Source organism: Sorex fumeus, unplaced genomic scaffold, assembly GCF_029834395.1.
Source record: "Sorex fumeus unplaced genomic scaffold, SorFum_2.1 ptg000265l, whole genome shotgun sequence".
NCBI classification, from domain to species: domain Eukaryota; kingdom Metazoa; phylum Chordata; class Mammalia; order Eulipotyphla; family Soricidae; genus Sorex; species Sorex fumeus.
In genome coordinates this window covers 21,938,678-22,010,766 of record NW_026606322.1, presented here as the reverse complement: position 1 = coordinate 22,010,766, position 72,089 = coordinate 21,938,678, and the positions used below count along the sequence as shown (strand labels likewise).

The 72,089-nt window shown below is 36.2% G+C and overlaps 1 pseudogene; it reads left to right on the top strand.

Moving 5' to 3' along the window:
* The first annotated feature begins 39,561 nt into the window (after nucleotides 1-39,561).
* LOC130018455 (cyclin-dependent kinase 4-like) lies at nucleotides 39,562-40,221 on the top strand (annotated as a pseudogene).
* The last annotated feature ends 31,868 nt before the right edge of the window (nucleotides 40,222-72,089 follow it).

Below are 72,089 nucleotides of genomic sequence, written 5' to 3'. Positions count from 1 at the left end.
TCAAGGCTTTGTGTCTGTTGGTAGCAGTTTGACAAGCCCAAAAGGCCTGAGTTACAGTCAGGGTGACATAGTTAGGGATAGGTGGTGGCAACCACATACCAAGCAAGAACCAGAGGATTGAAAGCACAGTTGTCTGTCAGTAACTGTGTGTCAAGTTCATGTATGCTTAGGAATTGAACAGAGATGTAGTCTGTTCCCTCAAGCTGTTAGACTGTTGTGGTCAAGCAAATATGGGTGTAGCTAGGGGACCTATGCCAGGACATTCTTGACAGGAGGCTGATGCCTCTGTGCCAGCTGTAACATGCATTCTTGAACTGGTAGGATACTGAGCCTGGCTGCTTCTATGCCATGATGACAGGTCCTATGTTGGTGCTATCCTCGTTCCTCCCATCTCTTCTTTGAGAAGTCCAAAGGTTTTCTTTTGATATAGTTGCTGGTTAGCTGAGAGGTCATACCTGGCAATGCACAGCGGTTACTCCTGCTCTGCACTCAGGAATTCCTACTGGCAGTGCTCAGGGGACCATATGGAATGCTGGAAATCAAACTCCGGTCGGCCAAGTGCAAGGCAAACGCCCTACCCGCTATACTATCACTCCAGCCCCAGAAAGGCATTTTATGTCTCTGCCTTGAAACATTCGTAGACCTTATAGTGAGCATTCTCCATGTTGCAAGAGCCCCTGTGTCCTTATTGCATAATGTTTTCGCCTTATGCAATATTCTTTTTGACAATGAACTAAATCTGGATTTGTTTTAATTTAGGCTTTTGGTATGTGACTGACAGGGCATACTAATCATTCCTATAATTGTGTCCCCTGGGGTGTTAAACCAGATATTAACACTGAATCTTATGATTTCTTGGAGTAGGGGGTTGACCATACCTCACGGTGCTCAGAGGCTTCTCCTAGTAGTGCTCTGAGACTATAAAGTGCCAGAGATTGAACTTGGGCCACTGACACACACATTCTGTGTTCCAGTACTTTGAAATATACCTCACTCTGCCCTATTAAATATTATTGCTTATTTTTTTGGAGGGGGTGTTACGCTGAGTGGTGCTTCTTCCTAACTCTGAACTCAGGAATCACTCCATAAATGCATAGGGGGTGATATGGCATGCTGGGGTTCAAATCTGAGTTGGTTGTGTGCAAGACAAGCATTCTATCTGCTGTTCTATCTTTCCAGCCTTGTTGGCTTTTTTTTTCTTGTTGGGTCACAACCCAACGGTGATGCACAGGGGTTACTCTTGGCTCTACATTCAGGAATTACCCCTGGCAGTGCTCAAGAGACCATATGGGATGGTGGGAATTGAACTTGGGTCAGCCGCGTGCAAGGCAAACGCCTTACCGGCTGTGCTACTGCTCCAGCCCCCTGGCTTTATTTTTTAAAACTCATTTTATGTTTTGGTGGCTGGAGAAATTTAAATTCATGAATATATGTCATAACTCATAACTGATAATTTATTATTATTACTATATACCTGTTATAGCATCATAAAATAATAAATGTTATTTTGATTTCTACAGAGACGTTCTGTGACTTTTTTGAAAACTCTTTTTTAACCCAAGTGACCTTTTTCTTTATTTTACCCTGCAAGTATTTGAAACACAGGTGCAATTTTATTAGGTCCTCAAGATCCAGTATTTGGAAAGTTAGTTTTCATCTTTTGAGGTTGAGAATTATGAATGTCATTGAGTCATACTTTTAATTGACCACATTAAGTCGTAGTGTCTGATTAAAGGTCTTGTTGAGGGTTTTTGGGTGTGTTTGTTTGTTTGCTTGTGGGACACTACCAGCAGTGCTTAGGGATTGTTCCTGGTTTTGATCTCAGAAATCACTGCTTGCAGACTTGGGGGAGGGACATTACGGGGTGCTGGGAATGAAACACAGTTTCCTGTCCTTTTTTTGTATTTTCCTTTTGTAATTTTCTTGCTATTGTTGTTGTGCTTTGTTGTTGCTTTTTTTTTTATTTGCCCACACCCAGATGTACTCAGAGTTTACTACTGGTTTTTACTATCTGGCAATGCTTGGGGGACCTTACAGGTGCTGAGAATCAATATCTGATAGATGTCATGTTCCCTTCCTGCAAAACTATCTCTCCAGCTTTATTTCCTTTTTTTCTTATTTCTTCTGCAGTTATACATCCCTGTTCTGACACTATGATATCTTTAGTCACATTCTCAGGAACTGTCTTAAGGAGATTTTCAACATCATCTTCATACACACTAATAGAATTGCCCATCATTTCAATCATAGCATTGTAAATTTTAATGTTTTTATCCATCGGACATCCTTTCAAATCAAGGAAGTTCAAGGTTTCTCAAGTAAATTTTTAGAGAAGTCAATCATATATTCCTTGTGACATAGTCCTAAAACCAAGAAAGATTCTGGATATAAAATCACTGTTGTTTATTATTTTATTCAGTTATAGCAATACCAGCTCAAAGTTCCTCCTATGTTACATATCTAAGAATCAATATCTATAACTAAATATATTAAAGAGATGATATTTTCAGTGAGAAAATATATTTTATAATTTTTATAGCAGTCATGCTTTACAGATTTAGTAAGAGTGTCTTGGTATGTTGTTACAGAGTTTATCCTTAAAGCCACTTATGGAAAAACAAAGCTTCCAAAATACAAAGCTTCTCATATTACTAGAAAAACAAACAAAACACAACAGAATAATTACCCTGGAAATGATACTGATGGGACTCATAGTCAACTAGCAAATAATTAAGGCGTTCCTATAATTAAGAAAGCTTTATTATCATTTTACTAATGCATTATAAATCCTCAAATAGGAATATTAGACATTATTAAGTTTAGTGATCATAGTAGTAGATTATATTAATTAAAATCCAAAATAACTAAACTGCTTGTTTAAAATTGAATGTGGTATTTATTTTAACTAATAGAAACCCTTTCAGAAGCTTATCTCCTTCTGAATCTTAAAATTGAGTAAGGTTAAATTGGAACAACACAGCTTGGTATTTTCTACATTATGGTGCTATAGAGTTTAGATCATGATTAAGAGACCCAAATTTGACGTCTTTGGTTAGTTTTGTAATTCTGGAATCAATCATTAGATCCCTAGAAGAGATTTTGGCTGCTTTACTAGATGTAACCATTCAAGAGTCTTCTAGTATAATAGTTTGGAATTTTAGAGAAAACATTAAAATAAATAGAAAATTTTGAAGTCTGTTGTATTTCCGTGTGAAATTTGTATGACCTTTAGTACTTCGGTAATTTCTATTATTTTCAAAGGTAAAGATAATGGCCATTTCTTGATGGAGTTCAAACAGTAGGCAACCAATCGTAGAGGGAAATATAAATATATATATATATATATTATAAATATATAAATATATATATAGTTTTCAGATATATGGAAGCTCACATCACTCAACTTTTAATAACATGTTAGTGATATCCTAAAGAACGTCTTAATGACCCCTGCCTATAGATCAATCTTCACATGTTTCCTCTATGTATATATTTTTGTAGAATTTTCAGCAGTTTTTCATAACAGACAATACAAAATATATTATTTTGGTTGTGCTTTGGAAAAGGGATTGGGGCTTGGGATGGAAATATCCCAAATAAGGTGGTGGGAGGGTATAATGGCGATGGAATTGGTGTTTAAATATTAAATGTAATTGAATACTGAGAACTACCTTATAAAATAAAAAAAAAATTTAAAAAGAAAGAAAATGATCCTTGTCATTAAACGCAGTTTAATGAAATTTGAATGGGGGAAAACATGCTTCAAAAACATTCATAACGTAGTAATTATAAATCTACTGCAGTGAAGAGAGTTTATCAGTTACACTCAGTAAGTTTTAAATATTGTTTCCCTGTACTATTTCTACATGATAGGATGTAATATGCTTGCAAATATAGTTGCTTGCTTTATTAGGAAAATAACATATATTTTGAAAAATGAGCTCCGTGAGCACTGATGATAAAGACTGAGTGAGGACAGAAGGGGTGGTTACAGTCTGCCGCACAACTAACACATTAGAAAGCTGTTTCTATTCAAAAGCACAAGTAAAAATTTTCTAATGGTACCCTAAATATTAATTTTTAAACGTTTTCTCAATTAGTAATGTCATCATAATTTTCTCAGTTGACGATAATTAAATTAATTATTTTGAGTTTAAGAAAACTTGTGTTTTTCTAAATAATCTTTGAAGATGGATTTTAGCAAATGGAAATTATATTTCTGTTAATGTATGTCAAAGCTAAGATTTTGCTCTTACATTTTTTATAGAATTCAGATGTTTGGAAATCTGATTTATGGAACATAGGGCATAGAAACTGGATTCATAAAATATCTAATAACTGAGTCTAGTGAACCATTCAAATTTGGGTTAACAAGTTAATAAGACTTAATAAAATACTTTCATGATTGGATATTTGTAAAACTAAGAAGTGTAAAACAAGTTTAATTACATAGTAATTTAGCCAAAGTAAATTTAACTTTTCCTTATGTATTTGGATAGATGATAAAGTATTAATAAATTGAATAATTTGTCTTAATATAACAAATAATTTGAAAATTGCAATGACTATTATCTTCTTTTTCAGTTTTAGTGGAATACATGGTGCTAGAACTTGTTTTCTTCAAATATGTTATGATGCTTAGATCTTACTTAGCATATTTACTTTCTTAGATTTCTCTTCAATATTCAAACACTGGGTTCAATCCAGTTAAATTATAATTTAAGATATTTTCATAAATATATTGAAATTACAATCTATGAATAATTCAATCAATCATTAAAGTAATTAAAATAATTGTATGGGTCCTTATTATTTTATTCTGCCATAGGTTTTTTATCACCTTTCTATCTTTTATTTCATTGCCTGAGTCTCAATGGAAAATTTTCATTTCTTTTTATATTTATGTTCTCTCATAATAAAAATAAATCCAATTTTAATTAAAAATGAATTATTGTCTTTTTACTTGTAATACTTAAACGCCATGCTTCTGAATGTTTTATCTTAGAAAATACTAGTACTACTTTTGAGGATCCTGAATGCAGAAATTCAAAAATCTTATTATAAATATCTTCTGAGATGTAATTCTTGGTCTTATTTTCATGATGTAAAACTGTCCTACCAGAAAATAAATCAAAATGTTTTGATTTATCTTCTTGCAGATATATTAAGCTACATGAAATAGTACGCATTCAAAAAATCATACAACAGAAATGTATTAATATGGATATAACAAACACATGAAATTTTATACTTATGTGACTGCTGAGTATCTGGTATTGTGCTAATTGCCTCCATTATTTATAATTTATCTGCTTTCTCCAAACAGCAGATATTTTTTAATTTGGGGCACTATCTCACAATGCTCAGGATTTATTTCTGGCTATGCATTCAATTTCCAGACCTGGCACTCAGGGGACCATATAGAGATCCAGGTTTTGAACCCTTGTTGATCTTATGCAAAGCAAGCACTGCGCCCTCATTGGTAACTCTCTGTTCACCAACAGTACTTTCACAAGAGCCTCCATTATTAAAACTCCATGAAGTAGCAAATAAATTCAACATTTTAGAATATCTTTTTCAAAATGATGCTCACAAGTGTAGGGAAATGATACTGATAAGTGTAGGAATAGAATTTAAACTGAACAATGCTTTATAAAATTGTGTTTTTGAGCTTTTATAATCTGCCTTTTTTCAGAATCAACTATCAGGTGAATGCCACCACAGTTGACAACATTCTGAAGATTCTGAGGCATGCATTTGATGATGTTCAATATGATAGACAACAGACTATATACTAAAATAAATAGCATTTTCCTGTGGGAGGAAAAATATGATGGAACAAGATAAATAACATACAGTATGATTCTATCTATAATTATGAGAGGAATGAGAACCTTAAAACTAAATTTCACCGCAAATAACATGATCTCATGTTTCCTATGCTTTGCTTATAAGCACCAGGGAACACCTGCTTTATAAGGATTCATGGAACAAATTGTACTTTATATCTTCCCCTTTGTATGTAGAAAAATCTATTTAGACAACCATTTGTTATTCAGTTATGATTTGTGATTAGTGTAATCAATCATGTATGCATTATATAAAGGTAAAGGTAAAGGCCCTCCCGTTGATCGTCGATTTGCTCGAGCGGGCCCAGTAACGTCTCCATTGGAGACTTTGTTGTTACTGTGTCTGGCATATCCAATACTCTCGGTAGCTTGCCGGGCTCTCCGAGAGGGGCAGAGGAATCGAACTCGGGTTGGCCATGTTGGCCGCTTGTAAGGCGAACGCCCTACCCGCTGTGCTATCGCTCCAGCCCATGCATTATATATCACCTAAATATGCATTTATATATCACCTAAATATCTGTATTTAAATAAAAGTTAGGGCAATATATATTCTTTTCCAGCTACTCTGCAGTGTTTCCTTATCCCTATCAAAAATTTGTGTTTGGAGATAACAGATTTAGGGAAATGTTCATATCTGGATAAGATTCTGGACTCGCTTCTCTAAGTGGTAAGACTTCCCTTATTGTGCACAGGATTGGACAAAAGCAGACACTTTACAATTTATCTTGGTCATTTAACTCAGTTAATATGAAATACTCCATAAAAGTTTCATTTTATCAAATTTACTGAAAACTGTCACTAGTGTCATTTTTAAGCAGAAATATGTATCCATTTTGGTTTTTGTTTCTGATAGGAAGAAAATTGTCAAAACATAATCTTAAAATCCCCTAGTTCCTATATATATAGCATAACTGTAGGAAACGTTATCTATTTCTTCCCATATTTGTATTGGCAAGATATTGCGCAATAAATAACACAAAATGGGCTATAAAATTATAGATAAATGGGAAAAAAACATGGATTTGACCAGGATTTTAATAACGTAATTTTTATCCCTAAGTGTCAGAGAAACTCAATTAGGAAGTACATGCCACATTTTCCATAATGGCTTATTATATGAATTTTGGTGACGCCCAAGTAAGTTTTTGAGGTGTTCAGGATCCATTCTCAGAATTAATCAGGTTCATGTGCATCCTGAAATATGGTGATACTTAGTTCTAACATCTCTTTAGTTGAAGCCGTACTTCAAGATAACAGGATCACCCCAAGGGTACTCAAAGACCACCAGAACAAATATAAGTGAACCATTCAATTCTGGATTAGAATTTAGGTCTCTATAATAGCTCTTTTGAGCTCTCTTCCCCAAGAATACACATTTTTGGAACAAGTCCACTTAGAGTTATAATCTTGTCTTTAGTAAAACTCATTATTCATATTAATTTAGGCAAACTCACAAATAACTTATCTCAGTTTTCTCACCTGTAAAAGTAATCCCTGTAAAGGACCAAACATGATAACCTCTCAGGGTCTGTATTGCAAACCATAATGTCCAAAAATAGAGAGAGGTTATAAGGAATCATGTCTGCCATGGAGGCAGGGGGAGGGAGGGAGAGGGGGGGATATACCTGGGATATTGGTGGTGGGATATGTGCTCTCATAGAGGGATGGGTACTTGATCATTGTGTGATTATAACCCAAACATGAAAGCTTGTAACTATCTCAAGGTGATTCAGTAAAATAAAAAAAAAAATAATCTCTGATAGTGAGATTATAGGTTTCCCATGCAATCTGAAAGTGGAATATTTTTATATATTGTGATATTTCAATATCAATAGCCGCGCGACTATTTATTTAATAATTTTCCGGATACCTTAAATATCCTTAAATATCCAACCCACACGGCAGAGCCTGGCAAGCTATCCGTGATCTATGCCAAATAGACCAAATTGATATGCCAAATCCAGTAATAAATGGATCTCATTCCCCTAGCCCTGATTATGCAGAGTCGAGAAGGATATGGAAGGAGAAGCTGATAAAACACCAAGGCAGACATGGGCTGCCAAAACGCAGAAAAACAAAAATGATTGTCTGTACTTTTAATGCTCGTACGCTGGCATCTGCTGCATCCATTGAAGACCTTATGGTACAAGCACGAAAGATCAAGTACGACATCATTGGTCTGACCGAAACGAGAAGACATCAATCCCATCATGCTGTTTTCGACACTGGAGAAGAACTGTTCCTTGGAACATGTGATAAAAGAGGCATCGGTGGTGTCGGTATCCTTGTCAACACAAACTTAGTCACAAGCATTGATTCATTTGAATGCCTAACAACCCGAATCGGACGATTACACTTGAATAAATGTGGCTCACTACCGGCAGTTTCTATCTTTGTTGTCTACGCACCAACATCCAGTTATGGTGAAAAAGAAACTGAGAAATTCTACATGGAGCTGGAGAAATTCTATAAAGAAGATCACACCTTCTACAAGATCATTGTTGGTGATTTTAATGCCAAGATAGGACCAAGAAGATCAGTCGATGAACTCCACATCGGAACCCATGGCCTGGAATGGAACGAACAAGGTGACAGACTGTCTGAGTTCATCATGTCAACCAAAACCTTCCATGGTAACTCACAATTCCAAAAGGCTGAATCTAAACGTTGGACATGGGAGTCTCCCGATGGACGGTTCCACAATGAAATAGACCACATCATATTCAATCGGCGGTTTTGCCTAACCGATGTTGCTGTTGTCCCAAAATTCCAAACGGGATCAGACCACCGTCTTCTTCGTACAAAATTCTACCTCACAGAACGAGGAGAAAAGAATGCAAGGTTTAAGAAGAAGACTCCCAGAACAACCACCAACTGGGAACTCTTTGGCTCCGTTGCAGCAACATGGGAAGATGCCGTCATTGACAACATTGATGAGGAATACGATCGAATGATTCAGCACCTCCATGATTGTGCAAGGAATGCCAAGAGAGAGATAACCACAAAAAACCGTCTTTCTTCGAACACTCTTGAACTTATTCGCCAACGTGGCGTGGCACGTGCCTCAGGCAACCACAAGCAAACGTCCGAACTGGCAAAACAGTGCAGAAAAGCCATCAAGGATGACCTCAAAAACAGGAGAGCAGCAGTACTGGTAGATGCAGCAGAAGCTGGGAAAAACATTCGTAATGCCCGCCTGTCCTTCACCAACTACAAAACCAAGATGACTGCCCTCCGACATCATGATGGATCTATCACATCTTCCAGAAGGGCAATGGAGAAGATTATTCATGAATTCTACTCAGATCTCTTTAATAGCCACATCCACTTGCCCACATACCACATACCACATGATGGATATGTCGTTCCCAATGTTCTCCCTTCCGAAATCCAACATGCCATCTCGTCGGTAAAGAAACAAAAAGCACCTGGCCCAGACAAGATCAGACCTGAACACCTGAAGAACTTACCATCAGTACTCATCAATACATTAGCTCGACTCTTCACACGCTACCTGTCTGAATGCAAGGTTCCATCCCAATGGAAAACCAGCAAGACTGTACTACTATACAAGAAAGGAGACATCCACGACATTGGCAACTATCGCCCAATCTGCCTATTGTCTGTCATCTACAAACTATTCACTCGAGTCATCCTGAATAGGATTAGCAGAACACTAGATGAAGGACAACCATGTGAACAAGCTGGATTCCAAAAAGGATTCAGTACCATCGACCATATCCACACAATAACCAAGCTCATTGAGGTATCTCGGGAGTTCAAGATGCCGCTCTGTCTAACGTTCATTGATTTAAAGAAGGCCTTTGATTCTGTTGAGACGGAAGCGGTCATGGAAGCCCTAGCCAATCAGGGCGTACAAACTCAATACATCAGGATCCTTCGTGAGCTCTATTGCGGATTCACTACCAAGATCTCACCATTCTACAAAGAAGTAATCATCCATATCAAGAGAGGGGTTCGGCAGGGTGATACCATTTCACCAAAACTCTTCAGTGCCACCCTCGAGAACATCATGCGACAACTAGAATGGGAAAACATGGGAGTGAAGATAGATGGTCGGCAACTACACCACCTCCGCTTTGCTGATGACATAGTTCTAATAACACCAAACATCAGCCAAGCAGCACAAATGCTTGCGGACTTTGACCGTGAGTGTGGAAAGGTTGGACTACAGCTGAATCTTACGAAGACAATGTTTATGAGAAACAGCCTTGTTCCTGACGCTCCATTCGCTCTCAACGGAACCACCATCTCCGAATGCAACAGTTATATATACTTAGGTCGAGAAATCAACATGATGAATGACCTGGCACCTGAGTTACGCAGGAGGAAGAGAGCGGCTTGGAATGCCTTCAAGAGCATTGAAGAAATAACTAAAAGGACAAAGAACCTCCAACTACGAGCACATCTCTTTGATTCCACTATTCTTCCTGCATTAACATATGCCTCAGAGACCTGGACCCTACGAAAACAGGATGAGAACACTATTCGGGTCTCTCAAAGAGGAATCAAAAGAACTATGCTTGGAATATCACGATTCACTCAAATGAGAGATAGAATCCGGAGTTCTGATCTTCGTCAACGCTCAAGAATCAGAGACGCTGTCTCATTTGCCAAGACATCAAAAATCAGATGGGCTGGACATGTAATGAGGTTTACAGACAACCGCTGGACTAGAGCCATTACTGATTGGATTCCACGAGACATCAAAAGATCACGTGGACGCCCACCTATAAGATGGTCAGACTTCTTCGTCAAGACCCTAAATGATCGGTTTGAGGCTCTACATGTTCCTAAAACGAACAGATACCATTGGGCTACGCTAGCACGCAACCGTGAGGAATGGAGACGTTACTGGCACCCGCTCGAATAAATCGATGAATAACGGGGATTAAGTGATTAAGTGATTAAGTGATATTTCAAGATTTTTTCTTTTCTGGTGTAGGTTCTAGAGAAGCTATTATCATTGATATATAAAAAAGCTTTATTACCCTATACCCCCACTCAAGTAATATATCAAAACAAACCAAATTAAAATGCCCTCCTTTCATATAGTAGAACTATATACAAAATTATTAGAACTAAAATTTTTAAATGTTAAAATGGGGACTCTAATGTAATTTCAGCTGTTTATTTATAAGTAGTTCATAACCAGTCCCATTTTTATTTATTAGATTCAATATTTTTGTTCTAAGCAAATCATCTTTTAGCCAATAGAGACATTTTCTTTTTTAGCTTTCTTTTGCTTTCCTGTACATGCAAGTTACAAGCAAACTCTTACTGTTCTTTTACTAAACACGATGTTATTGATAAATTCTTGATTAAAACTTGGCTTAAAGTCTGACTATAATGTGGTTGAGTTATACGGGAAAATAAAATTCCATTTTATTGAGAAATATATGAAAGGAAACTGAAGGTTAAAGAAAGTCTATCAAGAAATAAGTACTAGAAATATCAAATACCACAGAATATTGATGAATGAAAGAAAACAATTAAAAATTGAGTTTCTGATTTACAGGAGCTGAATGTCAGGTGTATCTTTATCTTTTTTTTTTTATGCAGGAGTATTGCTATTTATTCAGCCATTGATTAGGCTGACTGAATTGGGCATGAATTCCAACTTACTTTATTTCTTTCATTTTTTATAATTTTATTTATTGAATCACCTTGAGAGCAGTTACAAAGTTTTCGGGTTTAAGTCTTGGTCATACAATGAAACACCCATCCCTTCACCAGTGCCCATTTTCCACCACCAAAAACCACAGTATACCTATCACCCATCCCACACTCTCCCCCCTACCTGTGGGGCAGATGATTTCCACATTACTGTCTCCACTTTGATTGCATTCAATATTTCGACACCAGACCCACCATTATTATTTGGGATTTTACCCCAACACTCACACCTGCCGAAAAGGCAACAGTAGACAATTTATTTTCTATTGCTGGTTATGAATAGCATATGATGTGTGGCCTCAGTAGTGGCTGCGCGATTTTGGAATTCCTAAATTTTAACAATTAAATCTGGAGGGATTTCTGCCAAAACCTGCTGGGTTCTGAGATTTGTTCCTGAGTCTCTTGGATCATTGCCATTAAGCGGCTTGATCAGGAGCCAGAGAGGCCGTTCATGGGTGGTGAATCTAGGGTCTCATTGGAGTAGGGAGAAAAGGGCCAACTCCACCCTCATCTTGTGAGGCCCCATGTGTCTTGTCACTGCGGGCCCAAACCTGGACTGTCCAATAGCTTCTGGAGGACGGTGGTGACTGAGTCACCAAGGGGGAGCAGGTCAAAACACGAAACCTATTCCCACCTGGGGTGGCCTGGCACTGGTAACCTACTGCAGGAACTTGATACATTTCTGCCAAAAGGCGCTGGGTTCTGAGATTTGTTTCTGAGTGTCTGGGATTGTGGCCGTTAAGCAGCTTGATCAGGAGCCAGAGAGGCTGTTCATGGGCTCATGGGTTGCAACTCAGGGTTCTCATTGGGGTGGAGAGGATAGGGCCGGCTCCATCCCCATCCCATGAGGCCCCATGTGTCTCATCACTGCGGGCCAAACCTGACTGTCTAATGGCCTCTGTAAGATGGTGGCCACCAACCTGCCAAGGAAGAGCAGACACAGTGTCAACACCCTTTCCCCCCTGGGGTAGTCTAGCGCGAGTAACCCATTATGGGAACTGGATGCATCTCTGCCAAAAGCCACTGGGTTTCGAGATTTGTCTCTGAGTCTCTGGGATCATGGCTTTTAAGCACTTCTATCGGGAACCAGAGAGACCTTACCTCCAATTATATAGCTAAGCCGGAGGTGGTTTGTGGGTATGTCTCCCACATACCTAACTTTTGGCTATTTACCTTCTTGGAAAACTTTACCCCAAGTTTTTGGGGTCTGGCCAAAGGCAGAACAGCAAATTTGGAAGTCTGAATGTGCCATCAAGCTGCTGATGCACACGCCTCACAGGTATAGACTGACCTGCTGGCAGAACTATACCCACAATCTTTTATTAAAATAATTGCTAAAAACATGTATGCTTTATCACACTTGCTATCCCAGTCCTTCAGAATATCAATTGACTGCTTCTTAATTCATCTCATTTATAAAATAAAGACTTAATTTTCTTTCACTAAGCATCTACCTCCATATACATTAATTATTACTATGGTATTAGTGTCTCACAATTCTCATTATTTTTAATCTCACCTCACAGCCTCTATGCATTCTTTTGTCTATCTCATTTTGAAGCTATATTAAGCTCGGTGGAATACATAGTACACAAAACTGGAAAAACTAGATATTTCTAAATGATACAGAACAACAAACTAAGTCATTTCATTTTCCATGTAAAACTCAACATTTAAATAATACTCAAATATACAGTTAATCTTATATGAATCATGCACACCATCATCCTGTATTTTGTTGATTGCCTCTAGCAGGCACCAGTAATGTCTCTTTTCTAGCCCTGAGATTTTAAAAGAGCCATATTCAATGCTCTTTCAGAGTTAGGAGAATGAGACTCATCATTGTTACTGGTATTTGGCATACTGAGTATGACACAGGAAGTTTGCTAGACTCTGCCATGCAGGCAGGACACCCTTGGTAGCCTGTTGGGTTCTCCAAAGTAAGAACGAGATAATAAGATGTGGAGCTGTGAATGTGGCTGCGCACTTCCAGGAGCTGGGTTTTATAGTCTCTGAGTCTTGGCCGTTGATGGAACCACCTGGCACCGGCGGCAGCTGGCGGGTGTGGTGCCTACCTACTGGAAAATGGGGGATCTGGGTGGAGGAGACCCAGTTCCGATCTGAGCAGGCTTGGAGATCTCAGCCCCAGGACCTGAATGCCTGGGTTCCTCTGCCAGTTCCTTCACGCATGAAGCTTGTCCAGAGGTGTGGAGATTGGTCTCAGCATGGCTGTGGCGTGTTCTAGAGGTCTTTGGCTGCTGGGGCTCTGCTCAGGGAGGGGAGGGAAACTCAACCTGCTCCCCTCCAAGGGGCCCCGGTGAGGACAGCCAGGCATGGGGGCAGGAAACTCTGCATTATTCTTAGATGAATAATTACTCAAAATTAGTGAAAAAGAATCAAATGGATATTTATCTTAGAAGCTAGGTATTAGTAAAGTAGATAGATCACTTGCCTTGCCTGTGGTTTGATGTCCAGTAAAAAATATGGTTCCTGAATCCACATCCGGCATGGTCCCCACAGCACAGAATTAGGCACAAAATCTGAGCACCACTGGTTGTGCCCCCCCAACAAAATGAAAAATGTCACTTGTCATCCTGTTGATCATTGATTTGTTTAAGCAGGCTTCAGTAACGTACCAGAGATTCTCTGCCTGCTTCAATCAATCAATTTACAGAGACCACACCTAGAAGACCCACCCTGCTGGTGCCAGATAAATACCTCATCGGTGAACCTCCACTACCTCCACTACTCAGCCTCCTCCATGCTCCAGGATGCTTTCCGGATGGTCGGGCTGAGCCTCACACATGAGTGAAGCCCCACAGAATCAGGTAAAGCATAATTTTGTGACCTTGGACTCCAGGCTCAATGGAACCCAGAAAATAAAAAATATAGACAAAAAATAAAAATGCTTTGATTAGTCATCCTGTAAATCTAAATCAAACGTATAATTTATTTATTTCACATATGTCTAACATGTTTTTTATTATTTTACTAGCTCGTACAACCAGATGAGATATAATAGGCATATATTCTAATATCAGGAAAATATAGTAAGAAATAGTAGTGATAATGAACAGGGAATAAGAACCAAGAGAATAAAGGCCGTTTGCTCCCATTACTGTAGAGTTAGTTTCTAACTTGTGCAGCTTGCTGGTGTATTATGACTGAAGTTTAGCATATTGCATAACTACATTGATGAGCATAGAGTACAGGACAGTTGCCAGAAGAGCAAAGACCATTGATAAAATCTTCTTTAATGCTTATGGCAATGTGGGATAAAGTTGTTACTTTTACTGACTTAACTAAATGTTTTTAACCTGCACCATTTTTTCTTTCTAAGTAATAAGGTAAGAAGGTGAAGAGATATTTGAGTTTGTTTAAGGTGATGGATAAATAGAAATAGGTTAAGAATTCTGGAGAAGAGAATGTAAAAAAATCTATATGTAAAAAAATCATTCAGTACTTAAACTTACGCTAAGTAATCACTGTGAACAAAAGATAGTTATATTCAGTTTCTGAGTCTAGAAGGAACTTATTAGTTATATTTGTAAAATTAGAAGTTAGTTTAAAGATGTTTTTTGTTTTGTTTATTCATTTTTTATTTGGTTTTGGGACACACTCAGAAAAGCTCAGGAATTAGTCATCATTATTCATGGAGACATACTCCTGGAGTTGCTCAGGTGGCAAATGGGATGCTGGAGATCAAAACTGAGGCTCTTGATGTCTTACAGGTATCTCCTTCCTCCATATTGTTCCTGGTGGTCTTTATCAGAGAGTTCATAGTGAATATTTATTTATAAGAGAAAAAGGCGTCTTCTAGACAAAAGTCCCTGGTAGTTTTTTTTTTCAAAATATAGAAAAGACTTCAAGAACTTCAGATGTATAGATTAAGGAAAGTGTATAAATTGTATATTTAAATGCACAAGTTTTATCTCATGTCAGGTGAGTATTATCAGGATGGTCCCATAATTTAAAAAGTAAATGTGATTTTACAGCCAGGTAATTGTTTTGACTTTTATATGTCTATTAGTATGTTTGTAAATAAGTGATTGTTTTAATTTATAATTTATCCACTTTACCACATAGTGATTGCTTCCACCTCTCACTAAAGGTCAGGATCATTAAAATATTAATACAGGCAACAATGTATATTTTTATACTAAATAGCTTCATTATGACATTTGATGTTGATAGAAATAGTAAATTTATTTCATTTTTTATTTGAATGAGTTTAAGTTTTCAAATGTGTTTAATGCAAATTGTAAATTTATGGCATTATAATTATTTTCAACTTTGGTAGATATAAAAATAACATGACCCTTTTAATTAATTCTCAGGATTAAAGCATTATAGCTAACGAAATTATGTTTACTTTGCCACCTTTTCCATTTTTGGCCTCATCTACTTGCAGTTGTTTTCAGGTTATATTCCCAATCATTAATAAGTGAGTGTTATGATTGCAGAAAAAGCAGGAAAAACTTCTAAATAAAAAAATTATAAGAAGGACTGGACCTGCATCCTTTTCAGCACCCACACAAAGGAAAGGCCTATGACTGGGTTCTGTCGTGTTTTACCACTAGAACCCAACAAAAACACTAGCAAACAAAATCCCAACATTCATCAAAAAGATCATACTCCCTGTCACTGTCCTCCTATTGTTCATCGATTTGCTCGTGTGGTCCCAGTAATGTCTCCATTGTGACACTTGTTACTGTATTTGACATATCGAATATATCACCGGTAGTTTGCCAGGCTTTGCAGTGTAGGCGAGATACTCTCAGTAGCTTGCCAGGCTCTCTGAAAGGGGCAGAGGAATCGAACCTGTGTTGGCCGGGTAGACCCTGTGCAAGGCAAATGCCCTACCCGCTGTGCTAGAATATTTCCCAGGGATTAAAATCCATAAATTAATCACATAATATACCATATTGAAAAGAAAAGGTGAAACAATAAGATCATATCAATAGATGCAGAAAAATCATTTAAGATCCAGCTCCCATTCCATTCGTGATAAAAACTCTCAAGAAAATCAAAATTGAAGGAACTTCCTAAATGTAATTAAAACCATCCGGGTTTGATTCCTCCGCCACTCTTGGAGCCCAGCAAGCTACTGAGAGTATCTCACCCTCACGGCAAAGCCTGGCAAGCTACCTGTGACATAGTCAATATGCCAAACACAGTAACAACAAGTCTCACAATGGAGACATTACTGGGACCGCTCGAGCAAATTAGTAAACAATGCGAGGTCAGTGGCAGTGACAGTGACCACAAGCCCACAGTAAGCATTATTCTCAATGGGGAAAAACTGAAAGCATTCACTCCGAGCTCAGGCAAAAGACATGCTAACCCATTATCAACATTCCTAGCAAATATAATACTGGAAACACTTGCCATAGCATTTAAGCAAGGAAATAAATATCAAGTCATCCAGATAGGAAAAGAAGAAATCACTTTCACTATTTTCAGATGACATGATACTATACTTAAAAAATCTTAAAGACTCTATAAAAGCTTTTAAAAACAATAGATTTTTATAATAACGTGTTAGTTTACAATATCAATACCTGAAATCTATGACTTTCCTCCATAGAAAACATAAAACAAAGAAAGGGACATTTAAAAAAATATCTTATTCACAATCCTCACTCAGAAAATCAAGTACCTCAGAATCAGCTTAACTAAAGAGGGAAGAGACCAATATATATATATATATATATATATATATATATATATATATATACAAAAACTTCAAGAAATAAAAGAGGATACAAGGAAGTGGAGACATATCTCCTGCTCACCGATTAAAATTAATTAACACTGTCAAAATAGCAATACTTCCCATAGCACAATGCAGATTTAGTGCTATCCTGATAAGGACATCCATGATGGTTTTCAAAGAAATAGGCTATACACTCTTGGAATTCATATAGAACAATAACCCTCCACTAATGAAAATAGCAATCCTTACAAACAAAAGGTGAGGGGAATGCAGCACCTTCCCAACTTCAAATTTTACTACTAACTGATAGTAATCAAACAGTGTGGTATTAAAAAAAGATAATCTGCAGATCAATGGAATAAAATTTAATATAGTGACACAGACCCTCAACTATATGATCATTTCATCTTTGATAAAGGAGAAAGAAATATGAAATGGAATAAGGAAAGCCTCTTCAACAAGTGGTGCTGGGAAAATTGGGCAGCCACATGTTAAAAAAATGAACTTTGTACTCTATCTAATGCGATGCACAAAAGTCAGATCAAAATGAATTCAAACCCTCAACATCAGACCTGAATCCATAATACAATGAGGAAAATACAGGCAAAACCCTCCATGACATTGAAGCTATAGGCATCTTCAAAGATGAAACACTACTGACCAAGGAAGTAGAAGCAAAGATAAATAAATGGGACTAAATTAAGCATAAGAGGCTTCAGCACCATAAAAGAAATGCTTGATAAGATACAGAGAAAGCCCACAGAATGGGAAAGCTTATTTACCGAATATACAATCTGATAATATGCAAGATATATAAGGCATTGGTAGCACTTTCCTTGAAAAATAGTTCAGCCCCATCAAAGAGTGGGGAGAAGAAATGAACAGAAACTTCCTCAAAGAAGAAATTTAATGGCCAAGCAGTATATAAAAAAATGTTCTATGTCACTAATCACCAAACAGATGCAAAACAAAACAACGATATACCATCTCATGGCACAGAGACTGGTGCACATCAAAAGAACAGAAACAACCAGTGCTGGTGCAGATGCAGGGAGAAAGAGACACTTTCAATGTTTGTGAGAATGCTGATCTGCTGACTTGTCCACACCTTTTGAAAAACAATATGGGGATTCCTCAAAGAACTAGAAAATGAGGTTCCATACAACCCAGCAATACCACTTCTGAAAATGTATCTCTGGCCTAAGAGCTCACAGGAATGCACTATGCAGCTGTTAGGGAAAATAAAGTCATGAAATTCGCTTATAAATGTATGAACATGGAGAGCATTATTCTAAGAAAAATAACTCAGAGGAAGAGAGACAGACATAGACTGATTGCGCTCACTTGTAGGATACATGAAAAACAACAACAACAACAAAACATCCATAGTATGAGACTAATACACAAGGATGGTAAAACAAGGATCAGGAAGTCTAGCCCATGGTTGGAAGCTTGCTACAATTGTTGGAGTGGGGAGGGCAGTTAGAATAGAGAAGTCCAATCTTAAACTAAGAAGCTTCTGCACCTCCAAAGAAACAGTGACCAAAATACAAAGACAGTCTACAGAATGGGAAAGGATATTCACCGAATACACATCTGACAAGGGGTTGATATCCAGGATATACAGAATACTGGTTAAACTCCACAAGAAGAAAACATCCAACCCCATCCAAAAATGGGGCAATGAAATGAACAGAAACTTTCTCAAAGAAGAAATACGAATGGCAAAAAAGCACAAGAAAAAATGCTCTACATCATTAATCATCAGGGAGATGCAGATCAAAACCACAATGAGATACCATCTCACACCTCAGAGACTGGCCCACATTCAAAAGAACAAAAGCAACCGATGCTGGTGCAGATGTGGCGAGAAAGGGACACTCCTTCACTGTTGGTGGGAATGACCACTGGTTCAGCCCTTCTGGAAAACAGTATGGACGATTCTCAAAAAATTAGAAATTGAGCTCCCATTTGACCCAGCAATACCACTTCTGGGAATATATCCCAGAGAGGCAAAAATGTATAGTCGAAGTGACGTCTGCACTTGTTTGTTCATTGCAGCACTCTTTACAATAGCCAGAAACTGGAAGAAACCTGAATGCCCAAGAACAGATGACTGGTTAAAGAAACTTTGGTACATCTACACAATGGAGTACTATGTAGCTGTTAGAAAAGATGAAGTCATGAAATTTACATACAAGTGGTACAACATGGAAAGTATCATGCTAAGCGAAATGAGTCAGAATGAGAGGGATAGACATAGAAAGATTGCATTCATCTGGGGGATATAAAGTAACAAAATATGAGATTAATACTCAAGAATAGCTGAGATCAGCACCAGGAAGATTACTCCATAGCTTAGTGGCCAGTCGGGCATTCTAGAGGAAAGGGCAGCTCAGATAGAGAAGGGAACACCAAATAAAGGGTGTTTGGAGGATCCTTCCAGGAGGGGAGATGCATGTCGAAAGTAGACTATGGACTGAACATGTTTGCCACTCAATGCCTCTTTTGCAGACCACAACACCCAAAAGGAGAGAGAGAAAACAGGGGATTGCCCTGCCACAGAGGTAGGAGGGGATGGGGGGATGGGGGTGGGGGAGATATTATCCATGGTGGTGGAAAATGGGCACTGGTGGAGGGATGGGTATCTGATCATTGTATAATCAAACCCAAGCACAAAAAATTGTAAATCTACAACTGTACCTCATGGTGTTTCACTAATTAAAAAAGAAAAATTAAAAAAAAAAAAGAATAGAGAAGTCCATTAAGACAGTGATAGCTGGAAATTATCACTCTGGACACGAACTTAGTGCTAATAGTAAGTAAAGAGAGTAATATCCAAACTTTTCCGTACCTGTATTGCAAACCCAAAATAAGATGAGAGAAAGAGTGAAAGAGAAAGAAAGAAAAAAAAAAAGACTGGGTTGGTGGGGGGGGTGGGGGGGTGGGGATTGGTGGGAGGGAAACCGAGGACATTGGTAGTGGGAAATGTACACTAAATAAGGGATGGGTGATGGAAAATAGCATGGCTGAAATCCAACCATGAACAAATTTGTGTGTATCTCTTGGTAATTCAATTAAAAAAAAGAAAAGAATTAAACATAAAAAGAAATGGAAAAAAACTTTTCATGTATCTTTGTTTATAAAACATAAATTTATATTAACTGGGCTGGAGCGATAGCACAGCGGGTAGGGCGTTCACCTTACAAGCGGCCAACATGGCCGACCCGAGTTCAATTCCTCCACCCCTCTCGGAGAGCCCGGCAAGCTACCGAGAGTATTCGATATGCCAGACACAGTAACAACAAAGTCTCCAATGGAGACGTTACTGGGCCCACTCGAGCAACTGTCATCATGAATTTAAAAACAATTACATTAACAAATCTCTTTTAACACCTTTTGGAAAAATGATTTCAAGGCCATGAATTCCTTAAGTTGTTGCTAGACCACTATATAGTTTCTTCAAATTGAAATAATAAACAAACTAAACAGAGTGTTCTTGGTGATGTGTTCATTTCATTGATTTTTTTTTTCTCTTTTTGAATCACACCTGGCAATGTACAGGGGTTAATCCTGGTTCATGCACTTAGGAATTACTCCTGGTGGTGCTCGAGGGACCATATGGGATACTGGGAATCAAACCTGGTCAGCCACGTGCAAGGCAAACAGCTCCTTTCATTGATCCCACCATTCTCTTCTGGCTCATGCAGTCTCTTAAGTATCTATAAATTTTACAGGCTTTCCCTTGAATTCAAGTTCCTTTTTTTGATCATGCTGCTGTAATTATCCTATCTCTATTTTGGCTTTTGTCATTAGGATTATGACACATGTTGGAGAAATCTGAGTTTTTCAATTTGTATATATTTTTACTGGAACCGATGGCCTTTTGAAAAGCAATCCCGCACTCTTCAACTCTGGGAAATTCTTAGCTAGTTTTTTTTTTTTAATTAAAAATGAAACAAAAACCCTACTGTTTCTTTGTTGAATTTGCTTTCCTTTTTTTCAGGAATTCAAATGATTTTTTTTTATTCTTACCTTTGACTTCAGTCCATTTTTCCGGACTTTTTCCTTCTATTGTCTTCTAGGAATTTCCTTAATCTTATCCTGAAGTTCGTTGATGTTTTCTTAGTTGCTGTTATTCTGCTACTCAGAGACTCTACTATGTTTTTATGTCACTGATCATAGTCTTCATTTATGAATCCACTGAATGTAGTATTCTCATTTCCACTATTACATTTACTTGTGCTTTTCTTTTTTTCTTTTTTCTTTTTGTTTTCTTTTTGGTTCACATCTGCAGATGCACAAGGGGTTACTCCTGACTCTGCACTCAGGAATTACTTCTGGCGGTATTCAGGGGACCATATAGGATGCTGGGAATCAAACCCGGGTCGGCCACATGTAAGGCAAACACCCTACCCGCTGTGCTATCGCTCCAGCCCCTACTTGTGCTTTTCTATCCTTACTTTCGACTCATTAAATATTTTCAACATATCATAAAAATTTTCAAAGAGTTTATATTGCTGATTGGTATTGATTGGTTGAACCTTCCATTTTAATATTTGAACTCATTGACCATGGTGATTGTAGGAAACTTCCTCCATCTCCTTACTATATTCCTTTTCTTTTGCGGGACATATTTGTAGGCAGTCCCTCTTGTAGAATTTCAGGTGATGTGGAAGTACCAGTGGCAAGATGGTAGAGAAGCTCAGGTGTATTTTTCAATAATTAAAAATGTATATTACAGGGCTAGAGCGATAGCACAGCAGTAGGGCGTTTGCCTTGCACACAGCCAACATGGCCAACCCGAGTTCGATTCCTCCACCCCTCTCGGAGAGCCCGGCAAGCTACCGGGAGTATCTTGCCCACAAGGCAGAGCCTGGCAAGCCACCCGTGACGTATTTGATATGCCAAACACAGTAACAACAAAATCTCCAATGGAGACATTACTGGGCCCGCTTGAACAAATCGACGAACAACAGGAGGGCCTTTACTTACTTTACTTATATCAGAGAATCCATTGCTTGTATTTTAATTTCATTCCTATAATTTAATGTTCTGTCCTTATTTTAGCTACACATTATTTTTATTAGTATGGTTTTATATCATAATTTGAAGAAGTGGAAAGGCAAGCCTCATATCTATTTTTTTCTAGGATTTATTTCTGTCAATTTAGGGGATTTATCGCTCCATATAAATATCATCCAACAAAGAAACATTATGACATAATGTATACAATGGAATGTTTCAAGCCTATTAGAAAACATGGAACCATATAATTTGTTGCTTTATAGGTGTATCTGGAGAGTATCATGATGAGTAAAGAGAGTCAAAAGGAAAGGGACAGATAGACAATGAACCCATGCTTATGTTCAAATTAAAGAAATATAGGAGGGGAATAAGTAAAGGCCAAAAGGTAATGAACCCAAAGAACTGATCTATAAAAGGGCAGCTCAGATAGATAAGGGAGCACCAAATAAAGGGTGTTTGGAGGATCCTCCCAGGAGGGGAGATGCATGTTGAAAGTAGACTGTGGACTGAACATGTTTGCCACTCAATGCCTCTTTTGCAGACCACAACACCCAAAAGGAGAGAGAGAACACAGGGGATTGCCCTGCCACAGAGACAGGGGGGTGGGGGGATGGGGGTGGGAGGGATATTATCCATGGTGGTGGAAAATGGGCACTGGTGGAGGGATGGGTATTTGATCACTGTATAATAGAAACCCAAGCACAAAAATTTGTAAATCTACAACTGTACCTCATGGTGTTTCACTAATAAAATATATATATATATATATATATATGAATGTTAAGACCACTGTAACCATGTGTACTTAACTATAATTTAAAAAATAAATTAATTCTATATTCTCAAAAAAAAACCCTAGCATACCATTGTGGAGGATTTGAGGTGGGAAGGGATTGGTGTTTGATGTAGGTAGGTTGGTAGTGTCGCTCTCGTGAATAGAAATGTTTGGAAACATTTTATATATGATACTCTATCTTATCAGTAGTGTAAATCATGATGGCAAAGTAAATCAGAAACCTGATATATTTATTTCTATTTATTTCTAAAATGGGGTTTAACAGTTAAAAAATAAGTTAATTTAGTTAACATAATTTTTTTGATTTTTCTTAAAGTTTTCTCTCTGCCCTTAACCTCTTATCTTCTAGAAACTTTTATTCTATTATCATTATCTTTCGGTTTATTGTTATTTTGCCTATTTATCAGTAATGCATCTATATATTTCACACGTTATCAACGTCATCAGGACTTAGCCTTATCCTTCCGACTTATGTTGGCTTACATAGTTCAATGTAGCATTGTTCATTCTGCTCCAACTGGTATTTTTAAAATTGTTTTATAGCTAATATATGATATAAAATGCACTGCATTTTCTTTATCAAATTGTTTATCATTTGGCACATTAATTGATTCCATCTTTTAGCTATCAAAAATGATTTTGAAATAGTTATTTTTGTAGCCTACAATTACATATCCAAAAGTTGGTTGCCTTTTATGCCTTGGGGAGAATGAACATTGTTTTTTCTTTTTGGTCACACCTGGAGATGCACAGGGGTTACTCCTGGCTCTGCACTCAGGAGTTACTCCTGGCGATGCTCATGGGACCATATGGGATGCTCAGAATTGAACCCTGGTTGGTCGCATGCAAGGCAAAAGCCCTACGCGCTGTGCTATCTCTCCAGCCCTGAGAATGGACATTTTGACTATAATTAATTATCCCCCTTCATCCATGCACATTCAGTGTGTTTCAACTTTCCATATTGTGTTCTATGATTTTGTTTTACATTGCAACTTTCATTCTATATGTTTTTTCCACCACCTTTGTTAATTTTTTTCTAGGTATTTGATTATTTTAGTATAATTATTAATATGATTGCTTTATTCAATAAACAGATATGTGTTTTTTTTTCTTTTGGTCTTTGGCGCATGCCCTCATTGGTATACAGGGGCTTGTTCCTAGCTCTGTGCTAAGAAAACCCTCTTAGTGATAGTTGAGGCATCTTAAGAAGAGCAGAGAACAATTGGGCTACTCACCCGCAAATCAGGCACCTAACCCAGGTTCTATCTTTATACATAAGGCATTGATTTCTTGATATTTTTTTCTTATCCATTATTTTGCAGGCTGGAGTGATAGCACAGCGGTAGGGCGTTTCCTTGCATGCAGCCAACATGGCCGACCTAAGTTTGATTCCTCCGCCTCTCTCGGAGAGCCCAGCAAAATGCCGAGAGTATCTTGCCCACACGGCAAAGCCTGTGACCTATTCGATATGCCAAACACAGTAACAAGTGTCACAATGGAGACGTTACTGGGCCTGCTCAAGCAAATTGAGGAACAACAGGAGGACCATGACTGTGACCATTGTTTGGCATATAGACATGAACATAGTTTTGTATATTGATTTCTGAGCATTAATTTTCTTCATAATTGTTTATAATGTTTAATAAAGTATTGTTTTATATTCTATGATATATATGGCAGAGTCTGGCAAGCTACCCGTGACATATTTGATATGCCAAAAATGGTAGCAACAACAGGTCTCATCCCCCTGACACTGAAAGAGCCCCCAATATGCCATTGGGCTACACTAGCAAGAGACAGGGATGGATGGAGACATTACTGGCACCCTCTTGAGCAAATCGATGAAAAATGGGATGACAGGTGATAAAAGTGATATATGGATAATTATAAACTTATTTCTTTTGCAATATAAAAATCTCCGATTTAGTCTTGTCAAAATGCCCAAAGATCTCTAATTTTAAATTAAATAGAAATAGTGATAACTCATCGGCAGTTTTTATACCTGATTTTGAAGAAAAAAAAGCTTTAATGTACAGTAAACTTAAAATTAATGGTACGGGGACTTAATTATGATATTTCTATTTTATTATGGTTTTTATCATAAATTGGCACTGAATCTTGTAAAATGCATGCATTTTACCATTAATTTTAGACTTTTCTCATGTTTAAAACTGCATTGAATTCATTGATTTTTGTATTTTGAAATCTAAGTATATACTTTGTTCTTACAATTTTTCAGATATTTTTACCTTTTAACTGACACAACTGATTTTCTATTCTGAAAAGTCAATATTAGGTAGACTGGTCAGAGAGTTAGTACAGCAAGTAAGGTACTTATCTTGTATGTGGCTGAATCTTGTTTGATTCCCAGCATCACACAACTGTATTTCCAATGGACAGAGCAGTAGTAAACCCTTAACACTGTTCAGTGTAAATACCTCCAAAATAAAGTAAATTTAACACTAGAATTGAAGAACTGTACAAATCTGGGGAATATTTACATCCAAAATAAACAAGAAAAACAAAACATCAAGAAAGCTGATAATAAATCTCTGTTGCATAAATTTGCCTTTTTAAAAAACAAGTTTATCCTACATTTGCCATTAATTTTCTATGTTTTTATTGTGTTACACTCTATTGTGATTATTTTTACCAATACGAACAGCAATAAAAACATAAAAATCATTTACTTAACATAAAATGGTTTCATTAATATAGTGATCATACTTTAAATACTTATTTACTATTAGCATTGGTATTCTATTTTTACTTCTAAAAGCTAGTTTTATTTTTGGCATCTGCACCTGTATGTTCATTGCAGCACTGTTCACAATAACCAGAATCTGGAAACAACCTGAGTGCCTGAGACAAGACAACCGGTTAAAGAGACTTTAGTATATCTACACAGTGGAAGAGTATGCAGCTGTTAGGAAAGATGAAGTCATGAAATTTGCTTATAAGTGGATGACATGGAGAGTGTGATGCTGAGTGAAATGAGTCAGTAAAAGAGGGACAGACATAGAATGATTGTACTCATTTGTGGAATAGAAAACAACATAACATGAAACTAACACTCAAGGATAGTAGAGACAAGGGTCAGAAAGATTGCTCCTTGAACAAAAAAGATTGGTTGTGAGTCTGCCTCATGAGCTGAGGGGAGAAGGCAGTTGTGATAGGGAAGGGATCACTAAGTCAATGATGGTTGGAGGGATCACTAAGGATGGGAGATATGTGTCGAAAGTAGACAAAGAACCAAACATGATAGCCTCCCAGTATATGTATTGAAAACCTTAATGATCCAAAGTAGATAAAGAGTAAGAAGGAAAGTGTCTGCCAAAGGGAAAGGAAGTGGGATGGGGTAAGGGTGGTGGGAGGGATACTGCGGACATTGGTGGTGGAAAGTGTACAATGGTGGAGGGATGGGTGTTTGATCATTGAATGACTGCAACTCAAACATGAAAACTTTGTAACAGTATCTCACAATAATTCAATTAAAAAATGGAAAGAAAAAACTATCTTCAAAACATTTGTTTTAAAAATAAGTGTGTGTCCTGGGAATATATCTCAGTGACTCATGATGCCTGCCTTACAACTGCACAACCACAGCTCCATATGTGCTGACTGCAGTCGTGGAAGCCCTGATGAATGTGATCCCATTGCAAGCAATTTAGAGCCCTACATAGCACTCATGACTGAGTCAGCACTGCAACAGAGGGGTTTATCTATGTAAGGCTTTATAGGTAAATATTTAAGCACCACATCCTGTATGTATGAGATGCCTTGTACTTGCAACAGCAATATTAAAGACAATGAAGAGGAGTGGGAGAGGGAAGTGGATATATATATGTATTTATTATATGATATATGATATATAGGATATATGATGTATATGATATATGATATGTTATACGATATATGATGATATATGATATATAAACATATCGTGTTTATACATGTTTATATCATATATGATTATATGATATATGATATATATCATATATGTATATGATATATGTCTGCATATGTGTATGCATGTATATATGTATATACATGTATATATGTATATATACACTCTAGATATACAAACATACATATAGATAAATATGTATGTATCTGTATGTATGCATTGGAAGGTGTTTTACCTATTACAATTTTGGCTTTTGCCTTCAAAATATTTTGAATCATTATCTCTTACTTGATAAAATTATTAAAAAATTGTACCCTTGTCTATTCAAGTCATATACATTTCCATACAATTTCCCATTCTTCATAATAATAATAGTGAACATAAAAATGATAAGCATTAGTATTTACTATTTATTCATTTACTAGATATTTGTTGAATAAATTTGATGCTCTAGATTGGTTGTTTAAAATCCTAAATTTTACTAAAATAATGAGTTTTCTATAAATTCCCAAACTAGTTGCACAAAGAATATCTGTCTTATTATCATTATTTTGTTTCTATATTTGCTAGGTGAAACTGAGAACTAATCCAATCTTTGAAATAACTGAGATAAAAAATATGACATCTTTAATGAAGTTCTTTGATCCTTTAGTCTCTTATTTCTGGTACCTTTGAAAAAAGCACAATAACCTTCCTCCATGTGATTTTCTTAATGGATCCTTGAGGCAATGATCTTTCAGAGTTCACTTAGCTCTTATTTCAACTCACATAATGTACATTGATATTTGATGCAAATACACATTATGATGAATAACTGCAAAAAATAGCCCTGTTGATAAAACCTTCTCTGTGTCTGGGTAGATTTGCCATATGTTGCTAATTTGTTGATCTTGTTACATTTCTACAGTAACCAGGTGGTGCTGATATTCAACAAAATAATGATCTTGGTATTGTATACTATTATTTTGTTCTTAAATATTTAAGAAATGAGAGGATTTTGCTAAACTCAGACTATGAACAGGGAAATACAATGTAAAAACATGTTTACTTTCCTGTTGAGAACATTTTTATTAATTTATGTCTATTCTATTTGGCTTTTATTAAAAAAGAAGGAAAATAATTAACTCTCATTACTAACCACTGTTTCAACAACTGTCAAAATGTTTGTATGCCTGTTTCATCTATTTGCTATCTCTTGTTTAGTTCTTTTATTTTAATACGAATTTAATATCTCTTAGTATTTATTTTATAATATTATATTATAAATAATATTTTATAAATATTATTTTATAAAACTTAGAAAAAATTTTGCTACCTAACTCTAATATTAAATTTTATATATAAGAAACTTAAATACATATATGTATATATGTATATATTTAGTTAGTATCACTAGTTTGTGGACATATTCCTTGAAAAACTAATGCAAGCATGAAAAATAATGTAAAAAAGAATGATAATTCATAGAAAATGATTATTGAACTTCATAAATAAACTTTAGCTATCATTTTATATAAAATATTTCTTTGATTTGGTTACTATTTTACTGACTTGACTGAATAAGTTAAATCTAATATGTTTTCATCTCTTTTCTCAGTAAGAATAGAATATTTATCTACCAGATTCTTATTTTTTTATTATGAGACATATAGATTTACCTTGGTCTGAGTGCTATAGTTACTTAGACATTTTTGCACAGGACACATGTGAAGTATAGAACTTCATATACAGTAAAACAAAACACAAGAAAATTTCAATTTTTAAATTCAATTGTAAAAATCTGGTTTATAGATTTTACTTAAGACTTATCTTATGCATGTATTTTTTATGTTAGCATGGTTCCTAAGATTATAATGTTAAAAATACATGTTTCTTTACATTTTTTTTCTGTTTATAATAGCTAGTTGTTGAGAAAAATTATTAAGAATTAAAGATTGTTAAAAGAGACTACTTGTTGTTCTCCCAGTCTATTACTGGTGCCTTTGTAGACTATTTATTTTCACTGTGATGTGAACATTTGCATTAGATTAGACTGTTTTATAAGTCTGTAGAATTGGAAGTTTACTTAAAAAAAACACATGGTGCAAATAATTATAGATAATAAGGTAAAAATTCACTATGTCCATTATAATTCATATAGTTATTTTCCAATCAATGGATCAATATTTACATATGAAATGTTCCCTCACTGAATACAAATATATAGTTCTTGACTTCTTTGAATTATTGGCAACCTCTCCCACTTCTCTCCTTAATTATTTATTAAATTATTTGTATGCTAGTTATGATTTTGACTTCTTTGAAAAACCTATTAAAGTGACTAAAGATGAGTTACTGTCACTGTCACTGTCCTCCAATTGTGCACCGATTTGCTTGAGCAGGCCCACTAACGTCTCCATCGTGAGACTTGTTGTTACTGTGTTTGGCATGAGTAATCAAAATAAATGTAAAAAATATAAATATGCTGTCTACACTGCATATATATTCAGTACTGTCTACAACCTGATGAAAACTATATTTTAATTAGTGAAACTGTATTTTTAAAAAAATATTTGCATTACTTAGAATATTAATTAATGTTAAAATTACATCTGTGTAAGTTTATATTCCCCAAGGACATCCTTTATTGAATTTTAGCAACACTCTTGATATCAACTATTTTCAGTGCAATATAAAATAATTGGAATACACTTTATTTGAGGACACCAAAGATCTATAAATGCTAAAAAATTATGGTATCAAGATAAAAGAGAAAAAAAAACAATTAATCTATTTTGTTTTTTTTCCCTTATAAAAGACTAGAGTGTTTTAAAACACAACTGAGAACACAGTAGCTGTTAATAGGCTCAGAGTACTTGAAATTCTGCAAAAAGATATTGTCTATAAAACAACAACAACAACAACAACCAAACAGAGACTTTGAGAGTTCAGTTTACAACCTAAGAGGATTGCAACAGATATAAAAGCACCAGGGTGGTTAAGAACTAGAACCAAATCACAGGATCATGACCATCCTGTTATTCGTCGATTGCTTCAAGCAGGCCCCAGTAACGTCTCCTTCATCCTAGCCCTGAGATTTTTAAGAAAGTGCTATATTCAAGGCTTTTTAGGAGAATGAGACCCATCATTGTTACTGGTATTTGGCATATTGGGTATGCCACGGGGAGTTTGCCAGACTCTGCCATGTGGACAGGTTACATTCGGTAGCCTGCCAGTTTGTCCAAAGTAGAAATGAGAAAATAAAATGTCAAATAACAGTGAATCAAATAACAGTGTTCATATATTTGTTTAAAATTTGGTATCACTGTCAGAATGATCTCTCTCATATTTCGTACTTAAGATACACACATGTTTAAAGGTAACATAATGTGATAACTGATCCATATAATTGAGTTGGTGGGGGGTGGGGGTTAGGAGGAAAGAGTCCTGGAATCTTTTGGAGAAAAAGGGGTTACACTAGTAATGGGTATATTGTTCTACATATGTGTATGAATATCATTATTAATAGCATTGAAAATCACAGAATCTCAATTAAAAAATTGGTATCACTGTAAGGTCCTTGGGACCCAGAGGGAAATTCCAGAGCTAAACTCTGCTAATTAGTAACTCTTCCTTACCTGCCCCCTCCCTGGTAAAGCCTTGAGATGTAAATTCCGTCTCCATTTGTTGACTCTTCCTAATTGGGATGTAGATTCTGTCTCCATTTGTTGACCCTTCCTTATTGGGATGTAAATTCTGAAACCATTTGTTGGCCTGCCCTTATCTATTACCTCTGTTAGTAACTTTTCCCTTATCCACCTCAACTTAAATGCAGCAGCCTTGAGCTGAGAATCAAAGGGAGCCAAGTAAGCATAGAAGATAACCAAATGTCTGAGTTACCAGATACCCACCAGCCACAATGCCTATGTAAGTAAATGCTGATCTTTGAATCTATAGGCTAAGGAGTGAGGTACTTTTAAATGGATTGGTTAAGAAAGTATATGTTGTTACAAATCTATTGGCTATGAAATGCATGGGCATTGATGTAACGGCCAATGAAGGCCTATATAAGATCCCCTTTGAAGAAGTTCCGGGTCTTGCCTAATGGCTTGACCCTGGCTAGCCAGTCTTACAATAAACCTTGCTTGCTGTTTGCAGTCTTTGGAGTCTCTTTGTCGTTAAATGGAGATCACAATCCGTATCCTAACAATCACTGATGGCAGAAATACTTTGTTCAGTAAAATAATATTTCCCCAATATTTCAAAATACTGATACACCTATTCAAATACAAAGTTGAACACTCCACCTCCACATTAGTTCTGATATAGTCAAGACAATGTAAATTAAAACCTTAGGAACAAAACTGAAACAGTTAAAAATTTATATAATGCAAGTTGTATTACAAATGCTTTTACCTCAAAGATGATAAGATGCTTAAAATAAATAGAAATAGGAAATTGTAATTGGAAAAGATACATATATGCCTACTTTCATTGGCATGCTACTTTGAATAGCTAAAATCAGGCAATATTCCAAGTTTCTAATGAAAGGCAAGTAGATAAATAAATTAAACATAAACACAATGGAATAATACTTAACTAGAAGATGGAATTCTGTTATTCTTTTTGTTAGAACATCAATAGAAATGAAGGATATTGTAAAAAAGTATGCACGCCTAAGTTTGTTTGTTCGTGGGCTCTCTGGACAGCTCTGTCTCACCGCCTGCGTTTGGTGCCCTATAGTCACTGTGTGTGGCCTGGATCTGGATGGCTGTTGGCCAAGGGTAGATGAAGGAAGAAGTGAGAGCCAGGCTTGGTTGGTCTTAGTTGTGGTTTATTCCAATCCTCTCTTCATTCACTCCTGCTCTCTCCCCTGCTTCTCTCTCCAACTCCCCTATTTCTCCAGTCTGAAAATGAACCCAGTCAGGTAGCCAAATCTACATAAGAAAGCCCTCCCTGAGGGCCCATCAAGTTCAAAGGGAACACCACCTAAAAGTCATACCAAAGCCCTTCCTGACTGCCCAAGGGCAAAATACCTCCTAAGGTGTTTTTCTCTTTTCCTCAGTCCAATAACTATCAACATATCAATACTAGCTGTTTTTGTATGGACACAGTAAGAGATACCATTGAGACTTGTAGGGCAGCTCTCCTGGGAACATCTTGCAACAGACTCAGACTAGCTCAGTTCAGATTAATCATTCCTAACCCTAGCAGGGTCCAAATCTAGTTATTACTTTTTGGATCATGACAGCATTTGTCCATGACCAAGCTCTTAACTTATAGTTAAGCATTATGGCGCTTTGGCCAGGCCCATCTCGATGGCAGGGTAGCACATAGCTTACCTGCTTGCCCTGGTTCCATCCAGTCCCTCATCTGGACCCTGCTTTTAGGGGTCCTAGGAAGTAAAGGCAGCTGAGGCTTAGGTGAGAGAACAGATGCCCAGTAGGGAAATATTACTGAGAGTAACATTACAAAAGCATGTCTTCTTGTGTCCATACAAAAAGGACATTGCTCTGAATAAACTGTGCAAAGGACTTAGGGAGAAGAGAAAAACAATATTTACAAGTCAACAAAGCACAAAGGAAGAAGTTACAAATAAACACAGAGGAATGGGAGCACTGTGATGGGAGCAACCCAATAAACCTAAACTACCTGAGGCTATGCAGGAAGGACAAAACAGTGTTATCCTACAGGATATAATGCTAATTAAAAAAACTCAAAAGGACATAGTATGGCATTGGTGTATAATAAAACAAAACAAGGGAATGTGCAACACACAATTAAATAACACCCTTAGAATCCAGGCAACAAACTAACGGTGGGATTTTGACAAAGGAAAAGCTCATGGAAAGTGATAGAGAGACATAAGCACTTTGCTGTGGTAGTGGTAATGGAACACTGTACTCTAAAAATATGTAAAATTTACAATTCTACAAGCCAAAGTTATTTCAATAAATTTGATGTAGGCAGATAGATAGGGAAAGGCCCTTTGCAATGGAAGAAGAATTCTAGGAATGACCCAACTTGTGGATAAAGAAAATGGCCTGATAAGACCATCCGCAGACCCTCAGGATATAGGCCTCCCCATGAAATTCCTCTTTTTGGACCTCCCTGGTAACCTCCTTAGCAACGAACTTTTACCTGGAAAGAAGCCCCACGTGGGGGCAGGTTGGAGAAACCCTATAAAGGCCACCTGGAACAAAGGAAGGGCGCACATATGCTGCCTGAGCCCATGTGCTGCTTGCGCCCATGTGGCTGAGCACATGTGGTGTCGGAGCACAAGTGTGGCCCGCATCTCCCCTCTTGAGATGTGTACTTTCATGCTTTTGTGTCTAACTTTACTCTCTCTCTCTCCCCCTCCATACCTAAAAATCCTCCAAATAAAATCTATTTACTTCACTGCTTGTCTACTCCTGAAATTCCTTTCTGCGAGGCGAGACAAGAACCCAGTAACCCTGGGTCCCGAGTGGCAGAGGTGGGTGGGGAGAAAGTGACTGTCTTTCTCCTCCCCGCTTCACATAAGTCACCCGTGGGGCCCACCGACATCAAATTCAACACTTAAAGTCTAAAATATCTAAAATGGGAAATAATTACCGAAACATGTAATTTAGTGGGTGCTTTACACAATATGTTAATAAAAGCTAAAGAGAAACTCATAGTGAAAAATTAATTTGAAGATGTAAGACAGGGACCTTATAGAAAATGAAATATCATAATACAACAACATTTACATAAAATGTGTTAAAAAGGTTTATCATAGTCTGGTAGTCAGATATGTTTCTAGATATATAGAAATATGTAGCACTGTAGCACTGTCCTCTAGGTGTTCATTGATTTTCTCCAGCAGGCACCAGTAACATCTCCATTCTGAGACTTGTTACTGTTTTTAGCCTATTGGATACATCACGGGTAACTTGCCAGGCTTTGCCGTGTGCGTGGAACACTCTTGGTGGCTTGCTGGGCTCTACAAGAGGGGCAGAGGAATCGAACCCAGGTTGGCCAAAAAAGCATTATTTTGAATAATATATTCAAAAATATTTAGCATAAAATATTTCTATTTAATGCTAAGATTTTAGTGGCTGGATACTACTAAAATGGTAGTAATGTTCTTAGTTTTCAAGTAACTGACACAGGTTTGATTTTTGGCATTGAATATAGTGCCCCAAGCATTGCCAGGATACAGAGTCAAGAGGAAGTTGTGAAGACTACTTGGCATGCTCCCCACAATAAAAACGATTTCATGTCAAAGACTAATTTTTATGTATTTTATCACGATCACGATCACGACCACCCTGTTGTTCGTCGATTGCCTCGAGCAGGTGCCAGTAACGTCTTCTTCGTCCTAACCCTGAGATTTTTTTTTTAAAGTGCCATATTCAAGGCTTTTTCAGGGTTAGGAGAATGAGACCCATCATTGTTACTGGTATTTGGCATATTGGGTATATTACGGGGAGTTTGCCAGACTCTGCCGTGTGGGTAGGTTACATTTGGTAGCCTGCCAGTTTGTCCAAAGTAGGAATGAGATGATAAGATGTTGCGCGGCCGCATTTGCGGCCGCGCGCTTCCGGGAGCTGAGTGTGATAATCTCTGGATCCTGGCCGTTGTTGGAGTTACAAGGCAGTTGGTGGGTGTAATTGTCTAGTTAGTGGCATGTCCAGTCCCAAACCGTGCAGGCTTGGAGATCTCAGCCCCGGGTCCCACACACCCAGGTTCCTCTGCCAGTTCTTTTATGCGTGAGGCTCATCCAAGTGTGTGGAGAGTGGTCCCAGCATGGCCTTGGCTGGGCCCCGGAGGTCTTCAGCTGTTGGGCCCTGGTGGAGACAGTCAGGCACAGGGTAGGAGACTCTGCCTTGTTCTCTCCCGTGTATTTTATATGTCATCAAATTCTACTCTATATTAAATGTTTCACATTGCATTCTCATAAATATGATATGGGGCTGGAGCAGTCGCACAGCTGTAGGACATTTGCCTTGGGCACGGGCGGCCTGGCCAAGTCAGGTTCGATTGCTCTGCCCCTCTCGGAAAGCCCGGCAAGCTACCGAGAGTATCTCGTTCACTTGGCAAAGCCTGGCAAACTACCCCATGACCAATCTATATGCCAAACACAGTAACAATAAGTCTCACAATGGAGACGTTATAGGGCCTGCTTTAGCAAAATTGATGAACAATGGGAGGACAGTGCTACAGTGCTATGTTTATGAAGAAAAACAGAAAGAATTAATGTTGTTTTAACAGTACCTCAGTAGAATGATTGTTTTTCTTAATCCTTAGTACATAAAATACTATGAAAAGTTTAGAACTTATTTAGAATAAATGTGCTAAATGAATAATCAGAATAACTTATTTTGTTTAAACAGGTTTATTATAATTAATTGAATGGTTAAAAAATAGAATAACAGTAACTAAGATAAAAACCTAAGAAAATAGAAATTACTGACTTAAATAAAAAGTCAATATTAGAGAAGAAACAACAACAACACAAGGTCTTGAAAATCACTTAAGAATATTCTAGAAACTTAAGTAAATACTTATCCCAGGGTGATAGCTAAGAAAAATATACCAAATGTGAATTATGCATTAAATGTCATTTAAAAAGAAAGAAAAAACAAGAAAGAAAAGGAAAAAAAATGACACAACAAAACTATTTCATGACAAATGTTCACTTGAAGGTAAGTTGTGTCATTATATTTTTAACAATTAAAAGTGTCTAAATATATATTCACACTTTATTAGCTATGAAACCTTATGTGAATCTCACAATGAAAATCTAGCATGTCCTGTACATGATAGCATAAATAATTTCAAGATGGCTTTGTTCTCAGAACATAAATAATTATTTTACATAATCACTTTCAGACATTTAAATACATAAGGTTTAGGTATTGTAGAGATCCACTCTTTCAACATCTCCAGAAGTTGTAAATTATACAGAAATATACCATGTAGGAATAAAAAGGCTTAGGGAAGGTATTGTGGCTGTTCTATATGTGATGGAGCGTGGAGCTAAAGGGTCAGTGTATGAACATTACACATTTTTTCCCCTAAGATAAATAGCAATGTCCGTTTCACCATAATTTCTAGTTTCCTTGGCAACTGTTCTCTAAATCTGGAAATAAAGAACTTAATATGAAGCAAATAAAATGCTGGGCCATGTGCTTGGAAGATACTGTTGTCTCTTCTATATAAACTAAATGCATGAATATACATTGTATGAATGTGAATAGTTTGTTATTTTATAATATTTCTTTTTAAATAATATTTTATAATACTACTGTCTCAGTGATGTAGCAATTGAAGAAAACAATATATAACAAACTGCATTCACCCTCACACCTAAACAAATTTCTTTGGTTTAAGCGAGAAATATCTTCACCCTAAATCATATAACTAACAACTGAATCTTAATTTTGTATGAGTAATCATAGGCTTATTAGGTTTGTCTTTTGTATAAATAAGCAGATGTTGAATAATAAATCATTTTACTAATTTATTTCCTTTTATTTTGTAATTTTATTACCTCCAATTTTTTATTTATTCTAGATACTATTTTAGATTTGATTCTACATAGGCTTTTCTGATTCTGATATCTTATTTATTTTGTTCTATTTGATATATTTCTCAGCATTTAGTTGGACAAAAGTAACTAAAGTTACCATGGTTTTACTTAAAGATCTTCTAACATATATTCTAGAAGAGAAGCTTGCATTTTAATTTCATTGAACATGATGTTAGCTGCAGACTTACCATGTGTTAACTTTTACATTGTATTTTTATCTTACACAAAATTTCTTGAGAGTTTCATTTGTAAGCAAATGCTAAATTTTGCCCAGTTTTTTCATCTACTGAAATGGTTACAAAATTTAAATCTATTCAATAAATTCAATAAGAATCTTAAATATTTTCCTATGTTCACTATAGCAATAATGACCAAGATACTGAAGTATCCAAACTGTCTCCTGGTAGATAAATGGAAAAAAGAAAATATGCTGTACATACTCACATTCATATGAACCGGAATACCTCTCAACCTTTAAGAAGAAGGAAATTTTGGTATTTTTAAAAAATGGATAGACCTGGAATACTCTATCCTAGGTGATATGATCTGTCACTGGTCACTGTCCTCCCATTGTTCATCGATTTGCTCGAGCGGGCACCAGTAACATCTCACAACAAATTGTGAGACTTGTTGTTACTGTGTTTGGCATATCGAATACATCACAGGTAGCTTGCCAGGCTCTGCCGTGCGGGCAAGATACTCTCGGTAGCTTGCTGGGCTCTCCGAGAGGGGGGGAGAGAAATAATGTTGAATCCCACCTACAAGTGGAATTTATAATAGTAAAAATAACAGAAATAGAACACAGAATGCTGATTGCCAGTGATTAGAGAAAAATGCAGAAATAGGGAGGTCAATAGTAGCTTTGATTTCCTGAAAAATAAAAATGATAGATCACGACAAGTAAAATTACACAAATGAATATGTATCAAAGAAAAAGCTTCAGATGCTTATAGTATAATTTGCCCAAGACCGATTATTTTTCATCAGCTACCATAGAGATCCCCCATCCAACTTTAGAAAATACTCCAGCACCATGCTGGAAACACAGGCACGGAGACAGCGAAATGGACTGGTAGAAGAACTGGAATGGGAGACTGGAAGTCATAATGAACTGGAGGAGTACACGGAGCTCTTTCTGGATTGCTCTCCACCCAACCCTCATTGGCAAAACTGTGATCGCTGAATTGAAGTTTTCGATCTTCTCATTAATATTGTCCTTCATCTCCTGAAGTAGCTAAAGGAAAAAAGAGAATTCCAACACAAAGTCATGGTAGCTTTTCCAGAAAAATGAACTAACTCAGTGCTGTTTGAGTGAGTAAAATTCTGAGAGAACCTTACAAAAAAAGATTAATATTTCTGAAATGATTTAAAGGATAATTTATATTTATCATTTATTATTTTCATTTATGTAATGTAAAATATATGTTTACACTATTTATGTAAACATACGGTCACGGTCCTCCCGTTGTTCATAGATTTGCTCGAGTGGGCCCAGTAACATCTCCATCATGAGACTTGTTGTTAGTGTGTTTGGCATATCAAGTACATCACGGGTAGTTTGCCAGGCTCTGGCGTGGGGGCGAGATACTCTTGGTAGCTTGCTGGGCTCTCCGAGAGGGGCGGAAGAATCAAACTCGGGTCGGCCATATTGGCCGCTTGTAAGGCAAACGCCCTACCACAGTGCTATTGCTCCAGCTCTATGTAAATAAATACACTGAATCAGACTTCAAGGTTTTTGTGGTCAGATAGCTTGGTGAGTACGGTAACTGCTTTATATCAACACACCAAGAACACTATATGGTCTCCCTGAGAACCCATCAAGACTTATCCTGGAGAGCAGATACAGGAAAAACAACTTCCTATAACTGATTGTGCCCCCCCAATCAAACAAAAATATATGAAATTTAAGTTTTTTGTTAAAGTTGTGGAAAATTGTGTTTCCTGTTAACTGTATTTAAAGAATTAATGATATTAATTCTGCATATCCTTTCAAATATTTTTCATTTTAAGCAAGGAGTTCAGGTGATATTCACCAAAACATATATTTGGGAAGTATTTAACCTAAGGACAGTTTAAACTATGTTTCTTATCACTGATTCTGCAGCTGTAAGTAATATTGCTAAAATTATTATTTTATACATAATACAATAATTCACTTATATCCATATGTTTCCAGAGTTCATGTTAATTACTGACTTTACATAATAATTAACATTATATATCTTATATTTAAAGTTAGCACTGTTAGCATTGTCCTCCTATTGTTCATCGATTTGCTTGAGTGGGCACCAGTAACGTCTCCATTGTGAGACTTGTTGTTACTGTTTTTTGGCATACCAAATACGTCACAGGTAGCTTGCCAGGCTTTGCTGTGCAGGCAAAATACTCTTGGTAGCTTGTTGGGCTCTCCATGAGGTGCGGAAGAATTGAAACGGGGTCAGCCGCGTGTTCGGCAAATGCCATACCGCTGTGCTATTGCTCCAGAACATATTTAAAGTAGTTAAATATTTATTTATTTATTATTGAATCACTGTGAGATACACAGTTGCAAACTTGTCCATGATTTTGTTCCAGTCATACAATGTTCCGACAACTGTCCCTTCATCTGTCTTCATATCCCACCAACGTCCCCAGATTTTTTCCTACCCACCCCCAGCCTGCCCCTGACTCTATACAAGCTAATTTTGCGATTTCTCTCTCTCTCTCTCTCTCTCTCTCTCTCCCTCTCTCTCTCTCTCTCCCTCTCTCTCAATCTCTTTCCACCGCCTCCCCCCACCCCCCTCTTTTGGGTTTACAATACAGGTGCTGAAAAATACTGAAAAATATAATAGTTAGGGCTGGTCACATGATGAGGGTGAGGGTAAGGGGGACTTCTCTAGCATGCGACCTGTGTGTCTATGATCAGGGCCGCAAATTTCAGCTGCTCTGGACATAACTTGAGTATATGGCCAGGTGGGAACCCATGCCTGGGCACACATAGTGGGATGCCCTAGCAACTCCTGATATAGAATGAGGGTTTCTTCTGATCTGAGAATGACTGTTGCTAGATATGAACCAAAGACTGAGACTAGTGTTGGTGCCTATGTGATGGTGTATGAGTCCCCAGATCCTCACATGGCCACTTTGTGGCTCTTTAAAATGTGAGAGTCTCCAATGGAGAAGATGCTGGAGGAAACCTCCCCATCAGCATCATCAGGATGTGACATTGCTGAGGCAACTGGAGGCTTTTGAGCATCTCAATGCTGCCGGGCTGATGTATGTCTATGCCAGAGGATGGACAGGGACAGCAAAGTGACCATGATATTTGAACATATTAAACAAAGAACTAGGAACTTATTTGAAAAAGGCCCCCTCCCAGTTCTGCCGGTGGAGACCATCAAGGATATGATGTGCCCTTTCTAAGAGATTTGAAATTTCTTCATGCCAACTGCATCATTCTCTAAGACCTGAAGCCAGAGAGCATTCTAGTGACATGTGGTGGAACAATCATCCTGGCTGACATTGGCCTGGCAAGAACCTACTGCTACCAGATGGCCCAGAGGCTTCTGGATGGTTACCCTCTGGTACCACACTCTGGAAGTTCTAACGCAATCTCTATATGTAACACCAGTGGACATGTGCCATGTTGACTGCATCTTTGCCGAGATGTTTGATAGAAAGTCTCTTTCTGTAGAAACTGATAAACATTTTTAGGGAGAATACTATGCTGTCTAAATGATATTCCCTTCCATTCCTCCTGAACTTTATCCTTCTGCCCTCTTCTTGCCTGATAACAGGAGGTGTGCCTTGTTTTCCCTTTGCCTACTTGATATCAGACTATTTTATAGGCAAAAACAAAAGAAAACAAAACCAAAAAAAATAAAGCAGTTAAAAGAGTTGACATAATTATAGTAAGTGAAAAGTAAAACTCCAACTACATACAAATCATAAAAGAAAATAGAGTACAATTAGTGGCAATTTACATAATTCATACGTGCATTAAAAGGACAGTTAGTTTTGTCTTTCTTTGTTTTGGCAGCCTAGTTCAGCCTTGAGATTTTATCAGTGTCTCCTTTCTCATCCTTCTTAACGCTGCCCTATTGGTGACTCCTTCAGGGTCAGGGGAAGGAGACCCATTGTATTTACTGGTTTTGGCATATCAAATATGCCACAGATAGTTTGCCAGGCTCTGTCGTGTGGGCAGGATATTCTCGGTAGCTTGCCAGGCTCTCCGAGAGGGATAGAAGCTTTTAGGGCAGCCTCTAATCGCCCTTGCAGGTGTTCCCATGGTTCAAACCATATTTGAACCCTATCAAATATGGTGCGGCAATCCTGGAAGATGAGTATTCAGTGTCTTATGATGTGTCCGGAAAGTGTCCTGGAGCATGGCGCCAGCTGGGTAGTGGAGGTAGTGGAGGTCTGTGGGTGAGGTTTTTATCTGGTACCAGTAGGGTGGGTCTTCTGTGTGTAATCCCTGGGTCACCGGCGGTTGGTGAAAGTAGACAGGGTAGGGTGAGGCTCCTGGTTTTAATCCCTTGATCTAGGGAGATTGGTCAGAGCAGTCAGAGGATCTCTTTTCCTGGGTCCATTTACAGGGATGCTGTCTCCTTTGCCAAGGCATCAAAAATAAGATGGGCTGGACATGTAATGAGATTTGGAGACTACTGCTGGACTAGAGCTGTTACTGACTGGATTCCATGGGGCGTCAAAAGATCGCGTGGCTGCCCACCTACGAGATGATCAGACTTCTTCGTCAAGTTTGAGGCTCTTAGAGTTCCTAGAACGAGCAGACACCATTGGGCTACACTAGCACATGACAGGGATGAATGGAGATGTTACTGGTACCCGCTTGAGCAAATCGATGAGTAATGTCAAGTGATCAAGTGATCATAATGGGTTAGTGTATTCAACGTTTGATCTGAATTTATAAATTATATGAGGGAAAAGTTATAAATCTATTGTATTGAATGAAATGCACATAACGTCATTGTAAATCACCGTGCTTCAAATGAAAAAATTAAAGTAATGAAGGAAAGAAAAAATATTTAAATATATATTGAAGAAGGGAGTTCATTTATAATTTATACTAAGTGCTCCCGTAAATAAATAGGAACAAATGAATAATCTGATTAAAATAGATAAAATGCCTAAAAAGAAGACATACAAATGTCCCAAAATTATTTTGCAATCATTTAAATATTTAGCTTCTTTCTTTTTCTTTTCTTTTACTTTTTATTGGAAACAATTCTTTCCATGCCCCTTTTAAAATAAGTCAATTGATTTTTAAGTTGGATCACAGTGAGATATACAGTTATAAAGTTTTTTACATATCTGGCCAACAATATCAATGTCCCCAGTTACAATTTCTAGCTCCCCCCAGCTGCCTCTATGGCAGGCACCTCTCTATTTCTCTCTTTGTCTCTCTTTGTCTCTTTGTCTCTCTTTGTTTCTCTCATTCTCTCTCGCTCTCCTTTTCAGTATTATTGTTTCCAATACAGATACTGAAAGGTTATCCTTTCTCCTTTTTACTAATTTACCTTCTTTTAGTTAGTGGGCTGGAGTGACAGCACAGCGGTAGGGTGTTTGCCTTGCACGCAGCCAACATAGACGACCCTAGTTCGATTCCTCCGCCCCTCTCAGAGAGCCTGGCAAGCTACCGAGAGTATCTCACCTGCACGGCAGAGCCTGGCAAGCTACCCGTGTATTCGATATGCCAAACACAGTAACAACAAAAGTCTCCAATGGAGATGTTACTGGGCCCGCTCAGGCAAATCGATGAACAACAAGAGGACAGTGACAGTGGCCGTCTTTTAGCAATCAGTTCTTGTTCATAGTGATTTCCAATTTTTTCAAGTATTATTGTCATAGTGGTCCCTTCTCTATCATAAGTGTATCCTTCCCCCATATACTTGTGGCAAGCTTTCCATAATGCACCTCTCTTTTTTTCTATATTTATATGCACATTTCAGACAAAACTAGTTTTTTAGTATATGTGCAATTTACCATTTTTGTTGATAAATGTAGGAACAAAAAATGATTTAGTAACAAAAATGCTTCTATACAGAAGAAATATTTCTAAGTTGAATAAACTATCTAAACAAAAAGAATTGAACAATAATCACAAGTTTTTTAGTTTCATTACTGTGTTTCTTTTATTTTAAGGTGGGGAAAAAGAGAGTTGTAAACAAGCCTGATGTAATTACACTTAATAATTTACTTTAGCTATATAACATTCATTTGACAAATATTTTTCCTGGGGATGTTTGGCATGTTCATCAATCAAATTCTATTTTTTATATATCAGACACATTTAAATGGAATCTAAATAGCTAGGATGAAACAATTTTCTTATTTTACTATCTCTGGTTTAATGCTTCCTAAGTGGGCAATAACATCCCCTAGGGGCTGCTGGAATTATCAAAATGCTAAAAATGGTCTGGAATGTAATTGGTAGATATTTAAAAAAAATAAGCAGACAATGAAAGCATGAAAAAAGAAGAGTGGACATTTTTTAATATCAATTATACATGTTTAATATATTGTTGTAATGTAATTAATGCAATAATCATCATTTTATTTTCAAAATAAACAGGAAAATAAAACAGTTTATACCTGATGCTGTGACCACTATTCCAATAGCTTAAGAATTGCAACCAATCTTTGATCATAGTGAGAGAATTTATACTCTTCACTTGTTATATCTTGAAAATTCTGTGCTTCTATTATAATAAACGTATCATTTAAAATTATACATATCAAATCATGACAATGTACTGCCAATATGCCTTATTTGCCATAAGCTTTTGTCAAATGCAGCTATAACACCATCCAGACTACAAGAAAGTGTGAGAAAAGTTCATGCTGAAAAGAATATAATAATTTATTTTACTTCAAGCCTTAACAGAGAGAGAGGGAGAGAGAAAGAGAGAGAGAAAGAGACAGAGAGAAAGTCCAGTATTGGCAATTCTTTTCAATAGCATTCAGACAAGATGATAAGGGATTGGATACCAACCATGATTCCCTCTGACCTTTTTTTTTTCCTACAGCCCACCTGTTCCATCAGCTGGCACTCTATTCTTATGTTATGCCCCCCCTTCTATTTATGTAACTTTTTTGCCTCTGGCCCCTTTAGAATACCCTGGGCCATGATATGCTATTGAGAAATGCTACTTCCCACATTATATTAATGATTGGTAAATCTGGAAAACCATGTATTATTGGGGAAATACTAATTTTATTGCTGAATGTGAAGTAACACAAACTATGCTACACAAGTAGTATTTGACAGTACCAGAAAAATTTCTTTAATCGATGAACAAGGTAAAGGATTGAGAAAATGTCTCAATTATTGGATCTGTAAAGATAATACAGTAGGTAAAATTACTTTGTCTTGCAAGCCAGTCAACCTGAGTTTAATTCCAGGCACTCAAAATTGTTCCCCACCTCACAAAGAATGATCCCTGAGTACAGAGCCAGGATTAAACTGTTAGCATTTCCAGGTGTGCTCTCCACAAAACAATGATTTTTAAAAGCTGTTTATAACACTATTTAAGAGATTCAGTTTTCCTTTCAGTTTTATGAGTTAACTGTGTCAAGAAAGGAAGGCTTACATTTACCATACAAGGAGATCATAAAATAATAAAGAAATGTGATGGTTTATTATTTGGTAAACCTTGCAACCTGAAACTTAGGAAATTTAATACAGCATGCAATGAAAGTAGGGGTTTTGTTTTTTCATTTATTATTTACTTATTAAAAAAAAATAGGTCACATGCAGCTGGTGTTCAGGTCATACCCCTAGCTCTGTGCTCAGGAATAAACCTGGTTGGGCTCCACGAACTATATGTGGTACTGGGGACTGAACCAGCTTTGACCTTATACAAGGCGAGTGCCCTACTGTTGTACTATTGCTCTCGTCTCAGTTTTGTTTTTCATTCATAATCCCCCTTTGTAATATCTTCTCAATTGCTGCTGAGAGAACTCCACCACTCTCCACAGCACTCTCTCTGTTCAGTCCATAGACATTCTTAAAAAGAACATATCCCAAAGTGCTTTGGCCATTTTCAAATACAAATACAAATACAAAATAATCTTCTAAAATACAAGAGTTGATAGATGCAGTAATAATCAAATAATTAAAACTTAAATTTAATGATAGGTATCAACAGATCTGGCTTTAAAAGCAAACACCTAAATTTTAACCTGGAGTTTTTTAAGTAGCTCTCTCTCTCTATATATATATACATATATGTATGTATATATATCACGATCACGATCATCCTGTTGTTGGTCGATTGCCTCGAGCAGGCACCAGTAACGTCTCCTTCGCCCTAGCCCTGAGATTTTAAAAAGTGCCATATTCAAGTCTCTTTCAGCGTTAGGAGAATGAGGGTGTTGGAGAGGGGTTTGGGGGGCAGTTGGTGGGTGTGACCCCTGCCTGCTGGAAGTTGGAGATCTCAGCCCCGGGACCTGCATACCTTTGTCCCTCTGCCGGTACCCAAGACCTCCAGATCAAATGCTTAAAATACTTAATTTTAAAACTCTTAAAATTTCCAACAAAATGTCTCCTTTCACGGTTCTCTATTCTTCTCAATTCAACTCAACCTATCCTTGCAACAAGAAATGCAAACGCCAAATATATGCAGTTCAGATAGCTGTCACACACTGGAACACATCTCTGGATGAAATGAAATAGACAATTTAAAAGGAAATTAAATTATTTTAAATTATTATATATATAATTTTCTTTTTATGTTTAATTGAGCATCAGTTAAGTTAAATAAATAAGGAATTGCAAGTAACGATACAGGGTTTAAGAATGCTACTGGTCAAAGTAGAACAAAATATTAATAAATTAATAACCAGAGAACAACACAGCAGGTTCATTCTGCTCACTAGGACTATTTTTAATACTACTTATAATTTTTACTTTAATATTATTCTGCATTATTTCACTTCCCTGTTTATAATGCAAAACTTACTGTGGTTGGTTTTAATATATAATTTTGTAGTTTCAAGCCCCAAGGTGAAAGTGACACTTATTTACATTTCTTTACAGTGTTGGAGAAGATACACAGAAACTTAGAAGAACAAGACTGTAAATTTGTCACTGCATCTTTCCTTTTGTTAACATAAAGAAGATAGACTTTCAGTGAGACACCGAGAGTATTCGATATGCCAGACACAGTAACAACAAAGTCTCCAATGGAGACGTTACTGGGCCCGCTCGAGCAAATCGACGATCAACGGGAGGGCCTTTACCTTTTTACCTTACCCAAAAGGAGGGACTAGGACAAATAATTTGAAAACTTCTGCACTATATCTTTGCAGTGAAGTATGAAGTAATCATGATACAAGCATGACTCTTTAAATTTAAATTATGTAAAATTAAATGAAACAAAGCACTTAGGTCCTCAGTCACACAAACCCCACTTCTTTTTCTCAGTAGCCCTATGTGACTTTCCAATTAGTGCAGACAAATTGTTCCCATCACAGAAAATATCAGTTAAGACCATGTTTGACCTTTTATGGAAAAGCACTTGAACAAGGGCAAATTATTTCAAATAGTCTTGAATATTTCTAGAACTATCTTAAGTTTGTATTTAAATACTTGAGACAAAACAGATACCTAAATTATCATTATTTATTGCTTCCTCTCAAATCCAAGTGAGACTAAAGTGAAAGAAAAACATCCCCATTGCTCTGTAAGAGCAAATTCACTTCCTTACCACTGTATAAGTAAATTGATTAAGTTTGAAAGGTTAGAGTTGCATTTACGGTTGTGCCTATCTTAGAAGGGGCTTAGGTATGGTCATGGCAGAAATTTATTTTCTTCAAGGCCTCCTGCTCTTCCTTTTATTGACTTTCACAATTTACCTCTCAGGCATGGAGTCCTTGAGCTATGGAATGGTATCAGCCTGCTAGGATTCCAGTTCCCTCTTGTTGCCTCCGGCTTCTCTGTTTTAGTAACAGCACCTTATCTTCTTACCACCATGAAACTGGGGAGTTTCCTGCTCTTAAAACTCTCTGGAGTATGTTTCATGTTTGTTTTTTCCGCTCTTTCAAAACCCATTTGATCCAAAATCCCTTTGTAATCCTCTCCCCTCTTTAAATTTGGTTTCTGTGAAAAACTGAAGTGATCTCTATTTTACTGACATGATCCTAATTTAAAAAAAAAAAACAACAACAAAAAATAAACAAGCTAAAACAAAGAAATCATGAGTTTTGGTTTTAAAAAACAAAACCACAACACCCAAGAGGAGACAGAGAACAAAAGAGAATGCCCTGCCACAGAAGCAGGGTAATATGGGGGGATGGGGGGTGGGAGGGATACTGGGATCCATGGTGGTGAGAAATGGACACTGGTGGAGGCATGGGTATTTGATCATTATATAATTGAAACCCAAGCACAAAAATTTGTAAGTCTACAACTGTACCTCATGGTATCTCACTAATAAAAATTCAAAAAAAAAGAATGTGTGTCTATAATAGTGTATTGTTACACATTGTTCTCAAGGCGAAAGTTGCCTAGAGGAAGAAAAATGATCCTCTTGAAATAAAGGCAATCTTTCTTTGTTTTACTTTGTATGCTTGTAGAATAATAAATGCCTTTCAATTACACTCTTCAACAATAACAAAATAGTCCTGGTTTTATGTTGAAGATCTAAATAGAAGTTATAACAGATGAAAATTCCCAGAAGTCATTTCTAAAACCCTTAGGAGACCTTTCAGTATTAGCCTTTATGTGGAAAAAAGAGAGGTTAAGTATATGAAAAATAAAATTCACTCATTTTCCATGGAGTTCTTATTAGTATGTTGTTTTGGACTTTTTAACGACAATACATTTGAACATTCTCACTCTGATTTATTTGAGAAGTCATTTTAACAGAGAAAGTGGCATACATCCCCATAACAAAAAGAAAATAAACTCAGAATTTAAATCTATTACAAATTACCGCTTTAATTTTAATAATGGCTTTTAAGGAGTTTTCTAATTATGTTAAAATGTATTTTGGTTGAAAATTTAAAGTAAATAAAAGATTAAAATGTTTATCAATAATTCATTCCCTAATTTTGTAATATAGAGATTGTTATTCACACAACTTTTCTCTTACCATTTTCACATAAAAATTCTCAAATTAAATATTTATATGTATGTAAGCATATATACTTTGGATATGAATGTATAATTTTTTATATTTGTGTGACAGGCAATATATAAATTCTCAATGACAAATTATGCACTATATCCACTTATTAATCAAGAAAAAATAAATGTAGTATCTTCAGTTGTTTTCTTACAACAGGTTAATTTTTACAATAATCAAATATGTCACATACCTGTGCATATTATTGACTTCTAATCTGACTATATATATATATATATAAAATATACTGTTGTGTTTATATTTCTGGTGTTACCATTCCTGCAATTTAATTTTATTTCTTAAATGACACTTAAGAAGTATCAGAAAAATATATGTGTTGAATGATTCCAAAATCTGATTTTTAAGCTTAGGTAAGGTAAAGGCCCTCCCATTGATCATCGATTTGCTCAAGCGGGCCGAGTAACGTCTCCATTGGAGACTTTGTTGTTACTGTGTCTGGCATATCGAATACTCTCGGTAGCTTGCCGGTCTCTCTGAAAATATTTCGAAGTATATGAGACACACTCCCAGGCAAGATACTCTTGGTAACTTGCTGGGCTCACTGAGAGGGGTAGAGGAATTGAACTCAGCTCAGCCAGGCTGGTTGCATGCAAGACAAACGCCCTACCACTGTGCTATCACACACTGGGCTTTTAAGCTTATTCCAAAATATTAGCTCAAATCCTCTTAAAATTTTCTCTCTTTTCAGCATTCATAATTTCTATCTGAATAAGCCTTTTTGGTAATAAATCTGTATTATAAGGTGTAAAAGCTAGTTATCATGGGGCCAAGGATATTAGATTTTTCTAAAGCTAACTATTAATTTACCTTTTCTTCAGATAAAGGAACAAGCATGAAATGAACTCTGATGTCCTTTTTGCATAGAGATGCCTATAACTCTACAAATTAATTTTGTTTTATCAAACATACCTTTCCTTCGGAAACTAAAGCCAATGATTAAGTGGAGCAAAACAATTAAAATGATCAATTTTGATTTTGAATAAACTAAATTGAATCCTCCTTTTATTGAATAAGGTAAAAGGTAAAGGCCCTCCCGTTGATCGTCGATTTGCTCGAGCGGGCCCAGTAACATCTCCATTGGAGACTTTGTTGTTACTGTGTCTGGCATATCGAAATAGCACAGCGGGTAGGGCGTCTGCCTTGCATGCAGCCAACATGGCTGACCCGAGTTCGATTCCTCCGCCCCTCTCGGAGAGCCCGGCAAGCTACTGAGAGTATTCGATATGCTTTTATTGAATATTTTTCAATAAAAATAAAACTCAGTAATATGTTCAATAAAAATTGAGTTTACTTTCTCTGTACACATGTGTGCTTAGGAGAGAGAAGAACAGTCAGGGAAAGTTAATTAATACATTATATCTTAGAAAATTTCCTAAGTGGGAAGAACTCTAAAATAAATAATCATAGTGATCACTACTATTTTTGACAAAAGTAAATGTAGGGTCTAGTTTTGTACAATAGTTTAAAATTGATCATATACAAATAAAAATTAGATACAATCATTACACATGGATTCCAATTGTTGCATATATATAATTGTCTATACTTAGAGTGTAACTGTGGTAATTATTAGCGTTACAGTAGGTCAAGGAAGAAAATATATAGTAATAACTTCTTAGATCACTCCCAGAAATACAGACTAAAGAAGAATAGAAAAACTGTGAAACTTGAATTAACCTGAAGTAATAGTGAAGACACGGAATCTGGACAGATCATGAATATAAGTGAGTGAAAGTGGCTTAAACAGTGCATGGGAGATAGGAGGAGACTCTGATGTTGTGTACTGTAATAACACTTGTCAATTGTACACTCAGGGCTAAAACACAGAAAGGTAGAAGAATCTTGTGTTGTACTTTCATCTTTTTGAACTAAAAGCAGCAAAGACGAGAAGCATAGTGCATGCTATAAATTATTTATTTTCATTTATCTATTAGACTTCAAGATGTTTCTTTGTGTTTTTAAGCATGTATCATGTTGTGATTGAAGCTTTTCAATGACATGAATATGGTTCAATAACATTCAAATAATCAGATAAACTGAAGATGGTTACTTGGCTTGAAAAACTTCTATAAAGATCCTAGAAAAACTGCATTTACTGCTAGTACTGATCAAATTATTTTTTTCAGTTTGCTGATTTTCCACCCACATGAACTCTGGTTTTGTCATATGATCAACTCTGGAACATGACATTAATAGTTGATTAAGATCCAAACACACATACACACACACATATATACACACAAACACACACACGCATGCACATACACACACACACACTTAGCTTCAAAGTAGCACTGTAGCACTGTCCTCCTGTTGTTCATCAATTTGCTCAAGCAGGCACCAGTTAACGTCTCACAACAAATTGTGAGACTTGTTGTTACTGATTTTGGCATATCGAATACATCACGTGTCTCTGATAGCTTGCCAGGCTTTGCCATGCAGGCGAGATACTCTTGGTAGCTTGCCGGGCTCTCTGAGAGGGGTGGAGGAATCGAACCTGGGTCAGCTGTGTGCAAAGCAAATGCTCTACCCACTGTGCTATCGCCCCAGCCCTAGCTTCAAAGTAAAAACAAAATAAAATAAAACAAAATATGTAACCTAGTCTCTCCCACCTTATACTAGAGGAAATGAGAGAGAGAGAGAGAGAGAAAGAGAGAGAGAGAGAGAGAGAGAGAGAGAGAGAGAGAGAGAGAGAGAGAGAGAGAGAAAGGAGTGCAGGGAGGGAAGGTAGGATGGGAGGGAGGCAGGTAGGGGGGTTCAAGCCTATGAACAATGAAATCACTATGCTGCCAGACAATAAGCCAATCACTTTAGATGCCCCAACTTTGACCAGATATGAGGGCAGCAGCATAGAAAATCTCAAATAACTCTATCATCAAAGGATCTGTCAAACCACAGATTTATGAAAAATATCATAATTTCTTTTTAAGAAAAGAAGAAAGAAATTTTTTATTTGAACAAAGTTTACTTAGAGAAATTTACTTACATACAGAGTTTATTTGAGGAGGGAAAGCGAATAGTTGTTCATGAGAGAACACAGGTTTCAGAGAGAGACATATTCAGGGGAGAATGAGGGCTTGAAAGAGCAAGAATAATTGCCGTTTTTGTCAATATATTATGAGGTACTTTGCATAGTCATGGGTCAGAAAAACAAGCACAATAAATGGCAGAAAAAAAAACAACTCGGGAATAAAATAATTAGGGAAATATACAAATTACTCAGAAAATCTAGGGATATTCTAGTTAACAAACATGGAATGGGTCCACAAAAGTTAACCTCTCTTATATAAAATAAATCAACATTTAAACAAAGCAGAGATTTATGTACTGCTTCTTTAATAAGTAAATGGAAATGTTGTACTTTAGATATTTAGGAATGGTGCATTTGAGTAAATGATTTTATGACTCCATTCCAAAATATGAATGAGTCTCTTCTTGAAAACTTGGTTAGAACAAAATTCTTTACCTTCTTTTTTCCAGAACTGTATTAAAATTATCATAGGAATCAAGATACATAAAAAGATATTATTAGTCATGTTATTTTATCCATTTCAAGAATATGGAAGCTGGGAAAGAAAGGTGACAGATAGAGGATAGTGACCAAACAACGTCTTAAACAGATACTTCAAAAATAGGACCAAAAAATCCTCTTCTTAGTGGAGCTCAGATGAGCCCCTCAGAGGCCACAAGTGTCCTTGATGGTGGATAGAAGATCTAAGGTTAAAAAAAAAAGTGATGTTTGCTTCATGAATTAGTTGACTTTCCTAGAGCACATTAACTTTGAAGTGCCTAATGACCTGTATTCAGGTTCTCAATATTGAAAATAATTCAGAGGAATATTTTAGCAATGAAATTAAATTAAATTTGTTAGGGTGATGAAAGGTGATGTGTTTGGAGAGAAATATTAAGTAAATGCTGGCATCTTATCAATTTCACTTTTACCCCTCCCATAGTCTTAGGGTCATAGTATAATAGCATACATTGGACGGTTACGTCCTCCAAAAAGTGAAAGTGAAAGCTAAGACATTGCTCATGATACGCTACAATAATCCTGTGTCCAAGATTTATCTACGTAGAAAATGAGCCCTCTTTTTCTAATTTATCTGAGAGAAACATATGACTCAGTGCCTTCTAATATGATAAGGAATAATATAGTGCCTTTCAAAAGTATTCCAATTAAATAGAGATTATAATGATTTAACTATATTTCTTAAATATCAAATTGTAGGCAGAAGTGATTATGTGAATTCAAGAATATATATGTATTGCATTAAAATGTTAAAACGGAAAATTAAACGCCATTTAACTAATAAATCTAGAAATACCTGAAAATATGTTATAGTCAAAAATTGAGGAAACACTATGATTCTGTGAAAGTTGAAAACGAATGTCTGAAACAGAATGTACTAATAAAAATCCCAGGAAACATTACTGATAATTTGCCTGTTGGATAACTGGTGAAATAAAAGTCTTAGAATTGTCCAGTTTTCTTTTTTACAGTAATAATATATTCATTTATAATCATACATTTCAATGTACATTCATAATTGCTTGCATAAGAAATACTGTACACATTTAAGGTTTGCTGAGTGTGTATAAATCTATATGTAAATTTATATATTTCTTTTTTATATATCTGGGGATTGTTATCAGGAAATCATAATTAAAGAGATTTTTATTACCTTTAGGCATTCAAGCAGAGCTGTAATGCACAGTTTTATACTGAACTGATTTTAAAAATTATAAGTATGAATAGGAAAAATATTAAAAGGAATCTATTTAGATATGACAGTCAAACAATTGGATAGCTTTAAGGAGAATATAAAATAATGGTATTTCATATTTAAAATCTCTATATTCTAAAATCACATTCGATAAATTTAAATGCACACTTAATATTAATTGATATAAATATTCAAATTTTCTATAACAGCAAACTTATTTTAAAATAAAATAATATTGGTTATAGAGTAATACAGTGTATAAGTTGTTTGCCTTGCATACAACTGACCAAGGTTTGTTCCCTGCACACATAACATTCCCCAGCTTGGCAGGAATGATTTCTGATAGCCAGAAGTAAGTTAAAAGCACCAGTTTTTATTTTTCAAAGTAAGAGTAACCGGTCTTTTGAAACACAAATTGGAATACCTGAATATAAAGACAATTAAGAAATCTCTAAGCAATTGTGATTAGGCACATTATCATTATGAAGATACAACGTTTTATAATTTCTTCATAAATTATATAGAAACATTTATCATTTCTTCCAGAACTGAAACAAACTAGATCCTAACTTTGCTATTACATTTTAATATCTTAGAACACTTTAAAAATAAAATGGTGTTTTATGGTTGCCATCATTTGGAACTTTCTATTATGTACTTTTTCCTTTTCTATCTTTTATTTTGTTTTGTGGCCACACCCTGGGATGATCTGATTTTACGACTGGCTTTGCATTCAGGGAGCATAGGGGCATGGGGAATCAAGTCCTAGTTGACAATCACATTACACACTGCATAATCCCTGGGTTCTAATATGTCATCAGTTCCCCTTTAAAAATAATTTATAATGCCCTTTTCCAAACCATGATGTTATGTGTGTGGATAAACTGTCTATTAACTGATTTCCAGAATTCAGGACACTTTATTGCCATTTCATATACTCTGGATCTTTTGTCTGAGAATCTAGTGTAGAAAACATAGCATTTTTTCTTAAAGGGTATCTCACATTTCTATCTTATTTTTATTTTTGCCTTTTTTGGTCACACCCTGTGATGCTCAGAAGCTATTCCTGGCTCTGCACTCAGGAATTATAGAAATCACACCTGGTGGTGCTCGGGGAACCCAGTGCCAGAGATTGAACCAAGGTCAGCAGCGAGAAAAGCAAATACCTTTTCCTCTGTACTATAACTCCAGCCCCAACATATTATTTTTACAAAAAAGCATTGCATTTTTTTCAATAAAGAAAATTTAGCGACTACCACTGAATGCCATCTTCTACATTTTTTTCTCAAAATATTTTTATATTTTCTATTAAGAAAGGGCTGGAGTGATAGCACAGCGGTAGGGGGTTTGCCTTGCACACAGCCGGCCTGGGATTGATTCCTCTGCCCCTTTCGGAGAGCCCAGCAAGCTACCGAGAGTATCTCGCCTGCATGGCAAAGCCTGGCAAGCTACCCGTGATGTATTCAATATGCCAAACACAGTAACAACAAGTCTCATGATGGAGATGTTACTGGGCCCGCTCGAGCAAATTGATGAATTAATGGGAGGCCCATGGCCATGACCTATTAAGAAAAATAATCTGGAACCTAAAAAGACAGTGGAATGGTCTGGAACATGAGCTCTGCATAGAGGATGTTCAGTTTCAATCCGTAGTAGCACGTAGCCCCAAAGCCCTATCCCTCAATTAGGAAAAAAAAAGAGAAATGGAAATTATTTTACAAAGGTTTATATTTAAAAAAATTTATAATTAAATTCTACTACATTTGTTTTAAATGAAAAGAGTAAACAAACACACACTCTCTCATTTCTGTTCTAACCACAATAAAACTGGGGATTGGCACATGCTGGAATCTCAACCTTTCATCTCATATCACCCTTGAAAGAAAATGTCATTAGAACATAAAGAAAGAATGATACATCACTGCTGGGTGTAGCTGTGGTCCCCAACACTGCAATCGCAAAATAACAACAATAAAGAATTATGTTTCACAAAGCTATACATTACTCCTCATCCAATATCCCCAAATATCTTCTTTAGAGTTTCCCAGCTATTACCTTGTGCTATTTATGAATAGTACTCAAACTTTCATTCTTGCAATTCACAATGCTTTGCCAGGTGCTACAATTTATATCTGCACATCTAACTTCCTTGCTTAACTAAAAGCACATTAAGAACCAGTTTTGACTTGTTTCTGGGATCTAACAGAAAAAAAAAAGATAATTAGACACTATGTAAGAAATGTTTTCTATATGAATAGATGAATCAGTTTTGATGAGAAGTGGACAAGTCTAAGAAGATAATTGTTCTGCTGAAGTATGACAAAAGAACTCATTCAATCTATATCATTTCCTCTTCACCTCTAAAACTGGAATTAGGGAAAGGAAATAGAGTCCACAGGGGCAATAAAATATCCAAATAAATTGAAAAGTAACTGTATTTAATTTTAAATAGATTTTTCATATTGAGTTATCCAATTCTCCAATTTCACAGAGGATCAGACATTTTAAGGCACCTCAAAATTACAGTTATTTAAAAGGTGAAGAATTATAATTTAGTTTTGGCTTAAACATTTTTACTTTAACTGAAAATTTCCAAACCTGTTAAACAAACTGACTTTTGTTATTTCATCCCTCAGTATTACATTTTCAAATACTACTATTATTTATGGGAAGATAACAATATGGTGGTCAGGGGACCAGGAAATACTCCTGTTGATACTCAGTCAGCTGCACTAGGGGTTCAATGCTAATATTAGCATTGAATATTAGCTTCTTGAGTCGTGCAGTGCCAGGGACAAGCAGGTTACTTTAGAGGTAACTCAAGGCAATGCAGTATCACTCCCAGTGATATTGAGGAGGTCTCCAGGACTAAACACAGTGATGCTCTGGAGGTCATAAAGCAGTGGAGATTGAACCAGTTGGACATATGATGTTCTATAACCACTTTGTTATCACCCCGGCCTTTAAAACAGTATTTCTGCTGTTTGTTTTTTGGGCTACACTCAGTTAACACTCATAGGTTATTCCTGGCTGTGCACTCAGGAACAATTCCAAGTGGTGTTTGAGGAATCATATGGGATGCAGGGGTTCATACCCAGATAGCTTACATGCAAGGTGAGCACCATACCCACAATACTATCTCTCTGGTCCCGCATTGCATTTCTATGAAGATTGAAGATTGCTTAAGGGCATAATTAAGATTGCTCAAAGGTCATGCTTGAAAGGTGGAGGTCATGAAGTTGATTCACCTCACCACAAGTTCCACAAATACCAACAGGGGCTGGCCCAGAGAAGTCAAGAATCACTGGACCTACAGAGGACAGCATTCCTGACACCAGACATTGAATCTTCTAGTCAGTAAATCAGGGCCAACTATTCCCCAAAGCACTGCTTGGGACACCCTTCTTTCAATGTATTATTTTTTGTAGTAGGTTTTCTTCCCATTCAGTTAGAAGCATTAACATAAATACAAATGCTGTCAGCACCATTGATCAGAATACTTTCAGCAGGAATATAGCTCTTTCGATATGCCAGACACAGTAACAACAAAGTCTCCAATGGAGACGTTACTGGGCCCGCTCGAGCAAATCGACGATCAACGGGAGGGCCTTTACCTTACCTTTTACATCAATTTATAAGGTCAGAATTCATCCCTGATAAATTTTCTTAAAAATAAAATTTCTTTTAGTTCTACAAAAATATTGAGATATTTCTAACGATTTTTGCAAAGATTATAGCTTTATTGATTCTGGAATGGAATTCTCTGCTACATTTTCAAACCAATTATAGACCATCATGCTTCCATCACTGATTCAAACATTCCTAGTATGCTAACAAGAACATACCTTGCACAGTGACTGTAGTTCCCAGGAGTAAGAACCACATTTGTGTATTGAATAGTTCACTTGATCACTTGATTTTCTGTTAATCATTGATTTGCTCGAACAGGAGCCAGTAATGTCTCCTTTCATCCCTGTCAAGTGCTAGTGTAGCCCAATGTCATTTGTTAGTTCTAGGAACACGAAGAGCCCCGAACTATTAATTCAGGGTCTTGATGAAGAAGTCTGACCATCTTGTAGGTGGGTAGCTACATGGTCTTTTGACGTCCCATGGAATCCAGTTGTTAATGACTCTAGTCCAGCAGTCCTCTCCAAATCTTATTACATGTCCAGTCCAGCTGATTTTCGATGACTTGGCAAACGAGACACTGTCCCTAATTCTTGACCGTCGACAGAAGTCAGAACTCTGGATTCTTTCTCTCAGTTGAGCAAAAAGTGATATTCCAAGCATAGCTCTTTCAATTCCTCTTTGGGAGACCAAAGAGAGAGTTCTCATCCTCATCCTGTTCTCATCCTGTTTTCATATGATGCAGGTCGCTGAGGCGTGTATTATTGCAGGAAGAACAGTGGAATCACATAGATGTGCCCAGAGCCAAAGGTTTTTTGTCATCTTACCAATTTCTTTGATGTTCTTGAAGGGATTCCAAGCTGCTCTCTTCCTCCTGCGCAACTCAGATGCCAGGTCATTCATCATGTTGACTTCTCGACCTAGATACACATGACTGTTGCATTTGGAGATGGTTGTTCCATTGAGAGCGAATGGAATGTCAGGAGTGAGACTGTTTCCCATAAACATTGTCTTCGTGAGATTCAGCTGAAGTGCAACATTTCCACACTCACGGTTGATGTCGGCCAGCATTTGTGCCCCTTGGCTAATGTTTGGTGTTATTAGAATGATGTCATCAGCAAAGCAGAGATGGCTTAGTTGCTGACCATCTATCTTCACACCCATTCCTTCCCATTTAAGTTGTGTTTCGGTTAAAGGTATCACCCTACCGACACCCTCTCTTGACATGGATGATCACTTCTTTGCAGAATGTGAGTTCCTGGTAGTGAATCCGTAATACAGCTCATGAAGGATTCTGATGTATTGAGTATAAATACCCTGATTGTCTAGGGCTTTGATGACATCTTCCGTCTCAACAAAATCAAAGGCCTTCTTTAAATCAATGAACAATAGACAAAGTAGCATCTTGAACTCCTGAGAAGCCTCCATGAGCTTGGTTATCGTATGAATATGGTCGATTGTGCTGAATTCCTTGCAGAATCTGGCTTGCTCACATGATGTCCTTCATCTGGTGTTCTGCCAATTCTACTCAGGATGACTCGAGTGAACAGCTTGTAGATGATAGACAATAAGTAGATTGGGCGATAGTTGCCAATGTCGTGGATGTATTCCTTCTTGTACAGTAGTACAGTCATGCTGGTTTTCCACTGGGATGGAACCTTGCATTCAGACAGATTGTGTGTGAAGAGCTGAGCCAACATATTGATGAGTACTGATGGCAGGTTCTTCGGGTGTTCAGGCCTGACCTTGTCTGGGACAGGTGCTGTTTGTTTCTTTACCAGCAAATGGCTTGTCGGATTTCGGAAGGGAGAAAGTTGGGAACAACATATCCATCTTGCAGAATTTGATATGTGGGCAGGTGGATGTGGCTATCAAAGAGATCTGAGTAGAAGTCATGGATAATCTTCTCCATTGACCTTCTGGAAGATGTGATAGATCCATCAGGACGTTGGAGGGCAGTCATCTTGGTCTTGTAGTTGGCGAATGACAGGCAGATATTTCCCAGCTTCTACCACACCTACCAGCACTACTGCTCTTCTCTCTTTGAGGTCTTCCTTTATCTCATCTCTGCACTGCTTTGTGAGCTCACAGATTCACTTGCAGTTGCCTGAGGCATGCGCCAAGCCATGTTGGCAAATAAGCTTAAGAGTTTTTGAAGACAGACTTTTTTTTGTGGCTATCTCTCTTCGCATTCCTCGCACAATCATGAAGGTGCTGAACCAGACAACGTGTTCTTTGTCAATGTTGTCAATGACGGCATCTTCCCATGTTGCTACACCAGATCCAAAGAGCTCCTAGTTGGTGGTCGTTCTGGGAGTTCTCTTAAACTTTGCATTCCTTTCCCCCCTCTCGGTGAAGTAGAATTTTGCACAAAGGAGATGGTGGTCTGATCCCATTTGGAATTTTGGGATAACAGGAACATCAGTCAGGCAAAACTGTCAATTGAATATGATGTGGTCAATTTCATTGTGGAACTGTCCACCGGGAGACTCCAACATCCAATGTTTAGATTCGGCCTTCTGGAACTGTGAGTTACTATGAATGGTTTTGGTAGACATGATGAACTCAGACAGTCTCTCACCCTGTTCATTCCATTCTAGTCCATGGGTCCCGATGTGGAGTTCTTTGGCTGACCTTCTCGGTCCTATCTTGGCATTAAAATCTCCTACAATGATCTTGTAGAAGGTGTGGTCTTCTTTATAGAACTTCTCCAGCTCCATATAGAATTTCTCAATTTCTCCTTCATCATAATTGAATGTTCGTAAATAGACAACGAAGATAGAAACTGCCAGCAATGAAACACATCTATTCAAGTGTAATCATTTGATTCAGGTTGTTAGACATTCGAATGAATCAGTGCTCATGGCTAAGTTTGTGTTGACAAGGACACCGACACCACCAATGCCTCTTTTGTCGCATGTTCCAAAGAACAGTTTTTCTCCAGTGTTGAAAACGGTATTATGTGATTGATGCCTTCTCGTCTTGGTCAGATCAATGATGTCGTACTTGATCTTTCGTGCTTGTACCATCAGGTCCTCGATGAATGCATCTGATGCCAGCGTATATGCACTGAAAGTACAGATAATAATTTTTCTCTTTCTTCTTTTGGCAACCTAGTTTGGCCTTGAGATTTTATCAGCCTCCCTTCTCCTTCCTTATCCTTCTCAATGCTGCCATATTGGTGACTCATTCAGGGTCAGGGGAATGAGACCCATTGTAATTACTGATTTTGGCATATCAAATACACAATGGGTAGCTTGCCACGCTTTGCCGTGCGGGTGGAATACTCTCGGTAGCTTGCCAGGCTCTCTGAGAGAGATAGAGGCTTTTGGGGTGGCCTCTAAATGTATTGAAAAATGTGGTCATCAATGAACTTTTGCCATAGAGCAAAAATCTCTAGTAACTAAGTGATTTATAGTAAGCAGTATTCATTTTTTTGTTTGTTTGTTTGCTTTTGTGGGGGCACACCTAGTACTAATCAGGGCTTTCTTGGGTCCACAGTCAGGAATTTCTCCTGATGGTGCTCAAGGACTATAAGGTATGTCAGGGATCAAACCCGTAGCCGCGTGCAGGATAAGGACCCCTAGCTGCAGTACTATGTCTCCAGTCCCAGAAACATTTATTCTTGTGCTCCCAATCTAGTTGAAGCACTTCCTTCGGTTGTGCTTCAGGGTGACAGGAATCAGTTAAGCTTGGATACACATGTTGAATCTCCTCCCTGTGGTCTTGTCTTCAATTTAGGATGAAAGAGCTATAAGAAATCTGCTTATCATGGCAGAAAAATGGACGCAAGAGAGTGAGTTTAGCCAGATAAGTACAATCAGAGTACATTCAAAAAGTACATCCATAAACAAGTCACTTATTAGGAAATCATTGCTGAATTGCTTAGTGACCTTATCATCCATCCCAAAGAAAAAGCTCTTAGTGAGACCATCATACTTAAAGAGTCCTATGTTAACTCTATTTCTAGGAGGAAGATCTTCGAAGCTGTACCTGCCAAAACTGTAAAACAGTAAAGAGAAAAAGGACACTTACCCATTACCCTAAAGCCAGGAGGACAAGGAGGACAGTTAGGTCCTCCTAACTGTGACAACTGGATCAGAGTAGTGATTACTAGGAAAACATGATATTAAAATAACTACTGGTAGACAAATGGAGCTCTTGTACCTTCTTCCCTACCACAGTTTTAGACAGAAATTGCTCTTTTTGTCACCCACAATCCCCATGGCGCTTCAAAATAGTGGACTTAGCATCACACTTTCTATACAAACCTCCTCTTTCTTTAATGACTTTAGTCTTTTGCAGTTAATTTATACTTCCCTTTAAATGCATTTAATCATATTTAGCGTAAAACTTACATAAAGAGTTATCAGCTTAAAATAGTGATACACCTTTTACAACTTGCTAATGTCTCAAATCTATGGTTTATATATTCATTAAACCTGTATATGATACTAATAAAAAGACATCAATTTTAATATTGGCATAATTCACATGCTCAATTGTTTCATTTTGGAGTAGATGATCGATGTCATTTTTATTACATTATTTTGTTTCTTATTAGCATATATTTGAGAGCACATTAATTGAGTACTGTTAAACCAGACTGAATATCAACCTTTTGAAATTGATTGTAATATTTTAATATTAATTTTACTGGTGAGAAGTCTGAGGTCAATATAAAATTTCTTGTTATACATTTTTGTCAGGAAGCAGGGCTTTGGGCCACACCCAGCAATGCTCTCAAATTACTCCTGACTGAGCATTCAGAACTCATTCCTGGCAGTGCTCTGGGGATTGTATAGCATGCCAGAGATTGAATCTCGGTTGACCACAGGCAAGGCAAGCATCTTATCCACTGTACCATCTCTACAGATCTAAAATTATTGATTTTAAGGCATTTTGCCTAGATACCTACCCACATCTTTATACTTGAAATTTTGTAAATTAACTTGATAATGATTTTATTTAATATTCATAGAACAGTATGCAAACTTTCAAAAATTGCTGCTAATGTATTTAATCACATTTTATTATTTTCCATTGGTTTACAGTGTTATATAATTTCTTGAAAAAAGTTTGAACATTCATTTGCCTATAATCTTTATTGCAACCAACACCAATGTCCTAGTCTACTTCCTATTATCAAATTGGCCATCGCAGTTATTTCATTGACCTGTCTATATCTCACTGACTCTGCAAATCAACATGTTCTTTTAAATCTAAGTGTTATATTTGCAGAGCTTTGTTAGTTCATTTGGTGTTTATTTATATCCCACATACTAATGAGCAAAAACATCTAACAATACTTCGTCTATACATGATTTATTTTTCTTTGTACAGTCAGTTCAAGTTTCATCCATGTTGTCACAAATCTCATGATTTAATATTTTTAAACAATAAACTATATTTCTGTAAGTATATATATGTGTATGTATATAAAGAAGTTTACTATATGCATGTGCTATATATACATATATATGTATGCATATGTATATACGTACATATGTGTACACACATATTTTTATTCACTTATTTTTAATTTGTTTTAGTCAGTCTTTATGTCTTGGCCAATATAAATAAGGCTAATATAAAAAGGGGTGTATATATATTTTAAAATACAAGTTTTTATAACTCTTGATAACAAATATAGGATCAGCAGTACTAAATTTTATGCTATTTCTATTCTGCTCTTTTAAGATAAATTCCACATCATTTTCCATAGAGGTTGCAACAATGCGTATTCCCATTAATAGTATTCAATTATTATTTCCTCTTATTTCTCTTACTTCTCCAACTCAGAGTTTTTTGTCTTTAAAATGTAGATTTTTCTCCCTGGTAAGAAGTGATAGCCCATTGTACTTTACTTAGCATTATCCTAATAAGCAAAGGGGATCTTTCTAACAGACTGATTCGTTATCTGTATGTGTCAATTGAAAACTGTTTATTTAAGTCTTCTGTTTATTTTTCAGATAATTTAGAATTTTGCAACATTTTTGTTAAATTATATGAGTATATTGCACACACATATGTGCTCACAACACACACACACACACACACCCACACACCCACACCCCTTGTATAGTATTCTAGTTAGTAAGTTGCATAATTGTTACTTTGATTTCTTTCACTGTACAAATGTTGTCAAATTGTTCGTTTTGTTTTTGGTTCACACCAGTAGCACTCAGGGCTTACTCCTGGCTCTGCACTAGGGAATCACGCCTGGTGACCTGAGTTCATAGGGGGTGCCAAGGATTGAACCCAGGGTTGCCATGCACGGGGCAAATGCCCTATCTACAGTACTAACTCTCTGGCTCCTAATATCAATTTTAAGTTTGACATACCATTTGTTTAGTTTTACTTTTGTTTCCCTTGATATTAGGTTTGTGTTTATAACCTATAAGCTCTATAATTGATAAGCTCTATAATTGATATACCTATATGAGTATATCAAGTACATTTATCTTCTAGGAATTTTATTCTTTCACGTGTAATATCAAAAAATTTGGTATTATAAAGTCTTTGATAATCATTTTGAATTCATTTTGTTTGCCAAACTCCTATAAGTTTTTTAACTCATTGTGCACTGTAGCACTGTCTGTAGCACCGTCCTCCCATTGTTCATCGATTGGCTCGTGTGGGTCTCGTAACAGCTCCGTTTTGAGACTTGCTGTTACTCTGTTTGGCAAATTGAATACATCACGGGTAGCTTGCCAGGCTTTGCCATGCAGTCAAGATACTCTTGGTAGCTTGCCGAGCTCTCTGAGAGGGGCAGAGGAATTGAACCCAGTTCATCCGGGCTGGCTGCGCGTAAGGTAAATGCCCTACCACTGTGCTATCGCTCCGGCCCCTTGTGAAAATGTATATAATTTTATATTTAGTTTATTTAATACTAAGTTTTATAATCGCATATTTATAAAGACTTGGAAATAGATAAAATTGATTTCATTTACATCTGTTGAAATTGTAGAAAGTTGAAATTCCTCACTTTTATTTTACAACATTTTAATAATTGTGATCTTGCAGGTTTTTTAAAAAATAACTGTTTAAGTACTATTTAACTTTAAGGACTAATATCTTCAAGGACTCTTCAAGCAGAACTAGTCCATTAGTTAAGATGCTTGCTTCATATCCAGTCAACAGGGGTTAGAGTCTCTCAGACCACTTGTATTCTCTGAGCACTATACAGGGCCATTCCACAACACAGAGTTAGTAATAAACTTTGAGTACCAGTAGATATGAGCCCAGACTCGAAATAAAATAATAAATTAGAATATTTGTTAAATTAGCATAAATTTTCCCATTTAGTCTTTATGAGATTTTAAAGTAAATTTCTTTTTCTTTACTTAACAAATCATCTTCTTTGCTATTTTCTTGTTGTATTATGGATTTATTGTTTTTATTTAGAGCAATTAAATTTCTTTCTAAAGCACTATATAGGATTATTTTTGTATTGTATAATATGTTGCACAAAAACCAAATATAAAAAATTTTAGTATTATAGAAATAAATGTTTTGAAGGAAAATTTACTAACAGGATACTTTCTAAACACTTTAGTACAGTGCTACCTACAAATAACACATAATCATCATCAAATTTTCTTTACATTTTAATACAACATTTATTCAGAAATATTCTCAGAATGATAAATAACCTAAATGTGTAGTGTATATTAGCTTTTCTAAAAGAATTAACTCATTGCTTTTTGTGAAATACGAATAAAAACAATATTTAATGCTCAGTTATTATATTAATTAATCACAAACTCTCTGTACACAATCCTTGTGTTAACATTCAATGTTTTTACCATCCATCTTTTATGATTTACTATCTTTTTAAAATTTCTAATATTATCACATTGCTCAATTATCACAAATACAATAAACTTTCTCTGGTTAATTGTTTGATAAAACTCTAAATACTTTTTTTTATCTTAAAACAACAACAAAAAGAGCTAAGGAACAACAACAACAACACACACACACACACAAATCATCCTCATCAATCTAATGTTAGCTTTCTCTTCGTAATAGCCAATGTTTTAAAATACTTTCCAATCTTTTATTCAGGTTGTTTTTTACATCACTCAATTCTTAACTCACAGAATGTCTTAATACATGCATATACATGCACACACAGAATTATATTGTGTGTACTCAATATGTTACAAAAAATTATGTTGCTCCTAAAAATCAGCAAACTAAATGTAAATATATTAAGTGGACACTGCTCAACAACCAGTATCGCTCAATAGTTTATTAATGCCTCTATAATGAAATACTTTCTATAACTTAAATGATGCCTTTTAATATCACTGTGTATTGTTTGCACTGTCCTCCCGTTGTTCATCGATTTTCTCAAGTGGGCCCAGTAACGTCTCTATTTTGAGACTTCTTGTTACTGTGTTTGGCATATTGAATACGTCACGGGTAGTTTACCAGGCTTTGCCGTGCGGGCGAGATACTCTCGGTAGCTTACTGGGCTCTCCGAGAAGGGCAGAGGAATTGAGCCAGGCTTGTCCGGGCCGGCTGCACGCAAGGCAGACGCCCTACCACTGTGCTATTGCTCCAGCCCTTTGATATCACAATTCTCATTTTACTTTCTTCTCTTTCTCAAACTTACCTATGACTTTTCTTTAAGATATTTATATGTTGATACAACTACTGACAAAGTTTGTGGGTATTTTTAAAAAAAACAATTGTATTGTCTCTTTAGTTGCATTCAATTAGTCTGGGCACTTTTGTCTCTATAATGGTAAGAGTAGAGAAGCCATTCCAATGCTACTAAATATAAGCTGTAATCTAAATAACATTTAATTAATGATTAATTATATTCAGTAAAAAGTAATTATTCATTCTAATTTCGATTAAAATTAATTTAAAAATTTCTATAGATTTAGCACACTGGCTCATTATATTATTGCTACAGCATCCTTTCTCATACCAAACATTTATTTTTAATTTGTTAAAATATACATGAAAGGGACTTTTTAAAATTAATTCATTAATTAATTTTTGTTTGGGGAGCCACACCCAGTGGACCTTAGGGCTTCTTTCTAGCTCAGATGTCAGGGATAGCTCCTGATGAGGACTGGGGTATCAAAAGGAGTTCTGGGATTTAACTAGTTTGGCCACATGTGAGGCAAGTACCTTACCCATTACATTATTTCTCTGGCCACCAAAATTTGTTTTTAATGAAGGGCATCATATCATTATTTTCTCTCAAAGCTCAGAAAGGATATCACATTGTTCGTGTAGAATATTATCATACAAATCTGACCATAAATGATTTCATCCTATGTATCCCATTCCCTATACCAGTTTATACATCTATCATACCCACCTATTCTACTCAGGCATTTCAGAGAATTTTTCTTGAACTGACACTTCTGGATCTCCAAAGTTTAGTCCAGATTTTTTATGATTGGAGCCCTATTCTCTCCCAAGTTGCTTAATTTCTGAATCCCAATTGATACTTCAGGTTGCTTATTAAATATTATTTCTCCCACTGGCACCCTCAAATTTTCAAAAGCATTATACATTTTCAAATAAAATGCAGCCTCAAAATTGTGTCAACATGCAAATAAATAGTCTACATTATGTTTAATATTTGTATTCCTCCTTTGAGTATTGGTGATTTTATCTATCATAGTGACATAGTTAAGCTTAAGCACTAACAATCACAGTACTCAATTAAAATAATTCAACAAGGAAAGAATAAAATAAATTACTTGAGAATAGAAGGGTGATAGTTTACATGAAAGACATAAAAAAACCCATGAAATTAAAGGTCATGTGTGTGAAAATAGGTTTAAATATTGTGAAATGAACCTGCAAGATTTAAAATATAATATAAAACTGTGTAGAATCAAGGATAATTTTATTATTTAGCAGTTCTTAAGTTGTATGTACCAAAATATGATGAAAACTAAGCTGTTAATTTTCAGTGAAAATATTTTAATTGAAATTATATATGTTAGGGGAATTTAATACAAAACCCATAGGTTAACAAATAGAAATTTAGTCTAGATAATTTTTCATTTTCTGGTGGATTTATAAATAAAATATGTGTGGATAATGACTTGCTTATGTGGAACCAATATATTTTATTTTACTTCATTTTATTTCATTCTTGGCTTGGGGGCAACGTCCAGCAGTGCTCAGGAATCACTCCTGATGGACCTCAGAGTACCTTTGTTTCACAACAAATCTAATCCCCATCAACCTCATGCAAGGCATGCAGTCCTACCCTCTATGCTATCACTCCGGCCCGGACACTAACATTTTAAATTATATTCGATATGCCAGACACAGTAACAACAAAGTCTCCAATGGAGACGTTACTGGGCCTGCTCGAGCAAATCGATGATCAACGGGAGGGCCTTACTTACTTACTTACTTTTGTCTGGCTGGAGTGATGGAACAGCAGTTAGGGCGTTTTACCTTGCAAGTGGCCAACCCAGCTGATCATGTTCGATACCTTCGCCCCTCTTGGAGAACCCCTCTTGGAGAGCCTGGCAAGCTACCGAGAGTATCTTGCCCTCATGGCAAAGCCTGGCAACCAATATGCCGAACACAGTAACAAGTGTCACAATGGAGACCTTACTGGGTCCGGCTCGAGCAAATCGATGAAGAACAGGATGACAGTGATAGTGACAGTGGGGTCAGAGCAATAGTACAATGGGTAGTGTGTTAGCCTTCCAAGAAGCCTACCTAGGTTCTATCCCTGGCACCCCATATGGTTCCCTGAGCACCATGAAGAGTGATTCCTGAGTGCAGAGCCAGGAGTAACCCCTGAGCACTGCCAAGAGTGGCTCCCAAACAAAACAAAGCAAAAATAGTTTTTGTCTTTCTTTCACACCTTTGCGTGCTCAGGACTTCTGAGTCTATGCTCAAAAATCACTACTAGGCTAAGGAGACCATACGGAGTTCTGGAGATGGATCCCTTGTCGGTTGTGTGCAAGGCAAACCTCCTGCCCATTGCACCCTCTCTCCAGTCCATACACTGAAAATTTTACTTATAAAATTCTAATCAAGTGTTATTTTCATAAAATGAAAGTAATATATATCTACCATCCTGAGCCATCCCAAATTTAAAAAATAAGTTAATTAAAAAAATAAAAATCACTTAAATAGGAGATAAAATAAAATGAAAGTAATAGTGCTAAATAAAACATATTTACGTTTTCATTTCCAACATACAATGCCTGTTTTCTTGTTTGGGGATCATACCCTGTGATGCTTAGGGCTGACTCCTTGCTTTGCTCAGGGATCACTCCAGGCAGGGATTGTGGGAACATATAGGATACCAGGATCAAAGCCTGCTCTGCTGTGCATAAGGTAAGAGCCCTACCCATGCACCGTCTCTCTGGCCCTTATAATGGTAATATATTTCTTAAGTGGGGATGCTAAAAGTAGCTTGATAAATTTTAAAGATATTAAAAAATGTTTTAATATAAATTGTTTGTGACTGATGAAATAATAACAAAAAGAAAATTCTGAATATCTTTGACATATTTACACATTTTTGTTAATGTAATTTATGTTATTTTCTGTGTGAGGAATGTGTTCAAAAATTAATTTTATTTGTTTCTAATTACTGAATCTCTAATTTGAACACACATGATTCATTTAATTTTTTCAACATTTTAAGAAAGGATGGTTTAGGCAGATGTCACCTGATAGGAGTAAAGGAATAATTAAATATCTAACACTTTCAAATATTTGTTTTAAGGGTGGGTTAGGGACACATCAATGTTCTGGGCATCATTTTGCTCTGTGCTCAATGCCACTCCTGATAGTCCTTGGGAGACCAAATGCAATTCTGGGGATTGAATCCATTCCTCTGCATGCAAAGCCAGGATTTTAACTTTGTTCTGTCCTTCTGGTGCATATCTTCATATAATTAAAAAATAATTTACATATAATTAAAGTATTTTTACTTTGTTTAATATTATTATATATTACTTACATATTTGTGGGAATCACAAGACAATAGACATGTCTTTTTTATATTTTGGAAGCAATGCCTTTGTTTTTTACTTTGGTTGCAATAATGATAGAAATTTGTGATATTTATTGAAGTTGTTTTTTATTTCTCTTATAATAAAACCTTATTTCACTGCTTACTTTTTTACACAATAATAATTATTATGAGTTTGAAACTCTTCGGACAATTTGTAGGTAACAAAATAAAATAATGTCAACTTTCTATTTATTACACAATTCTAGTACTTGAAAGTTGCTGACGAGGCTCTTTAAAGCTCTTGGATTCCATAAGAGTCAAAATATGATCTAGCTCTTCAGAATTGCTTTAGATAAAACCTGAGTATACTGGTGAATATTTCAAGCTTCTTCAATGGCAGTTATCTATAATAAACATGTCTATAATAATAACTAAAGCTCTATAAAATAATTTGAGTTTTATATTCCAAGAAATGTAGCTAATTTTATTCGGTATGATACATTTGAAGAACTTTCACAACTTGAAAGATTGGAGAGTTTTTGTAAGTGGATTTGAATGATAGGTATCTTAAATACAGATTTTAGTATAAGCCAATTATTTTCAAGTTCACTAAAACTAAATTTAAACATACCCTAAAAGCTTTCCTTGTGATTTGATATTAGTTGTGAGTCTCAAATTTAAATGCATATAATTTGTTGAATAATCTAGTACATTGCTTTACAAATAGTAATTATTTCTTATTTATGGCAATGACTTTTTTTTCATGTTTCAAATATTAGGTCACATTTTCTATTATGAGAAAATGTTCCATTAGTCCTATTTGGTAATTTAAAAATATGAGTTTATCCCTCAACACTCCTATCATCCTTTGATTCCATGTGATTATTCAGACAAGATATATTGAGTAAAATATAATGATACTTTCAAAATTGACTTTTGTCCATTCTATTGTACATCACCATGGACTGAACTTTTCTCAAACGTGTTATCAGATTCTTCCATAGAGTACTTTTCTTTCAACTTGGGGTGATGTGTCTACAGAACAGATCCTGAATTTATTAACAAACAGCAGAGATAAAGATGCCTGACTGAACATTCCCTGAAAGAAGAAAGCAGACATTTTGAGGCCATATTTTTTGTCTGGTAATCCAATATGAACTCTAGGTTTTATTTCTATTTCTGACTTATATTATTTTTGTTATTTGTCGGTTGCCTCGAGCAGGCCCCGGTAACATCTCCTTCGTCCTAGCCCTGAGATTTATAAAAAAAAAAAAGTGCCATATTCAAGGCTCTTTCAGAATGAGACCCTTCACTGTTACTGGTGTTTGGCATATTGGGTATGCCACGGGGAGTTTTCCAGACTCTGCCGTGTGGGCAGGTTACATTTGGTAGCCTGCCAGTTTGTCCAAAGTAGGAATGAGATGATAAGATGTCGCAGCTGCGTGCTTCTGGGAGCTGGGTTTTATAGTTTCTGAGACTATATTTTTATTAATGATTTAAAAAATGTTATGCCAACTTGATATTAAATATCCATTCAAAGCCTGTTGAAAACAACTAATGATGATAAATAACTGGAAGTATCCTATAAAACTGTATTCCACAGTGTGAAACCATTAGCCACTATCGCTACCAAATATTTATAATGTGGCTAGTCCAAAGTGACATGATTTAAGAGTGAAATGCATAACATAATTCGCCCAAATTTGTGTTTGAGATCAGGTGTAGAGTGTTTGCCTTACAGGTGTGAGCAGAGATATTGAGTTTTATCTCTGAATCACTAATAATGGAGATAGATCAAACTTATGTAAAATTCTCATTATAAACATATTGCTTATATGTCAACATAACAAGGTATAGAACCAAGTTTATTATGGATAGAAGTTGATTTGATTAGTATTTTTTCTACTCTTTGACCAACACTTATCATAATCTTCCTTGATTGTGTTGCTTTTAGAATCAAAAAATCAAGCAATTATTACTATACTGTGTACTAAGTGTTACCTAAAACTACTCTTTTTTTAAAAGAAAATTTTATTAGTTAAACACCATGAAGAACAGTTGTTGATTTACAAATTTTTGTGCTTGGATTTTAATTATACAATGATCAAATACCCATTCCACCACCAGTGCCTATTTTCTGCCACCACGGGTCCCAGTATCCCTCCTACCCCCATCCCACCCACCCCACTCTGCCTCTGTGGCAGGGCATTCCCTTTTGTTCTCTCTCTCCGATTGCCACTCAATGCCTTTAAAACTACTCTTGACAGCTACCTCCAAAGCACAAAACATTCTTTCTAAAAAATGTGCGTAGCAATGTTCAATGTAGTGTTTATTACAATTACAAATCATGGAAGCAAGCTAAAAGCCCAACAGTAGAAAAATGGATAAATAAATTGTTGTATATATACACTGATAAAACTATCATGCAACTTACCATAATGTGGATGGAACTGCAAGAAACTGTGTTCAGCTAAGTAAGTGAAGGGGAGAAGGAAACATACTACATAGCCATATATATCATTACCTACAAAATATAGTGAGACAAAACAAAAGGAAAAAAGAAAAACCCTTGATTTTGGTTTATAATTCTGATTACCAAACCCTGAGCAGGAGGAGTGTGGGCGGTTGGGGTGGGGTTATGACTGGTCCACTGGTGACATAATGACAAAAGTGAAGAGTAGTGGGCATTTTAGTGATTGTAGGTTGCAATAATTGTGCATAATACCTTATGCTTCAGTACTCATATATCCATCTAACTAAAACTAAAATAAAACAACTACAAATAAGTTGTATTTTTATATCAATGATATCATTGTGATATTATATAATAAAGACTTGGTTCAGTGAATTAAATACTGAGTAATAACCCCTAAGAGAAATGTAAGAGAGAAATTAAACCCTATAGTTCCTACCTACTGAAAAATAATGTCTTAGAACACATCATGTGTTCCCCAGTCCCAGGCTCCCTTCAGTGTAGCAGCTGTTTGGGACCCCAGGATAATACTTCCTGTTTAACAACAATGAAACAAAAGGGTTGCCTTCTCCAGCCCTCCCTATCCCTGTATTTCTTCCCTCTCCCTCCCAATAAAAACAGAAAACACTAGAATTCTTTATAAAAAAGAACACATCCTAGCAATTGCTTTATTGATATGGCTTATATGGTGGTGGCTCTAGTGGCCATTACCAACTTTTGAGATATTCTGCTCAAAAAGCAATCTTAAATCATTTATTCAGGAGAAAGTCTATAAACTATATGGCACTGTTTAGATACTTTTGATTGTTTTGTTGCAGACTTCCATCTGAAGAGGATTTTATTATAAAAGAATTAAATGCAAGTCATTATGGAAAGAAAGGAGAGATTAAAGAAATTGTATGACTATAAATTCATCTCCAATAATCATGATCATTTTATTCTCTAGAATATGTGAAGTGGTTTCTAAAAAAAAATAATAGGAATATCTTAAATTCATCAGGTTCTTTTCCTTTTTCTGTTTTGTGGAAATATTATACTACTGTTAAAATATTTGTGGTCAAGATATATAGCAATGTCCTAGATTATTAACAAAATGTTTCTGTAACATTGTAAGTAAGGTAGAAGCTACTTATGTTCTTTTTAAAAGCAAATATTACATAATGGTGCTTTTAATAGTCCTTAAAAACAATTGTAAATTTTTACAACAGAATACTGGTAGATAATAAGGTATCTTTAAAATTACATAAATTAAAATGTTTTTCCAACAATAATGTTTTTACAATTGTGCTATGAAAGAAATGCCTGTTCTGCTATGTAACTTCTTAAAATCCAGAGTCATATTTTTCTGCTTTAACTTTTTGCATTTCGAATAAGCACCTTACTAGTGCTGTCTAGCACCTCCATGCCAGAATTTAGGAAACTCTAAATCTGCATTGAAAGTTTAAGAAATGCTGATCATCTATAAAATTATATATAGGGATTGGCAATTTATAATTTATGAATGCCAAGGAAAACTAAAAATAATTCTTAGTTTTGAACAATTGGGGATAGATAATTTATTCATTATGGGATAGAACCCACATAAATAACCACATATTGTCAAAAATAAATCAAAGAAAATGAAC